The sequence below is a fragment of the Pteropus medius genome, unplaced genomic scaffold, assembly GCF_902729225.1.
Source record: "Pteropus medius unplaced genomic scaffold, Ma_sr-lr_union100, whole genome shotgun sequence".
Taxonomy (NCBI): domain Eukaryota; kingdom Metazoa; phylum Chordata; class Mammalia; order Chiroptera; family Pteropodidae; genus Pteropus; species Pteropus medius.
The window spans coordinates 1,817,539-1,889,627 of NW_024350921.1; the positions used below are offsets into that span (position 1 = coordinate 1,817,539).

A 72,089-nucleotide genomic window follows, 5' to 3' on the forward strand; every position below is an offset into this window, starting at 1 on the left:
GCTTGGCTACAAGCAAGTTTCTCTTTTGAAAATGAACAGAGGGAGAATGAGATAAAAGGTCTGTATTGTTTCCTTGCAAATTTTACAGTTTCATTTTTAATTTGTGTTTGGATGTGAGGATCTGGGTGCAGATGGTGTGATAGTCCACAGTATGTTCTGAGAACCTGAAATGATAACAAAGATATGCAAATTGAGAGGGTGCTTTGGATGAAAGCCAAGATATCCAACTTCACAATAGCTGAAAACAAATTGATGTACCCAGAAAACTACTCAGAGTAGCACTAGGAAATGTAACAGTGCCAAAACAAATTATATTAATGACCTTAGCAATTTGTTGAATTCTATTGGCCAGCTTAATGTTGGTTACATTTGTCTGCATTGGCACTTTATTTACTGTGCAAAACAACTTTTCTGGCGGGTGGGGAACAGAAGGAAAAAAATCAAACTTTGTAATTGCAAAAAAATATTATACAACAATTTTTTGTGCCTGAGAAATGTTTAGTGATATTTAAATATCAAAAAGTAAAGAAGGTAAACACTTAAAATTTAAGGGAAAAGGTCAGAAGTTTATCATTTTAGGAAAAGGGTATTTTTTTTTACTGCAAATTGAATATAGCAGTCCTTAGAACAGAGTACTATAAATAGTAAAGATCACATCACTTCATTGGGAAGTTTAGTCAAAATGACTAAACCAAAATGACTTCCAACAGTTTCATTTTGATAAAAGCATATTTTTAAGAAATAATTTGTTAAATTCCATGATTCAGATGATTCAGAGCATAAAACGGATTATTTCAGAAGAAAACAGCAAAGAAAGTAAATAAGGAAAGGAGAGAAGAAAAAATCCTATTATCAAAAGGAAAACTCATGATTATAAAATCTAATTCATAACATATTACATTCAATTATAAATGTATACATAATTATTCAGTATCATTCTATAGTTGAAGTAAAAAAATATTGGAGAGTGCTATTTAGGAGTTATTTTTCTATTATGTCTGATGTTGGCAACCTGTTTAATAATTATCGAAATCTAACATTCTGGAGTAAAATGTTGTAAAAGAAAATGATATTTAATCTTAAACCTTACTCAAAATATAATCCAAGACTGTTGAAAAATGCTGACTAAAATTAGATATTTATTAATGCAAATATATTTTAAGGTAAATGTTTTACAAATGGATGCCTAATTTCAAAGTGTTTTTTCTTCTTGGATAATTAATTAACTTTTCATCAAAAATGAAAAATAAACAAACCCCAAACAAATATAATTTATAGGGGATGCAGTTAAAATTTTGAAATCAATAAAATGTTTCTACATGCAAATCGCAATTGTATTGACTTTTCCATTTTTCATGCTTTTACAAAATAATTCGTATTTAAACAGTTTATAGTTCAAACCCCTAAACGCCCAGAGTTTCCTAGAATTTGATCGAATACTTGTTGCTCAGAAATTACTCAGCCAAATGCAAGATTCATGCAAATAGGTAAATAAAATTAATATTATAAAAACATTATGATTTGTGACTCATTTAATGAAAAACGCGAGGTAACATTATTGAAAGCAGAACTCTACATGTCTCATCACATCATAATATTTCTAGTTAAAATATATTTTTAAAAGAATATTATCCTCCTATAAGAAGGCACCATGTGTTCATAATAAGATAGATAATAATTAAAAGGGGTGGAGTCACAATCAAATGCACGTTACCTAATAAATTTGATCACTTGTTCACATAAAATATTATCAAAATATCAGAAATCCATTTTTAATTTTATGATATTATTATGTATCATAATAATATGAATTTTTATGTATATATTTTTGTTCTTTTTAATGTTTTTTTTTAGATTATTTCTGATTTAAAAATTTTAAAGAGAAATGACAGGAAACAGACGTCCCTTTTATTCAATAAACAGGTAAATGGTTAATAGCGCTCTCCTTCTCGTTACATAGTGTGTGCCTTTTGATACTAGTTCAAGGCTAAATGGGCCTTGGAAAGATAATGCAAGTTTGACAATTCCAAGTCTAGTTATGTAAAGAGCAACAGGTCAATGCATAACTGTTATCACGGAGTGTAGATATGAGTAGTGTCTATGCAGGATATCTTGCAGCTAGGAGCTGGAAGGTTGGATATGCAATTAGAAGTGGTGTATCAAAAAATACTCATCATGAGTAGTTTTGTAGGAAAGTGCTCTTGCTGTACGTTAGGCAAATATTTTTAAAAAGCCTCTATCTGCAACAAATAACAGCTCTTATTAGCTCTTTAATCTAAGAAACACTAAAATATAGGGTTTCTGATAAGCTCCCAAGTGATCCCTGGTTTAGGGGGGAAAAATGCACCGAAAGAAAGATCTTGGAGCTGTCCATCAATTTCCAAGACACACAGAAATTCTGAGCAGTGAGGCAATGTACTCTCTGTCTTCATGCATAATACATACCAAATAGGTGAAGTAGTATGTAAAGTGAATTTTAATTGGCTATAATTGTCATTTCATTTAGTAAAGTATTGTCTGGAGACCAGGATATCAATTAGCACTCTATGGACTCTGTTACTTATGAAAATATGCGTATAGAGAGACGAGGTGCTCAAGCAGTAGATATACTTTAATTAAGAAAATAGACAGTAAATTAAAGACTTTTAAAGTATCAATTAATTGCTATATAGGTAGGTTTCAAGTATCAACTTGGTAAAGTCAAAATCACTGTATGTAATTTAAATAAACTAAGAAAACATGTTTTGCCCATTTTTTTTTCTTGAGGCATTTACTTGTTATGCCATAGGAAAAATTTCAACATTAAAAAAAGATATCTGATAATGGTAAAAATTTCTTTTTTAATTTTAAGCTTCGATAGGTATGCATTGTATGAAAACATAAGAAAACAATATTAAGTCAAGAGTCTCCCATAAAGATCTCTTTCATATGTCCTTCATTTCCTCAGAATTAATGGACGTTCAGGCATCAATAAGGTAGAAAAAAAGATGATTGATGTATTTCGTTTTATTATTAAATTGTTGGTAACCAAGGCAGCTTTTCTGTTTTCCACGAGGATGAAGAGGGACCTGTCCCTTTTTAACCACTTGCTCTGAATGACTTTTATACCCAATATCAGTGAGAAGAGAGGATGAATGTCACCTCTCTTCTCTTCCTCCTCCTTCCGATGCCTACTCCCTCCTTTGATTGACAGCTACTAATAACCTTCCTGCCCTAAGTGCCATGGAGACACTTTATTAGGACAAACAGCCAAGGAAATCTAGGAATGGAGCCAAGTCTGCAGTGAGTTATTATCGGGCTTGTATTTATCTCAGCTTTGTAATTTTTTTCAGTGATATGCAAATCCTGAAATAGATCTTCTGCTGTTGAAGGACAGGTCCCTCTGTTAATTGATCCACTGAGATTCACTCTACCCTCTTTCAGCTCTCAGGCAGGGAAATGTGCTACATGAAAACGGCTCGGAGCTGTACACAGGACACAGAAATTCTCCACACGCTCCTTCCTCAAGGAGGGCTCTGCACCGAAAATGAATTTTTGTTTCATGAAACCATGCTCCTTTCTTAATATTATCTGCCTAGCAGATCAAAGTGATTTGTTTATTTATTTATTATTTTTGTAAGAAATACTCTTTCAAATTATAACCAAATGTGATTTCAGATGGGATTTATGTTTTCTGTGGAGATACACAGAGCTCACGTATATTATAAATATATTAAAACTAATTCAGGGAGAATCAACATTTACTTTTTCAGGAGGACGAAAGATATATAGAAAAGATCATGAAGTAGAGAAATCTGTTTCCCTCAGAGCAGCTTCTTCTTTGTAAAGAGAAAATACAGTTATATACTCCCATACCTTTTCATTCTAAGAATAGTTAGTATTTATTTATTTATTTTTCATAGCCACTCATTTTGTGTGTGTATGTGTGTGTCTACATGCAGGTCTCGAGAAGTTCACCAACAGGGCATTCATATAGTGATAATAACAATAACAGTAATATGTCTCATGACATTTACATTGCCTTGACAGCTTATTTGGCACTTAAAATGTTTACATGGCATGTGAAAGCAGTATTGGAACAAAAATAAATAAAATTATAAACTAAATTGCTAAGTATTGATTGGTATTCTGCACGGAGTCTATTGAGTTGAAGGGGCTGTGGACACAGAGTCAGAAAGGCTCCATTTTCAGCTCTACTCTGTTTTCCTTTTCAATATAAAATAAAAGCATGTGTGGAATTGTTCCATAAAGTATCATCCCAGGATAAGATACAAAACAATAAAAATTAGCCAACGTCACTGTACTTCATAATGTAGTAATTTTTTTCTAAAGCGTGGTCAGATAAGTTTGGGTAAGAGGTTACATATTTGGAGCTTTATAGAACACATTAGCCTATTAAATGCTTTGAGAAGTCTATCAACAACTGTATTGTTTAACCAAGGCTGTCCCAAACACATCTGTGCATGGAACACTTTTATCAAGTATTATCTCTTAACATTTCTTAGATCGACAGAGAGCACACTCTGTACCTTTAGCATTTTAACATTTAGCAATCTTCATTAACATAAGAAGCCATAACACCTTCCGATATGCAATTGCTTACTTAAGAGCTGTCTTCCTTTGCACATTAAGGCCACAGACACGCTAAAAAAAAAAAGAAGAAGAAAAGAAAAAAAACAGAAAAAATCCAGAGAGGTTTCACTGGCTTAGTTCAGAGTGTATTTCTAGCATCATCTCTCACTCTGTATGTACAGCATCTCTCAGCTGGTCTCTCAAGTCTCTCTTCCCTGGAGCTGACTATTGCAAGTGTGTAAGGGGGTGATTTTGTCCCCCAGGGGATATTTGACAATATCTAAATTCATTTTTGGTGTCACAACTTGAGAGGGGATGAGGTGTTACTGATATCTAGTGTGTAGACACCAGAGACACTGCTTAAAGTCCTACAGTGCCCGGGAGAGCTCCCCACAGCCAGCCCCAAGTGTCAAGAGTGCCGAGGCAGAGAAACCCAGCCCTAGAGATTCATCGACATCCTCTGTGGACAGTAAGTGCCTCGCACCACGTGTCTTTGGGAGGGTCTTTCCAAGCCCTGCCTCCTTGTGCTACACTCAGGCCAGGCCTGGATCCTGAGCCTCCTCTTGTCTGGGATGGTGCCGGAAACATGCTCTTTTCTGCAGAAAGCATGTGTGCTTCTCTGCAGAGTAAAAGAATTGAGATTTCTTACTTCGGATCATGATTTATACTTTAATATTAGCTAAAAGTATCTACTTTCTAATAATATTTCTCTTAGATTTATAGAAGCTCCTAGTGAATTTCAAGTGAATTCAGAAAAATGTTCTCTCTCTATACAGAATCATGAGACACGGCAAAGGAATACTGGTCACAGTTTACACTCCCATTTAGGAGTCACGGGGCTGCCCAGGAAAGTCATCAGGACTTAGACTTGCTATTCATTCACTCTTGGATTCAGTCTTCATAATTATTGTTTGTGATAAGATCTATTCTGCTCTAACATAGTTGTTATATTCCTGAGAAATTGCTAGTTATCCAATTAGAATTATTTTTTTGGAATTTCTCTAACAATACTTAAAAATAAATAAGTGTTTCCAAATCTACCAAAAAAGGCTGTTCTTTTAATAACCAAATATCATGGAGGATAGTCAACTTTTGATTTTATATATATACATATATATATATGTATTAGGAATATTAAGTCTTCCTTAAATTATTGTGCTTATCAGTGGCAAGGATTTTTTTTCACACTTTCTCATTTCTTTTATAATCCATTGTTATTAAAAGAGGAATCAAAACCACTGAAATTGAGCAGTAGTAAGAATTAAAAAGACTATTTCTAAATTTTGTCTAACTCTAAAGTAAAATTAACCATTAAGGCCCACACGATGAAAATTTATATTTGAATCAATTTACCAAATAACACGGACTTAGCTTAAAGAAATTATGAACCAAAGAAGTACCCCTGTTATGATGATATTAAAGTACAAAAAAATATAACATGGTCCAAGGCCTTTAGAATTTCAGTCTAGTCAATAAACACCAATTATCAACATTTTGCACGCAATATTACAAATTCCACATAAAGATATAATATTATATTACTTGTCTCAAAAAGGGAAAGTAAGGCTTCAGATAGTCCATTAGACAAAAAGAAAGAAACGAAATGTTCTAAACTTAATCGTTATTCAATAAAGTCAACAAATGCTTATTGAACTTCAAAATGTCCCAGGAACTACCATATACTTCAGGGAGTTTGTCAACAATAGCAGCATTCTACCCATTATTTTTAATAGTTTACCCTCTAGACCAGTGATCCCCAACCTTTCTGGCACCAGGAATCGGTACTCTTATGAGAACCTAATGCCTGATGATCTGAGGTAGAGCTGAGGCAGTGATGCTAGCGCTGGGGAGCGGCTGCAAATATACATGAAACTTTGCTTGTTGGCCCACCGCTCACCTCCTGCTGTGCAGCCCACAGACCAAGGACAGGTACTGGTCCACAGCCCCGGGGTTGGACACCCGTGCTCTAGACTGAGCGGATCAAGTCCTCGTTCTGTTAGTGGAATATTATTTAACCCGTCCTTGGGAAAAAAATAAAAAATAAAATCATGATCTAGCTCATAGGGTTTTGTGAACTCAGAAGATAAATGTAAATTTCTGAGAAGAGTGCCCGGAGTTGTATGTACACAATCAAATATACAAATGGTTACTAGATTTTAAATATGACACTAGAGGTAAGTGCGAACTTAACCGTCTTTAATCTGAAATCCTCCAAAATCAGCAGAAGATAAATTTAACTGAATTTCTGACCCACCATCACCTGCAATAAACTGAGCACATCTCTGAAGTGAGGGAAAAATTCCTATATCTCCTAACACTAGGTAGAAAACATTACTGGCCATGTTTGGAGTTATAATTTATTACTGAGTTCTAGTGTTTACAAATGAAGACACTGTTAATAAATGTTTTGTAATCACCATTTACCTACTCTCCAACACACCAGAAAGATTATGTATAAAGTTGAGCAACAAACTGGGAAATTTCACCTCATTTTCCTCCAGGAGTACATGCCTCTTTTACTAACCATGTATTTCTCTGTCCAGAAAGAATAGCCTCCAGGGCTTCTCAAGTTCTGTAAAATAAAAGCAAAAGCTAAAGTAAGAACAAAAGTTATAATCTGAGAGGTAGAAATGAGGCAGTTTGAGTTTTCCTTTTAATAAAAAGCAAAATGACTTATTTAAGATTGGCTTGAAAAAGGATAGATTGTTTAGTAGTACAACTGGAATAGAGTAAGAATGCCTTGCTAAATAGAATTTAAGGCATTATTAAATGGTCTAAATCTTTGTCTTTTGATGGATGGGTGGATAAAGAAACTGTGGCATATATAAAATGAAATCTTTTTCAGCCATAAAAAAAGAGAAGAAAATCCTGCCACTTGAGACAATATAGATGAACCTGGAAGATAGTATGTTTATTGAAATAAGCCAGACGCAGAAAAAAAAAGTACTGCATGATCTCACTATATGTGGAATCTAAAGAAGTCAAACTCAGAGAAGCAGAGAGCAGAACATCGGTTGCCAGGGGCTGAGGAGTGGGGGAAATGGGGGAGAGATGTCGGTTGAAAGGGTAAAAGAAGAATAAGTTCTGGAGATCTCATGTGCAACACGGTGACGGTGAATGTATTTGATGATAATACTTGAAATTTAAGAGAATAGATCTTAAGTGTTCTCATCACAAAAGAAAAAGGGTAAATGTGTGAGGTAGTACGTCTGGTCATTAGTTTAATTATGGTAATAAACTTTTCACAATGTATATGCATATCAAATGATCACATTTACATGTTAGAGGTACAATTCTTATTGGTCAATTTAACCTCAATAAAGGGGAAAAAACGGATAAAAATACATCATTTAAAAAAATGACGATTTAAAAAATTTGGAAACTATAAATAATGAAATCATCTTTAAGAACGAAAAATATGTTATTGAGATGTTTTAACTCAATGAAACATAGGAAATAAAAAGTTACCCAGCATATCACTCTAACTCAACATCACAACAAAGAACAAAATTATAAACAAATGTATATAATTATATGTGTACCCATAAAGCCACTAAGTCAGGTTTTTACTATTCTGTTCATTATAACAAGGAGACAGCTCCAATGAAGCCATTTCTGATAAAAATAGCATCCAGAACTGAAAATTATAAAATGAGTAGGAAAAAATCCTCAAATATGGCATTATTAGAATGTTAGTTTAATAAGATTTAGTACCCAAGTCAGTTCTACTAGAAGTTTCTAAGAGTACAAAATGAAAGGGCACCAGCCTTGAACTAGACTCTAAAAATCTACAACCTAACCTAACAAAAAGTAATCCTCTGTCCTAAGGCTGCAAAAAGCAGCCATAATCTTCATGTTTGGATTCCTGTTTCATTTGCATAAGAATGATTTCATAACATTTGTAATATATGTAAATATGTACATGTGTATATATATGCAGGTGTATACAATATATGTATATGTGCATATATATACTATATATGTACATACACATACATATGTACATGCATATATATGTACACATATAGACATATATTAATGCTTATACACATATATCACACATTTAGAAGCAGATATCTTTCTAGACATATTTTATTTGAAAATAAACATTTTCAGATATATATTCAGTACAAAGCTTCAAAACCTTATGCACTAGGTAAAATCTAAATTAATCACAATCTTATTTTATTGTTATCTTGGTACCATGATCTGGGCTTCTGCAAAGGGGCATTATTGAATGGTGATTCAGTGCATGGAACCACACTCACATTCAACTAACTCTATAATTATCAGAATATGATAATTACTGTTATGGTCCACATGGCACTTCCTAAGAAAATATATTACTTGCGCATGAAGACTAATAGCTGGTAAAGTTACATCAAATGCAGAAGTGGAAAATCTGGGAAGCAGGGAAAAATTCGGATGGCTTTCCTCAAAAGAGAAAATATGAATGACAATGGAAGAATGTGACTTGACTTGTGAATGGTCTCCCCGCAGTTGATACCCTGACTCTTCTTATCCTGTGAGTCAACATGCATTTTTGAGGACTTGAATGTCAATATTCTAATAGCATGGCTGTTTGAAACTCACAAACAAAACTGTCCTGCCCTACCTTTTCCTCTTTAGGCTTAATGTATATTTGTGAGCAGATTTTTCATACTTTAAGTTTGGGGATTTTGTCTTTTATTTTTTTGGAATGCCTAAGAATGTCCAGCACCGGTGGCTTCACAAAACAAATATAAATTAGCTGTATTCTGGCTACCGAGTTCAAAACATTCTTCAGCAGGGCTTCCTTAAAGCTGCACTCCCTTTGGGGCAAAATGGAAACTCCTTGGCTGGGCTCAAAAGCCCTCCCAAGTATTCACTCCTCTTCCTCCCTTTTCCTGACTTTCATTCTCTTTACTCCCCTGTCCCGATTCATTTGCAAACTACTTGAAATCCACTTTAAACTTAGTTGTGCTTTTCCCCCTTAGGCCCATATCTCTTCCAGTAGGTCATGCCCTATTCATCATTTGTGATCAAGTTTAAAGGTCATCTCTAGAACATCTTCATTATATACCTTCCTCTCCAGAATTCTTGCTCTTTCCAGTTGGCATAGGGGGCTGCTTGCCTGTGCTTACATGCCATGATATCTATGTACCCATCACAACACCCACTAATTTATGTTGTTTGTGCTTTAGAAAGATGAGCGTGGGTCTTTATTTCTGTACTCTTTGCCTAGTATGGTGTCTAACAATTAAAAGGGCCTAAATAAATCTTGAGTGGGTAAATGAATGGATGGTGCTTACTCTCTTTTTACCCTAAGCGTTAGAGCATGAGAGTGCCCTGGGAGTTTATACCTTAGTTCTGCGTAAATATGTGTTTTCTGAACTGTAGCATTCATCACGCTGAGAGAAATATACCAAACATTCCCTTGGAAAACATAAGTGACCCTTAAATTAAACTCAGAAATACATACACACACACACATATACATCTCATATATATGATATATATCTCATATATATAAATTTTTTTATATTTGTATGAAATAGGAGTATATAAAATGCATCATTGATCCAGATTGCTCACTGAACTTCACAAAAGATTGTTGATGCTAAATGTGATCAGCAATGTAATTCTATTTCAGAAAAGAAGCACACCCTCGGGGTTAGAGCCGCTTCTTTCTTGTATCCAAGGAATAGGCACAGAAAGGACTTTCTAGTGTGTATGCACTCCCAAAATAAACATATCTATTTCTTTTTAAATTATGTGAATGCACTACTGTTATATATTATATGTTTTTAAAACTAGCAAAGATAAAAATCTGAAAGGATAAGGAAAATTATTACAAAGAATCTTTCCACAGATGACTTATTTTTAAAAGGGAAAAAGAAGAGAGTATACTCTTATAATGAACATAACTCATGGATCCACTGTAACACACTGACAAAAAAAAAAATAAAAAAAAAACAGGTAACAACAAGTCTTGATAAGGAAGTGTGGAAAATGGCAAAACATTTGTACAACAGTTTGCCAGTTTCTCAAAAAGTTAAGCATAGAGTTATATGAACCAGCAATTCCACTCTTAAATATATACCTTAAATAGTTGAAAACATATGTCCACACAAAAATTCGTGCCTGAATGTTCATAGCAGTATATTTCATGAATATGGAAGTCGTATAAATTTTCAACGATGGAATCGTTAAATAATATATGGTACATCCATACAACAGGATGTTCTCTAACTATAAAAAGGAAAGAAATACTGATGCCTGCTACCACACAGATGAAACTTGAAAACACTTTGCTTAGTGAAAAAAAAAGCCATAAACAAAAGGCTACATATTGTATGATTTCATATTTATGAAATGTTTAGAATAGACACAGTTATGGAGACAGAAGGTAGATTAGTGATTGCCAAGGGGCTGAGGGTAGAAGAAGTGACTGAGTGACTGCTAATGTATATGAATTGGGTTTGTTTATGAGGTGATTAAAATATTCTGGAATTAAATAATGAAGATATTTGTGCAGTTTTGTGAATATACTAAAAGCTGCTGAATGATAAACTTTGAAAGGGAGAATTTTATGGTATATAGGTCTATTTTAACAAAATAAAATTGAGTGCCATTCTGCAAAAAAACTGGTCTAATCTCTTTAAAAATGTTATGTCATAAAAGACAAAAAATATTGGTGAAGTGCTTTAGTTTTAAAAAGTATATAATGCAACACATGACCTTCGATTAATCCTGCATAAAAAAAAGATAAAGTTTTATTATGACAATTGGCACTATATATTGGATACTGGTATTGTGTCAATATGAAATATCCTGAGTCTAACCCTTATATTGTGATTCTACAGGAAAGTGTCTTTGTGATTTGGAGATGCATGCTTAAGTATTCGGGTACTCTGATATCTGCAACTCTCAAATGGTTCAGCAACAATAATCTTAAAAATTACATATAGAGGGATAAAATAAAAGTAGTAAGAAGTTAACATCTGGTGAATCTGGGTAGAGGCATATGAGTGTTTATTTTACTATCATTATAACTTTTCTGCTGTTGGTTTTAAACTTTTCAAAATAAAGCAATTGGACAGTAATTGAAGAGATCAATTCGAACCAATGTCCATATACTTGAAACTAATAATAAAATGCTAAAAAAAAAGAAATCACAAATCTCTGAGTTCAAACAGTAAACAAAAAAAAAATAAAGTAGTTGGAAAAATAAATAAAATGATAAGTTAAAATAAATATAAGTAGACATTTTAATATTTTTAACTATACTTCAATGCACATCATCTGTGCAACCACAGATGAAATGGTGATGTCTAGAGACACTATATGGCGAAGAAACAAACCAAAGAAAGCAAACAAAAGATTTGTGGGTTTTGTACCTTTCTAGGTGGCCACTAGTTCTTGCAAACTCTTCTGCCTTTTCACAGAAAATAAAAGAAAGAGGGAATACAACAATAGTAAATTCACAGGAATTGGCAGACACAGACACTCAAAAATATGGAGGCATCACTGGATAACAAGTCCTATTTTCTCTCAGTGAGATCTGAGGACTGGACAAAATGTTACCAACAGGGACTAGGACTGCCATCAGGAATGACCGGTGCCTGCCTGTTGCCTCACACTCCTCGACCAGGCAAACTTCGAGAACGAGGACGTGCAGAAACAGATAGGTGTTTCTACCACCGAGTGACCCCCTTTTCATCCTAAGTATTGCGAGCACATCATTTCCCCCAGCTGAGAATTCAAGACCTAGCTGCTCAGCTGCCCTCTCAGGTTCGCTCAGGTAGATGAAGGGGCTAGAAATAAAAAGCAGGAAGTCACCGACACTGGCAGCTTTCCCTTGATTATGTGCAAATTTGGAGGCCCATAGTTTACCTCCCAAAAGTTCTGCTGTGCATTCCTGGTGTTTTCCCCCAATCCCTTACTTCCTGTGTGCAGGGAATGAAAACTCAAGACTCATCTTCCCTTGGGGAATTTTGTGCCCATGAAAAGCAGGCAGAATCAAAGAAAACTTGCGTCCAGGCCTAGAAGTTAACTCCATTGCTCAGCCTTCGCCTGGACTAATTGCAGCAGAAGGATTCTGACTGCATTTTTATTTGCATGTTGGCTGAGAAGAGCCACAAAAATGAGGTCTAGAAACTCAGTTGGTGTTTGACAACCTCACCTGTGAGATTGCACAGACTTGATCCTCTTCTTTTGGATGGGGGGGCAGGGAGGTGAAGAAAAGTAAAAGAAAATGGCTTTGTCTAGAACAAAGATTATTTTAGTTTCTAGGGTCTGGTGGCTTCATGTGTTAAACCTGCCTTTAAAAGTCTTAGAAGTTTAAAAAGTTTTATATGCATTTCAGTTACCTTCAAATAAAGTGCGTCAATATCACTGTTTACCTGCTCTCCCTCTCAAAATTTGCTAAGTAACACCACTTTGGTTAAAGAACAAATTAAGACTTTTGTCACTTGTAAAGTAGCTTGTAAACATCATTAAGTACTATTAACAACAACTCTGAGTGGACATAAAGTGCAGCGAAAAGTTACTGATGGTCTCAGCTGAGCAATGCAATCAATCGTGGATTTCTTTTTGACAAAAAGAATTGACTCTGTTCTGAATTCTCGAGCGTGATGCATGAGGCTCCTGTCACTTCATACAGCGATGAGAGCACTACATTTGCATAGCTTCTCCTACTGGTGCCATCTCCTCTGATGGGGACACTGAGTATAAAAAATGTGTGATAAGTGCCTTTCCCCTATCAATGAAGATCTAACTACCCCCACTGTAATAATAAAACACGGAATAGTGAGGAACGCTCTAAGAGGAGGAAAATAACCACCTTCCCTGTGTATGGATAATGATTCAAAGCCTCTTAAAAGATTTTTCTCATATTTTCTTTTAACCTCTAAGTGTTTCTGATATTCCACATAGAATGTTTTTTTTTTTTGTATTACTGTGTATTCGTTGCATTAAAATGAGAGGAAACACTATGTATGGCATTTTATGTTATTTTATTTAAGAAATCAGAATTTTTTTTTTTTCACTTGCTAAGGCAAAGAAACACAGAGAAAATGATTGCTAGGCATTAGATTTAGAAATAATGCTACAATCCAATTGTTCTGCCTACATGCCACTAGGGTACACTACACACAGAGAGTACAGCAGGTGAGATCAAAATGCTGGCAGGTGTGAGGAAGGTCCTGCATCCAGAGGCCAATATTTACCCCATGGTGTCTGATAATGTCCTATTTTGAAGACTTCTCTCCGAGCTCCAAGTTAATAGAGAAAAATACAGTCAGCATCTCTTCCTAAGCCATCACAAATAAAATATAATAACTTTAAGGCTATACTACCATAGAAGTTCTTCACTAACAAAGGGAAATCATTATTTTGAATAGCGACTTCTTTAATAGATGCCGACTAAGACACACGGTGCTCAGGTTTTGCTTCAGATGTTTTTTAAGCCCCAGGTTTAGACAATATCTATGTGAACTTTGTCCTTGTTGATCTTTCTCCTGGGGCTAACTCCGTTTTCCCACACACATTCCTTCAGCCTCTCTCCCTCATACTGCTGCCACTGTCCTTGCTCATATGTACAGCAGACTCCCTGGTAAATCCATTGGCCCTTTTGTACTTGCAAGTGCAGCCTCTGCAGGCCAGGGTGATCTTGGGTGACACATCTAACACAAAATGAAACTCCACGGACCGGCATGCAGTAGGAAATGATACGTCAGGCCACTCCTTCAGTGATTCAAAATTGCATATAAATTTAAAAAAGATAAACAAATTGTTAAATCTTGGGGGAACATGATTTGGTTTTAAAATTTAAGGAAGGTTCTCTGTTTTTTGCGTGATTTTTTTCAGCTAAAGTCAAGTGCTCAATCACACTATGTTATGCCACTTCCATTCTTAATAGAAGCTGCCAATATCATTGATTTAATTAAACTGTAGAAATTACCTATGCTTGATCTATTGCTTTAATGTTTACAATTAGATTATTTATTTACGTACTATTTTACCTAACTCTCACCCCTAGGCATTATAATTTCCGTGTTTGTAATCTGGGCATTGAGATATTTTAAAAAGGCTCATTGGGTAAATCTAATCTCTAGCAAAATTTGGGAACAACTCAATTAAAAAATAGGATTTTATTTTATGATTTTGCTTACTGTTGTTATGTGGAAATACACTACAAAGCATTTAAGGATAAAAAAATTTATGAGTACACCTGATTATATGAAATATGTAAAAACATGTACTAATGAGGTAGAAAGAAAATGATAAGGCAAATGGAACAAACTGTAATCAACTGTTAAACATGTCTAAAGGATATATGGGAGCCTCACGTGCTACTTCAACACATATTCTAAAAGTCTGAAATTATGTCAAAATAAAAGTTACCAAAAATAATCTGACCTCGCTTCCTCATTGGAGAAGCCTGGTTATTTTCCTATCACTATGCAGCAATATCTTTCTCTCTCTCTCTCTCTCTTTTTTTTTTTTTTTTTTTTTTTTTTTTTTGTGTTAGATTACCTGTACTTTTACAGATCAAAGAGTCATGGGGATGTAAAGCATAGCATAGAGAATATAGTCAGCAAAACTGCAATACTGTATTGGTGTGAGACGGGCATTGGACTTATCGAGGAGACCACTTGGTAAGGTAAATAAACGTCTTGTCACTATGTTGTACACCTGCAACTCATATAATATTGTATATCGACTGTAACTAAAAAATAATTTAAATACATATATGTTTTACTGAGATACCATGGACTTATAAGGGCTATGTGTAAAAAATCACACCCTTTTTAAATCCTACATTTAATAACTCTTAACAGTTTTCAAGGACATTTTAGACGATTATTTCATTTGGTTCTTTCAAAAATCCGGGGAAATAATTATGGTAAGAATTATCATGGTCATTTTACAAGTGAGAAAACTAAAAGTCACAGGTTGTAATTAATGTACCGTGTTTACAGAGTTGGTGGGTTCCGAAGAAACTGATATCACATCTACACGGTGCAGTGGTGGGGGCTGCTCTGTGAAAGGCAGTTCATTACATATCTTACAGATCATTGCGTCAGCTTCCTATGGCTGCTGTAACAAATCACGGCGCATGTAATGACTTAAAACAACACAAATTTGTTATTTTACAGTTCTAGAGGACAGAAGTTTAAAATGCATCTGCGGAGCCGCTTTCTTTCTGGACACTACAAAGGGAGTGTTTTCTTTGCCTTTCCGGCTTGTAAAGGCCACCTACGTTCCTTACCTCATGGCCATTTGCCCATTTCCCTAGCCGGTATTGTAACATCCTCTCTCTCACCTCCTGCATCCTCTAATAAGGACCCTCATCATTATATGAATCCCATTTTGATAATCCAGGATAATTTTTCCTCTCAAGATAATTAGTCACATCTGCAAAGTTTATTTTTCTTTAAAACGTACCATATTCAGAGGTTCTAGGAATTAAGATGCTGAGATCTTTAGGGGACCATTGGACAGCATAACTTCGTCTTCTAAAAGTCTCATGCTGTACCTAAAACTTTCAATTACTTTTTACTGTCTCTTATTTATTTTATAATGAAGTAAATTTGAGAAAACCCTCCTTATTAGAAAGAGAATATAAAAAAATTAAAAAAACAAAAGAGATGAAACAGATAATGCAGAAGCAGAAAAGTTTAAATACACTTTTATATAATTCGTGTCCATAAAAATCATATCTAAATGAAATTTTTGTTCATTAGGAATGGTTTGCTATGAAAAATAACATAACATGAAAAGCACATCTAAATCAAAACTATAAAAATCAAAATGAAAAATTCAAAAGAAAGGTTGGAATATGAACTCAAAGGTATTTCTTTAAAAATGAAAACAAAAATAAAAAAGAATTTGAAATAGGAGAAAAAAGATAATAAAATCAGAAAGTAATTGAAGTAGCACAACATATGACTAAAGGGATTTTTGAAAATGAAGAAAAGATAATTACCAAAAAAATTAGGAACAATTTTCACACTAAAAACCATGAATTTCAGAACAAAGAGTATGAGGCTCTAGATTTAAAATGACTAAGGCAAAAATGACCAACACTGAAAAATTTCAAAACACAAGGCATAAAATATAAAATAATATTTTAGAGTACAGACTAAATACCTCATACAGAAACAATTGCAATCAGAATAGCTTTAGCTTTTTCAAGCCTTAACGAATGCTTTGGAGAAAAGTCAAAAACTACTTTTAAATTTTCCAGGGAAGATGATTTTTGCTGTAGAATTTACCCAAACAAAGAGTAAAGCAAGGATAATGGTTGAAAAAACATTTTTCAGATAAGCAAGTGTATTTCAGATGTGCAAATACTAAAACAGGGTGACCTCCTCCCACGTACCCTCTCCCAGCAGCTACTGTAGCGCGCGTTCTTTGGCAAATAAGAAAGCAAGCCCTGAAAGCAGAAGTTCCAGAATTCAGGAAATTCTAAGTCTTCGCACTATAAAACATCACAAAGGCGCCCTCAAATGAGACTTGTGCAGCAGAGCTGGAGTGAGAAACAATCAGAAGAGGAAAACACGGATGGTGTGATGTAACTCTTAAACACGGGACGGGAGACATAATCTGAATTTTTAACAAGCTCTCAGGTGATGCTGATGCTGCTGGTTTTGAGAGTACACTTTGAGAGCCACTGTCCCGGGGAGTGACCTCTGTGGCTCAGGGCTTTCTGACTGTAGGAATCCATCAGCGCGGATGCAGAAGGAAAACCGGAAGTGGCGTGGGCTCAGCATCTCTCACAATGGAGGGATAGGCTGGAAAACAACCTGAGCTTCCTTGCCCTTAAGTAGGAAAAATAAATCTCCAGATAGGTAATTGGCTCGATGATGAATTCTTCATTGGTTTCTTTCTGTTCCTTGTATCACTTCACTAATTCTCTACCAGCCTTTCTTGAAATACCCTCTTGATAAAGCCACTCACAAGTGAATGGCTCAGATTAAACTTCCGGGAGAACCCACACCATAACAGTGAGGGCTTAAGAAACTTAGTTTAACTAAATGAGTCTAGAAATAGTTTTTAAAAATTAAATTTCACAGTTGTTCATTAAAACACTCTACTGTAGGCATCTGTTTACTTTTCCTACACACCATCATCCCAATGGTTTATCTGCTGCACAAGAATTAACAGTGATACTGTATTAAAACTGCTTTTCAAAATTATTTTCAAAATTCGTGTTAGTCATTTTAACTTTATTTTAGTCATTATTTTCTTTATTTTTGAAAACTAGTTACCAATTAGTTTCATTGAAAATTTAGTGGTCCTATGAAAAGTAAAATATGACTGTTACTATTTATTTACTAGCTAGGACAAGCTCACGACTGCCACGAAACCCTGAGAAAGAAATTTAAATGATTTTTATTGATGCAGACTTGCAAGGGGTAACATTTCTACCCAGTAATGGGGAACAAGTAAATTTGTCAAACAGGAGGCATTTTTAAACGCTGAGACATGAGAATAATGCTCGTCAGTTTTCCTTGGTGGACAAAGTGAAACCGAAAGGTTTTAGATCCTTAAAGAAAAGAGAAAGAAGTGCTTTTCAAAGCCTGGGTGATACCGCAGGTGACAGGGATCCCACTGCCTGAGGGCTCTTGCATGGGCCACAGGCAGTCTTCCTCACAAGTGCTGGTGAAAGGGTGGTTTTATCCTTAGGCAAAGCTACACAAATTCAGTGAAAATCCCTTTCTAACATCAGATGGCATGTCACAGTGTCGCACACTGTCTTCTTGTCTAGCTTATAATGAGTTCCCATCACTGCTATTACTTGAGCCCCAAAATGCACATGAAAGGGACTCTGTCAATTAACATTTGTATCAAAATGTGACCTACATTCTACTGACATAGTTTCATGGAGACTGTCCTGCAGAGTCCAAATGTCTACTCATACTTTTCTACGCTCTATTACTAGGAAGGTATGATATAACATTACTGTTAATGGGATACCACGTAATAAATTGGCCATTCCTTGTAGTTCTTCTCATATCCTTCATTATCAAGAGATTCAGAAAATTTGAGCTCAAGTCCCCTGATGTTATTACTGAGAAGCTAGACCACCTTGGCCGAATCTTGCTCCTTCTCTACCCATCCCCTTACATGAAAAAGCGTCTTTTCTTTTTCTTTTTTTTTTTTTTTTAAATAAAAATCAAGAGAAGTGGTTTAGTCTCTCACTTGACCTCAAAGGCCGGTGACTTCCAAGTCACAAACACTTTCTCTTATCTTACCAGTGTCTCACTTTCTGATAGGTCTTTATGAAAGAATGAAGCAAAACAAGGCAGTAGACAGGAAGGCATGTATTTGATGATGAAATAGAAAATAAAAATAGCAAAACAATAAAAACATAACTGAACCTAAATATAACTGCAAAAAAGTCCTGTGCGACTTCATTGTTTTTTTTTTTTTTTTCTTTTTTCATTTAGGTAGAGCTGTATGTCTACAAATTTTCCCTCTGTTTCTGCAAGATTGGAAGAGGCTCACCTCTAGAGAAAGTGTGGAGAAGTGATTGAGGCAGAATTTTCACTTTCTGCTCAGACACCTACAAAGCTTGCAAATTTTCTTCCTGTTCTTAGAATAGGTAAAAAAAAATTAAATGAAAATCAATGATTTTTCTTGGATCTGTCAGAGAACTGAGATAAATCACTACCCCAAAATATGGAGAGACAGATAAATCTAGAGATCCAGAGTAACAGCCAAACTCTGCTTATCTGGAAATAAAGCCACTGGAGACATAAGCTGGTATGAACAAACAAATGGCAATTCTGACAAAGAGTTAGAAGTTGCGTGCACAACTGTGAGAGTAGGAGCTTTGAGGGGCCGTAGTTTTTGGTGGGGGCATGTATGTTCATGTCTTTACCTCCAGGAACTCTGTTGGGTTCTCAGTGTAAAGCTGTGAGCAAGATGTCCTCATGCTTTGGCAGGGTAAGGGGAAGAATCATCATTATGAAATGAATAAACTTCTAGGGCCTTCTAGATAACAAAAGACTACTTGCCAGAGAAGAGACTATATCCAAGCCTTAACCAAGGTAGGGGTGGGCAGTTCCCTTACTCTAGCCCCTTCTAGCCTTCCCATCTCACCTAAGCGGGCAAAGAAACATAGGTGAAAGACACAGATGAGGGACAAAGGCCAGATGAAAGATTTAATTGTAAAATTATAGACATCTCCCCTTCCTGACCTTACCACTACAAGGGTCAAAGAACTACAAGACATGGGCTCTCTCTAGGGAGAAGATCTTGGGGAATTTGAAAGATAAGAGGGAAGACAAGACAACTAAAGAAAATGCAGCCTGTGGCACCTTTAGCTTTGGCAAGCATTGCACACATTATAGAAGGGAAACAGCTTATCTATATAGATGGACAAGGATAAGAATTACAGTGTATTTCTCCTCAGAAACCATGCTAAGTAAGGAAACGACTAAAAATTTTAAAATATAATTGATATGTTAAGAGAAGACATACAGTAGAATATACAATGCTCAATTAAAATCAGAGAAGGCAGAAATAAAAGAGGAACTAAAAAAACAAATATGATGAATAGAAAACAGTTGCAAACATGGCAAATATTAATACAACTATGTCAATAATCACTTTAAATATAAATGGCCTAAATACACCATAAAAAAAAAAAAAAAAAACCATGGAGTTTTTCAGAATGAATGTGTTGTCTACAAAAAAATCCATATTAAATATATAGTTTCAGGTAGGTGAAAGTAAAAGAATGGAAAAAGATATACAATGCTAACACTACTTAAAAATAGTGTTAGCTATACTAATTTCAAACAAAGTAGACTTCAGAACACCAAAAATTATCAGAAATAAAGAAAAACATTGCATATTGATTAACAGGTCAATTCTCCAAGAAGACAGCCATCTTTAGCGAATATTCACCTAACAATAGAGTGTCAAAATATGTGAGGCAAAAAACTGATACAATGAAAGAAAAAATAGATGAATCCACCATTATAGTTACAGACTTCCAACATCTCTTCCAGCAAATTATTGATCAAACAAACATAAGGTTATAGTAGACCTGAATAATCCTATCATTAATTTTAACTAATTAACATTTATAGAATACTCAATTCAACAACAGCAGAATACACAATATTTTCAAGCTCAGTCAGAACACTCATAAGATAAACCACATTCTAGGCCACATGGTACATATTAAGAAATTTAATAAAAAGTAGAAATAATACAAAATATATTCTCAGGCCACAATTCAATTAAACTAGGAATCAATAACGGAAAGATCACTAGAAAATCCCAAATATTTAAAGATTAAATAGCATACCTATAAAATAAACTAGTCAAAGAAATTCCCCCCAAAATTTAAAAATATTTTGAAATAAATGCAAATGTAAATACTTTTATCAGAATTTGTATGATGCAGCAACAATAATAAAAGAAATATATATTATAGAAGGCATATATTAGAAAAAAGAAAGCTCTAAAGTCAATAACCTAAACTTCCATCTTAACAATCTATAGAAAGAAGAGCAATATGGACTTAAATCAAGCATAAGAAAAAATAATAAAAGTTTTAGCATAAATCAATAACATTGAAAACAGAAAACTAATAACAAGAATTATCAAAACCAAAAGCTGATTCTTTGGAAAGATCAAGAAAATTGATAAACCTCTAGTGATACTACACAAGAAAAAATTAGATGGCTCAAATTTCCAAAGTCAAAAATGAAAGTGGGACTATTATCATTGGCACCATAAATATTAAAGTGATAATAAATTAATGCTATGAACTAATATTTGGCCAGAAATTTGATAACTAAATGAAATTGATCAATTTCTTAAAAGACATGCACTACCAAAATTAACCCCGGAGAAATAGGTCATCCGAATCACCCATAACTATTAAATACTTTGAATTAATAATTAACAGCATTCCATAAAATGAAGCACCAGATCAAAATGGTTTCACTGATCTAAAATCTACCAAACATTTAGAAACTACATACATCAATTGTTCACAGTTTACCCCCACACCACACAAAAAAATAAATAAATAAAAATAAGTAAAAACAGAGGGAAAAATACCTAACAGATTCTATAAAGCCAGTACTACGAAGACACCAAAACTAGATAAAGACATCACAAGAAAGGACAGCTACAGATCAATTTCTCTTGTAAACATTGAAGCAAGTGTCCTCAACAAAATACTACCATATCAAAACCAGCAATGTAAAAAATAGTTTTATACTGTGACCTAGTAAGATTTATTTTAATCATGTAAGATTAGTTCAGCTTTCAAAATCCCATCAATAATATCCACCATATTTCAGTTTAAAGAATATTGTATCAATTAATTCAGAAATAACATTTGACAAAATCTAATGCTCATTCCTAGAAAAAAAAATAATCTTCAGCAAACTGCAAATAGAGGGAAACATACTAAACTCGATAAGAGACATCTAAAATATTTTATGATTAATAAAATTCTTAATATTGATAGCTGAAGGCTTTTCTGATAATATTAGGAACAAGGCAAGGAAGCTCTATCTCACAGATATACATCATACTGAAATACTAACTACTGTAATAAGACAAGAAAAAGGCATAAAAAGCATACAGATTGGGAAAAAAGAAATAAAACTGTCTTTCTTCACAGATGACTTAACTGTCTGCATAGAATAGAATAAAATAACGAGTATACTAATGAAGCAGAATACAAATTAATATTAAAAATTCAATCTCTTTCTTATGTTTGAGCAATGAAAAATTAAAATTTGAAATTTTAAAAATGCCACTTAATAGTTTCAAAAGAATGACAGACGTAAGTATAAAGCCAACAAAATATGTCAAGGAACTAGATGCAGAAAACTACAAAGCTTTCACAGAAGAAATTAAAGATCTAAATAAATGGAGAAATAATTCGTGTTCATGCATTATGTGAAAATATTGTTATGATGACAATTCCTCCCAATTTGATCTATAGAGTTAAAAGGATCTCAATGACAATTCCAGCAAGCTATTTTGTATGTACTATTAATTGACTCAAAAATTCATATGGAAGGACCGGAGACCTACAGTATGCAACGATATATTGAATAAAAGAGTAAAGTCGAAGGAATCACATTATCCAATTTTGAGAATTTCTATAAAACTATGGTAATCAAGACATCCTGCTATTGGTGACAGAATAGGCATGCGGATCAATCAAAGAGAAAAAAAGGGCCCAGATATAGACACACACAAATGTAGTCAACAAAAGAATAAAGGTAATTCAAAGGAAAACGAATGATCTCTTCAACAAATGGTGCTGGAAAAATTGATTATCTATATGCAAAAAGTAAATCTAGACATAAACTTTACAACTTTCTCAAAAATTAAGTAGAAGTAGACCTCAGATTTAAATGGAAAATAGAAAATTATAAAACTTCTAGAAGAATACATAGAAGGATATATAAATGATCTTGAGATCAGTGATGTGTTTTTAGATAAAAAGTATGGTCCATGAAGAAAATAATTGATAAATTGGAGTTTATTAAAATTTAAAACTTCTGTTATGGGAATGAAAATACAAGCCACAAACTGAGAGAAAGTATTTGCAAAACACCCATTTCATAAAGGCTTTATATCCACCTTATACAAAGAACTCTTAAAGCTCAACAGTAAGAAAATGAACAGTTAAAAAAAAATTGATAAAGGATCTGAAGAGACTCCACAGCAAAAATGGTCTACAATAGCCAATAAGCAAATGAAAAGATATTCAATGCAATTTATTCTTAGGAAATGAAAACTAAAATATAAACAAGTTAATATTACATATCTGTCAAAATGGCTAAAATTAAAAAAAAAACTGAGTATCAATTACTGGTGAAACTATGTAACAACAACTCTCATTCATTGTCAGTTGAATGCAAAGTGGTACAGACACTTTTGAAAACAGCTCGGAAATCTCTTATAAAGTTAAACACAGTCTTACCACAGAACCCAGCATCTGCACCCTTAGGTGTTTGCCCAAGTGATTTAAAAACTTATGGCTACACAAAAACCTGCACGTGAATATTTTTAATTACCAAAAACTGGAAGTAACCAGTATATCTTTCAATAGATGAGTGGATACAAAAGTATGTTGTGTCCATACACTAAAAAGAATGAGCTCCCAAGTCAGGAAAAGACATGGAGGGACTTAAATGTACAATTTACCCTTAAATAACACAGGTTTGGACTGGGTGGGTCCGCTTATATGTAGATTTTTTCAATAAATACTGTAAATATATTTTATCATTATGATTTTCTTAACATTTTATTTTCTCTAGCTTTATTGTAAGACTCAGTGTATAATACTATAAAATATAACATACAAAATATGTGTTAATCAACTCTTCATGTTATCAGGAAGTTTTCTAGTTGACAGTAGGCTATTAGTTAAATTTTTGTAAAGTAAAAAACTATATATATTGCTTTTTGCCTTGGGAGTGTAGTGCCCTTAACCCTCAGAATGTTCAAGGGTCAAGTGTATATCGTTACGAGAAAGAAGCCAACTGAATGATTACATACAATCTGATTCCCTTTATATAACGTTCTTAAAAAGCAGAACTATAGAAGCAATAAAAAAGATAAGTGGTTGCCAGCGTTTTGGGAGAGAGGGGATTAAATAGATGAAACACAGGATTTTGCTTTGTTTGTTTTTGTTTTAATCCAGTTGCCTTATTAGTATAAGTGTTTTCTTATATTTTTTTTTATTCCCAATGGTTATCATAGACGAACTATTTTAGCAACACTATTAAATTTCCTTTTCCTTTTACTTACTAAGGTAGGTTTGTTAAACATTAATTGATTTATGATTTACATCTATACTTTCACCAGCACAGTTTTTTTTTTGTTTTTGTTTGTTTGCAGCAAAAGTATTCTATATGATGCTCTAATTGTGGATGCTATGTTTATATCAAACCCCAATAAACTGTACAGCACCAGGTGTGTACTTTAATGTATTTAAATGACATAATTATTTTGGGAGTCAAGGGAGTCTCACAATGGTGTGCAGAAAGTGTGAAAACAATTTAACTGTGTTTCAATTGTATGAAATCACCTCACTTAACAGGGTAGGGAAACCAGCTTACTTAACAGGGTAGGGAAAGGATGCTGACCTAAGTACCTTTAAAAATGCACTCCAGAAAAAGGAAAAGAAAATGAGTAGAGTCTGTAATACTAAATGCAAATGAAACTACATGAGCACATAAACACCTCCATACTAGTCAGGTCAGCAAAGCCAATGGCAGTCTCAGAAACTGGCTAAGGAGATTTGATGACTAAATGTAATGTGGAACAGAAAACGATGGAAATCTGAATAAAGTATGAACTTCTGCTAGTATTATATCAATGTGGATTAAATTTTAACAAATGTAAGATGTTAATGCTGGGGAAATTGAGCATGGGGTATATGGGAACTCTGTACTATCTTCATAATTTTTCAGAACATCTAAAATGTTTATTTAAAGAAATGCAGGGAGCCAAGTTAAATTTGAATTTGAATAATGAATGATTTTTAGTATAAATATGCCTCATGGAATATTTGAGACATACCTATCCTGGAAATTGTCATTTGTCTGAAGTTTGTATTTAAGTGTATGAAAATGTGCTACACATAATAGATTCTCAGTAAATGTCCACCGAATGAACAAAAAAACTTTAAGTAGCACAGTTCCCATTAACTCCCTAACAAAAACATCTCGGTTACTGATTATTCTAGAATGATATATTTCTAATTGTTCAGCATCCCATCTTTCTAATTTGACTATACATGAAGTGTTCAGTCTATCTTTGCTCCCCCGTGGCCACGGGAGCAGAGCAGGCTGGATGACTATAACCTGGAGCAATTCTCACTTTCCCTGGTAGGAGACTCTTAGAGGCAACAACGAGGGAGGAGCTAACTAAGGAGAAGTCCATTTAGAGGAAATTGAAGGAAGCAAGAATCACAATTGAAAGGGTAATTTGGGATTTTATTTTGAAAAGTAAAATGTCCTTTACATTATACCCAATGGACATGTGTACAAGGCTTTCAAGAAGAATGTGGTTTTATTAAATCAGGATTTTTCTGGCTTGAGCACGGAGAGCCAGGAGGCATGTGGGTGATGTTTCCCTAACAGGATTAATTTATTTTAAAAGAAGAATAGGAAGAAGTCAATGTATTTCCATCTGGATTTTTCTTTGTTTGGAAATCTTCTCAAGTCTTTAACAGATTTTTATCATGATCTTTATGTATTTTTGAAATAGCAAAACTTGATAGAAAATAAAAAATTTATATTCAATGTATTTCAAGTGGTGATAGAACATTTCCTTTGTCATAAGGACATTTATCAATCTGCATAGAAATATTCAAAGTCTTAGTTCTCTCCCTTTGTTTTGTTGAGGTTTCTCCTATCTGCATTTTGAATTTTGGTCAGTAAGGCTGAGCAGCTTTGTCGCCCACTAAGATTGCTAATATCCACCTCGTTTATTTGTGCTTTTCCTTTCTTTAATATCCAGAATGACTTGAGTTTTAATGGATGGTGCTTATTTTAACTTTCCCTTCTATTCAAAAATAAACTTTTTAAAATATGATTTTAAATCGTTTCCTCTCGTTTCAACCACTTACTGGCCAATAGGCATTTTGTAGAATGTAATTATTACAGAGGAACAATGCTATTCTTTACTTAGTGCAATTTACCTATTGCAGAGCACAGCGTACAGTTCTATAATGTATAATAATCATAATGGGCTCCATAGACCCTCTTGGCTAGCTCTATTTTTGCATATGATTCATTTTAATTTCAGAAGCACAAAAGGGATTATGTCTCTATTGGAAGGTACAGAGTAAGCCCTACAGCAGGAGAGCTATGTCATTTGTTCTATGAAAAGCATGCACTCCTCCATTATGGACAGAGTCTAAAATATAAATATAAGATACTGAAAGTTCTCTTGCTAAGAAACTGGTCATATGTATTTTTCTGCCAGTTTAATAATTATTACTCACTTTCCCATGTAAATCATTTATTTAGTAAGCAAGCTCCAGCAGTGACTTTCTAATTGGAAACTGATTTAAAATCATTATCCCTAACTTTCTTCTTCAGATATTTGGCAGCTATTTGTGACAACCTGGGCAAGACAATCTGTGGTCTTTATTATTTATTTGGATCACAAAAATTTTGTTACGATTAGGCTATAAATATAATTACTGTGTACATTTTCTCAAGAACTTTCTCAAATTTTTTGAAATTTTTGCCATTTGCTTTTTGAAATTTAGTTATTAAGATAGTGATTAATAAGATAAATTATTAAATCATGACAATGACATTGATAATGTTTATGACATAGAATTAACCTGTATAAGGTTTAAACTACTGGAGACATCAGAATTTGAGTTCTGAATTCATTAGGTTGTAGATTTACGTTCTGAATTTATCATCGTCTATCGGTGTAATTAGCATTGACCACCCAGTATTTAAGCCTTTTTATTACTTGACTTTTAAAAGATTTAGATCTATGATGACTAGTAGTGATTGATGGAATTAGAGATACTAATATGGAAAAGAAAAGATGCTTGTAAGAGACTAAACTAATCAAAAAAACACAAGCCACACAAATCTTTACCAAAAGAAAGCTGTTATAGCAATACCTTTAGCATAAAATTAAAACTTAAAGCTAAATAAATTAACCTCTCAATATAGAAAGTAGATAAACAACTTTACAAAACATTTCCAGTAGCTTTACAAAAATGCTTAAAAAATATTTAAACACTAGGTCCCAATGAACAACTAAAATTTTTCAGGAATTGCAATGTCAACCAAATTTTCTGCCTAAAATGCAATTAAATTAGAAATTAACAACAATAATAATCATTGTACCAATAAACTCATCATGATAGATAGCTTTTGGATTGCTCCAATAATCTTTGACTTCTGGGATTCAACTTTTGTTTATTACCCTTTCATGTTTTGTCACAGTTGGTCTGTGTCACCGATAGAGTATAGCAGAAGTTGTGATATGTCTTCTCTGAGAATAGGTGATAAAGAGCATCACAACTTCCTTCTTGCTATCTCTTGGATTGCTTGCTCTAGAGGATGAGGAAGCAGCTCCATGAAGAAATCCACAAGGGAAGGAACTCAAAAGCGAATGAATAATAAGGGTCTCCAGAAAACGTTATATGAGTGAACCACCTACTACAGCCTTCAGAAGACTGAAGCCTTGGCCAACATGTTGACTGAAACCTCATGGGACCCTGAGCCAGAAGCCTCCAGCCATACTTCTCCCAAATTCTTGATATCAGAAACACTGAGAGGTGATAAATGTTTGTTTTTTTAAGTCATTACAATTTAGGGTAATTTGTTAGGCATCAATAAATAATTAATGCATTTACATATTTGAAAATTAATATTTTATTTCTAAATAATTCCTGGGTCTGATTCTTTTTTTTAACTTATTTTGTGGATGTTTTCAAAATTACACTAAAGTAATGGAAAGAATATGATGAATCTTCATGTACCCATTAGCTATACTTTTTAAAATCAAATATTTTATTCAATCCATGTTTATCTTTCTTGCCTCAATATTTTTAAAAATATTACTCTCAGTAATATGTTTGATAAAAACTATTTTATAAGACAAAACTTTATTATAAGGTAATTTATAATTCATATTAACTAACCACCAAAACTGATGTATTTATGTTTAACAGAGAAAGAATTAAAAAAAATAAGACCACAAAATCATTGGATATTGAAATTAGATATTGGATATTGAAAAGTTTTTACTAATGAGTTCTATAATTCTGACAATGAAATGTTCCCTCCCAAGACTGGATTAACTAAAAAATAATATAAGGAAGGTTTGTGTGAATAGAGGTTAAAATAAAATCTATGCACTTTATCTTTCTAATATCTTTTTAAAAGTTATTTTTATGCTTATTATTATTACTTTATATTTTTTTTATTTCTCTCCTCTAGCATAACCTTGGTAACGGCGACATTCAACTGACTGCAGTTCTTTTGTTTTATTTTTACTCATCATTTTTTCAATTACAGTTGACATCCAATATTATTTTATGTTAGTTTTAGGCATATAGTACAGTGGTTAGACATTTGCATAATTTAGAAAGTGATCCCCTAGATTAGTTTAGGACCCACCTGACATCATACACAGTTATTACAATATTATTGACTATATTCTCTTTGCTATACTTTACATTCCCATGACTATTTTGTAACTACCAATTTGTACTTAGTATCCCTTCACTTTCTTCACATGTTCCTTCCAACCCCTCTCCCTTCTGGCAACCATCAGTTTGTTCTCTGTTTCTGAGTAGAGTCTGCTTCTGTTTCGTTTGTTCATATATTTTGTCTTTTAACTCTCCTTTACATCATAATAGTTTTCCTCTCTGAGTACCCTTTTTTTCTATTCTATTTACTTGTTGAAGAAACTGAATTCTTCATCAGTCAGAATGTCAAATATTTGTATTTGGCTGATTGCTTTCTTGTGATGTCACTTCTCCTATTTTTATACTCCATCAATTTACTCTCAGCTAGGACCTTTTGTATTGTGTGACTGTGTGTACAACCACTGGATGGGAATTTCACTTTCCATGGCATCATGTCAAAGAGAATATAGGAATTTGTGTCCCACATTTAGTGATGCTAAGATTGGTCCATGAATTCAGGTATCCATTCAGGTGTTGTATTCCTTACCAAGTATTCAAATAAATAGCTAATAGTTTTGGCCTCTGTGGATAATAACTAGTTTTGTTATGCATTAGAAATAGCAAAACAGCGAGTTTCCATCACTCATTTTTAATTTTTTAGCTATTATTTAATTTTAAAAAATCTGTACCACTTGTTTACCCTACAGTAAAGTTTTTCAGAAAAAGCAGGATAAATACTTAATCAAGCATTTCATTTATTTACCATTTTTTGAATAATGCTAAATGACCAATAGGTATCTTTTTTCTTTTTGGGTATCATTTTGAACTCATGAATTTTTCTGTATGTGTGTTTTTTTTTGTTGTTTTTTTTTTGTATCCTTTGCAGTCATTATTCTTTCTGATATTCAAATTGTTTCATTTTTGGCCAGTGGAAGTTCTTTCAGATAGGCTAAGATAATTTTTATTTACATGATGTCAATGTTTACTACCATTGTGTTTTGGGGCACAACTTCATGTTCTAGGCTTATTTATACATATATTGATCCAGGTCTGAAATTCTCTCTTCTTCAGAAAGCCCTGAACAAGTAGGGTTTTCAGTATTTTTATTTCTCTTAACAAGGAAGTATGTAAGTAAGCTCAATTATTAAAATGTATTTATTAACAAAATAAGTCAAAAGAGAGAAAAAATACACACGTGCCAAAACAGTACAAACCATCTCCCTCTTACTTTTATTTTACTACCTTGGAACTACTTGGCAGTGAAACCAATGGTGTTCTCCAGGTAACTTTCACAAACAAATCACAAGGACATAATAGTGGTTCATTTGTATGTAATTCTCACCTTCATGTCTATAATCTTCTTGATAAAAAGAAGATACTTAATACTTACAATTTTTAAATTATCTTGGTGCTATTTTTAATTTTTTTACTCAGAAAATTGTATTTTGTTATTTCCCATGCACATAGAAATCTTACTTATTTTACCAGTTCGTTTTTTGCTGGAAAATCAACTTTTAATAGAGATTTTAAAAAGAAGTGAATACATATTTTGCATAACTTATTAAAAAACCCTGACTTTCCACACATACTTTGGATAGTTCTTCCTTTTACTAAAATGAAAACTTAGTCAATGACAATTCAAATGCATATTGTTCTACTTTGTTCATAGAACCTTGTACAACCAATTGCCTATTTTCCTGTTTAGAATTAAGGATTATTAAAGCTTGCGTAACATGGACTTTGTTCTTTATAATTCATTTCCTATTACTTGCTTATGCAATGAAGCATTGTAATTAGTAGTTTATTACTTCACAGGACTTATAACTTCATTGCTTGGTCAAAGGAAAGAACAAAGATAGTCAAGAGTAAAAAAAAAAAAAAAAACATTTCCTAGGTAATGAGAAAAATAAATCAACTTACATTTCTTGCAAATTGATAAGTAGAAAGTTTTTACTAATGAGTTCTATAATTCTGACAATGCAGTGTTTATTCATGAAATCCCCTTCCAAGAAATATGATCATATAGAGTAATTATCATATACTGAGATTAGGTTCCAGGTAAAAATAATCTATATTGAACTATTTCCATAAGAATTAATACAAAATATCTCGCTATGCTTTCAAATTGCCATGTCTCAATAATTTTAAACCCACTAACACTTTTGACAAACTATTAAATGGTACTTGAAATGCATTATGTTGAATCATTTATAAATTAATTAATCATTCTTATCTTAAAAATATTCACACTGGCTTCACTTAAAGAATTACTGAGAAAGGAGAAGCTGCTCATCAAAGCCATAGACATTTAAAAGTGCTCCTAAGCAAAGTTAGTTGAGTGGGTAAAGATAATCAACTTTAACTTTCATTCTCCTCTTAGTATTTGAGAGGCTGAAGATCAAGAAGCTGCAGGGTGTTGAAGTTCTCTATATCATTTTTCCCTTTAGTACTTATTTGAGTCACTAATGTAGTATAGTAATAGGGCATCAGCTACATCACAGTATTACTTTGACTATCCAGAAAGTCACAAAACTGAGTTATGTATCACTTACCAGTGGGCTTACTATGAAATACAGGAAGTCTGCTCTATATACATAAATGGTGAGCATGATATAAAGTCAATATAACTAGGAGTAAAAAAAAAAAGACACAAGAAAAGATGATTGGGCAGAGGTTAAATAAATATTATCAATAACTTTATGCCAATGAATTTGAAAACTTAGATAACATGGAAATATTCGCAAAAATATAAATATGAAAGTAAAGAAAAAAGATTCAATTGAAAACAGACATCATGCATTGTCCCATGATTATTAATACATTTGCATCAGTAGATAAATATCTTCCCACAAAAAATCCCCAAGATCAAATGTGTTCAAAGTCAAATTGTAGCGATCATCCAAAAAAGATTATTTCTATCTTTCTGGTACTAAGAAAAGTCATTCTTAAAATCATTTTATGAGTCAAATACAATCCTGATGACAAAATTAGTTTTAAAAAGTACAGTCGAGATTAAGACAGGGTAAAAAAAAAAATTAGGATCATTAGAAATCTGTAAAAGGCATTACATTTGCTGATAAAAGTAGAAAAAAATAATTATCTCAAAGGTGTTGGAAAACAATTCAGTACAATCTGAAGACATGACTAAAAACCCTCAATAAAATAGAAATGGAAGGAAGCTTTCTTAATCTGAAAGAAAAAGGATCTAGAGAATTCTACCACTAAGCCACCCCAGCACCAGTCATGCAATATTACTCAGCCATAAGAAAAGATGAAATACTGCCATTTGCAACAACATGGATGTATCCTGAGATTTTTCATGCTAAGCAAAATAAATCAGACAGAAAAATTTGAGGACCATATGATTTCACTCATATATAGAATATAAAACTGAAAACAACAGATGAAGAAGATGAACAAACTCATAGACAAAGACAACAGTTTAGGGGTCACCAGAGGGAAAGAGAAGGGGTAGAAAAGGGTAAAGGGGGTCAAATATTTGGTGATGAAAGATTTGATTTTGGTGAACACACATTGCAATATACATATGCACATATGCCATATTATTGAATTGTACACTTAAAACCTATATAATTTTATTAACCATTATCATCCCAATAAATTTAATGAAAAAAGAAATCTAATAAATTTCTAGTTAAAATCATACTCAATGGAGAAACATTTAAAAATTTTCTTAAAAATTGGTTAAAACTCAAGGCTATTCCTCACAAAAATAGATGGAGCAACTAGTATTGGAAACAAAAAAAAATATGTATCATGGAAATAAGGAAGAATTATTGCTCTAAATTCTAGAATAGCAAGTCTTGGAGCCAGATCATAGCCTCAAGAGCTGCAAGGAAACAGTCAATGTGCAAAGAACGGGAGATAGATTTCAAGATGTCCTGAATTCCGAGGAGCACAAAATTTTCCTACAAGCTCTTACCCTAGTAGACTATTTCTCTGGGACAGGAAGACTCAGCTGAAAAATCTGAGAACCACTGTCAGAACTAGGAGCGGGCTTTGCAGTCAGGGACTGTGGCAACATGTATGGGCGCTGAATGGGCTAGAAGCTCAGAGATTCCTAAATGTCTCTGAAAGGACTGTGTCTTACATTGATGAGAAACTCATGAGAATAAAAAATGACATCTACTTTGAGAGAAAAGGACAGAGTACTGATGGGGACAAAACAGAAACTACTAGAGAGTAGGCTAGATGTAGAGGTCCTATTTTTGATAATTAATCAGAACTGCACAAAAGGAGGCCAAGAACCTTCCAGCTAGGAATGTTGTCCTGGTTTACACCTACCCTCAACTCCCTGAAAACCACAGAAAAACCCATTTTTTTAAAACACCAAAGAAATGATTCAAGTCGAATCTCAATATAAATACAAAAATTTTTCAAAAAGAATAAGGACAACTTGAAAAACATGCATACAGAAAATGAAACACACACACATATGACTGTGAAGCACGATAACAGTGGAATCTAAAAATACAGAAAAAAAAGGAAATTTAGAAGATGACAGAAACTATGGGGAAAAAAACATAGTATATTTCACTTGAAAAATCAGAAAAATAAAAGTTGAAGTATAACTTGGATTCTGTAGTGGTAGGGTTTAAAAAATAGAACTGGTTAAGACCTTCTCTAAAAGTATTTAGTCTTTCTCTATTGGGCTTTTAACTTATAAAATGACTATTTCCTTTTGCTCTGGATTCCTCTACCCCACTCTACCCCGTAAAAAAGATGCTGGAATTTGAAAGGTAGAGGTGGAAAAATACATCCTAAAAGTCTCTTTCATTTTTCAGCTTTCAAACTCTTCTTTAACTTTTAGAATTTTTTCTTCATTTCTCTCATTCTTGCTTCCCTTTTTCCTTGTTCTCAACAATATATATATTTTTTATATATACCCACCTCTTGGCTATCTAATAACATAATCAAGCATAACTAAGCAAATTATTTGAAACATGTAAAAATGTAAAATTGTGAAAGATTTATTTAAAGTATTAACTTTAGGTCTACGGCTACGCCACCCTGAACACGGGCCTGGTTAGTACTTGGATGGGAGACCACGTAGGAAGACCAGGTGCTATAGGTGTAAAAAAATAAAATAAAATAAAATAAAAATAAAGTATTAACTATGTCATTTTCCCCCAGCCTATGAAAATACCTGCACGTATGAATATCAGCCATCCTGTCAACTGCCTTTTAGGGAGTGCATTTCCCTGGCCCATTTTGGAAATGATTTAACTTCAAAGATAAGCTCAGAACAAAAATACATAGTATATTTTATGCAATTTAGGTAAAATTTTGTGCTATTGTGCCCTTATTGCTTTATAATTATTAATTTTTAGAGATTTCCTTTTTAATTTAGATATAAGCCTTTTGTCTGATATTTAAATTGAAAATATTTTCTCATTATGGTTTGCATTTTCAGTTTTTTTATAGATGTCTTTTGATGAGCATAAATTTTTACTTTTTCTTTAAGTGCAATATATACATCTTTTAAGATTGGTATGTTTTGTGTCCTAAGGGGAGGAAAAAAAAAACTATGTTTATACTAAGATCATGAAAAATATTCTTATTTTTCTTTTAGAGCAGAGGGCATCAACATTTCAGTAAAGAACTAGATTGTATGTTTTCTTCTAATAATTTATAATTGTAACTCTTACATTTAGGTATTTAAACCATTTTGACTTAATTTTGATTTTAATTTTAGAAAAATATGGTCATTTTTTCTCCCACTGAGTGTTATTGAGTCTTCTTGAACATCATTAGTCATAAATCTAAAAGTTATTTCGGGACTCTCAATTATATTCTATTGATCTATATGTTTACCCTATGCTAATAAATACAGTTTTGATCATGGTAGCTTTGCCGTAAGTTTTGAAATCAGAAAGTGTAAGTCCTCCAGAATGGATCCTCTCTTTCAAGATTATTTTTGCTATTCTAGAGTCTTTGAATTACCATATAAATTTTGGAATTAGCTTGTCAATTTCTGCAGAAAGTGTATCTGGGATTTTGATAAGGATTGCATTGAATTTGCAAATCAGTTTTGGTAGTATTTTCATCTTAATAATGTCAAGTCTTTCAGTAAATGAGCAAGATATGTTTTTCTATTTATTTATATCTTCTTTAACTTTTTCAACAATTTTATGGTTTTCAGTGTACAAATCTTGTACTTTTGTTAAGGTCATTCCTAAATATTTTAGTCCTTTTGACGCAATTGTATATAAAGTTTTCTTAATTTCATTTCCATACTTTTAATTTTAATATCTACATATACAGTTGACCCTTGAACAATATGAGGGTTAGAGACACCAACTCTCAATATAGTCAAAAATTCACATATAACTTTTGACTCCCCAAAACTTAACTACTAATAGCCTACTATTGACTAGAAATCTTACTAATAATATAAATAATGAATTAACAGTAGACAATGAAAAAAATCATGTAAAGAAGTTTCTCCAATAATGAGAGAGAGACATACTATGTAGTAATTTGAATGCAAAGTTATAAAACTAAGAAAACTAACACATCATTCATTTTGTATGAAATATTACTCACCTTATACCTATGTAAGCATAGGCTATGCACTTCAATACAAGTCTTGCACATGATGTTCTATGCACTGAACACTTAGGCGATGATGATGATGACACAAAACATCTTATAAAGTTTTTGCCATACAGTTATTAGATTTTTCACATGAGGACACACATATACACAACAGGTAAGTTTATTAACTGTACAGCATGGTGATTGTTTACTATTCATCGAGCAGAAGTGAACATCATAAAGATCTTTGTCCTTGTCTTCACGTTGCGTGGGCTGAGAAGGAGGAGGAAGAGGTGGGGTATATCTTGCTCTCTCAGGGGTGGCAGAGGCAAAAGAGATGGAGGAAGTGGTGGGGAGGCAAGCAATGGTTCAGAAACACTCATCTCCATCAACTCATCTACTGTTAATTAATTCTTCTGGTGTGGTGCATACTAGCTCTCGAATTTCTCCAAGATCATGGTCTTGAAAGCCTTTACCTCCCATATTTTTTGCCATATCTTCAAACTTTCATGATTTCTTTGATTGGCTCTGTCATAAATCCGACGGAGTCATGCACAACATCAGGACACAGTTTTCTCCAGGAAAAATTTATTGTTTTGGGCTTAATGGCTTTCATGGCTTATTCTAAACAATGACGGCATTTTTGATGGTATAATTTTTCCAGACTTTCATAATTTTCTATTAAGGTTCTCTTCCACAGAGAGGAAGCAAACCATGAGGTCCTTATGACCCTCTGATCTAGAAGCTGAATTAGACACCTTCTTGTGTAGAAGCAAGTAAACCACTTTGACACCTTTGGTGTTGAAATCGTGGGGCTCTGGGTGGCCAGGGACATCGTCCAATGTTAAAGGAACTTTAAAAGGCAGTCCCCTACAACGAAGTATTTCCTGGCTTCAGGGACAAAGCATCAGTAGAGCCAATCAAGGAAAAATGTTCATATTGTCCAAGCCTTCTCATCGTACTATCAAAAGCCTGGCAGCTGATCTTCATCTTATTCCTTTAAGGCTCTGAGGTCAGCAGCTCTATAGATCCTGAACAGAAACCCAACTGCATTTGCATAAAATAGGAGAATTAGCTTATCCCTTCCTGCCTTAAATGCTGGTGCTAGCTTCTCTTCCTTACTAATAAATGGCTTTTGTAGTGTTCCCTCCCTCCCTCCGAATAGGGCACTTTCATCATGGACAGTAGATTAGTGGTTATCAGAGGGAAGGGGGGATAAGGGTAAAAGGGATCAAGTATTTGGTGACAGAAAGAAATCTAACTATGGATGGTAAACACACAATGCAATATATATATGACATACTGCTGAATTGTGCACTTGAAACTTATTGGATTTTGTTGATCCATATCACCCCCAATAATTTTTAATAACAACAACAACAACAACAACAACAACAACAACAAAACCTATTCAGGCTGATACTCTTAATGGTGTTCGGAGTCTAAGAATTCATCTGCTTCCTTTTGGTCAGCAGAAGCTGCCTCTCCTGTTTTTTAAGGCAAACCTCTTTCTAAAGTTACCAAACCACTCTTTGCCAGCATTAAATCCTCCAGCTTTAGCTCCTTCACCTTACTTTTGGTTAAGTTGTTATCTAATGACTTTGCTTTTCTTGAATCCTACTTGAGTCTACAGGTGTGCCTTCCTTATACTCACCTGCATCCCCATAAAGGCTGTATTTTTAATATGAGATAAAAAGGTACTTCACAAAAAGTGCAGTTTTCACGCCTGCTAGCATAGCAGCAGTGATGGCTTCACAAATTAGTTTTTCTATTTTTACAATGGAACTTATCCTATATTCATTTATTTTGAAATAGTGGGCAACCATAGCTTCAGACCTCAATTTATGGTACATATCAAGGAATTCAACTTTTCCTTGCAATGTCATGACTTTTCTCTGCTTCTTGGGAACACTTCCAGTATCACTAGTGGCACTTTGTATGGTCTCATGGTGTTATTCAAGGTTTAAGGTATTACAGTAAACACAATGAAAAATGCACAAAAACCATGAGAGATCACTTTTTATTGTGAAGCACAATTCATTGGAGAGACAAACTGCTCACACGAAGATGATTAGTATAACATGGTCTTTTAAGCAGACACTTGCAACACTTGAGCTCACCACAATAACAACAGGAGGTGGCTATGAAATTATTACAGCAGCACAGTATGTACTACAGTTAATTTTATGCAATTATGATTTAATGCTGCATCTTTATGTTTGTTTACATTTCTCTCGACTGGGAATGGTGCCATGTACGATCTGTGTTTGTGTGCATCAGTTTTGATAAATTTTAACCTTTTATAATCTATTTGTATATATTTTATAGTAGGAAATGATATAATAGACTAGTATCCACATATATTTTATGTATTCATGACATAGCTAAATTTTCCTTAATTTTTTCTATATTTCTAAGTTATGCAGTTGGTTTTTCAACACATTTATTGAAAAAAATCCACGTGTAGGTAGACCCATGCAGTTCAAACCCATGTTGTTCAAGGGTCGCCTGTAAAATTGATTTTTATATGTTGATTTTAACTCATTTATTAATTCTGACATTTTTTTCATGAATAAACAAAATCATGTTATCTGAAAATGGATATAGTTTTAATTCTTCTTTATCAATCTAGATGTTTCCATTTCTTTTTCTTGCCTGATTGCCCTGATTGGAATCTCCAGTAAAATGTACAATAGAAATGGTGAGAACAGACATTGTTTTATTCCTGATCTTGAGAAAAAGCTAGCAGTTTCTCACCCTTAATTAGCTGTGGGTTTTAAACAGAGGTCCTTTTTCAAGCTAAGGATGTTCCCTTCAATTCCTAGTTTGCTGAGTGTATTTTTTTTTTCTCATGAAAAATATCTGTATTATTTCCTACTACCTATGAATTTACAACTACTTTAAAATAAAAACATTAAAAGAAAATAAAAGACAGGTGGCAGACCAGATTGGCCTTTGAACTGTAGTTTACTGACTCCTGTTCCAGAAGTCTATTATTTCAACTTCCACATGTATGTAGCAACTCAAAATTTTTCATGACTTTTAGTAAATTGTATGAGATAAATGGTCAAGATTTTTAAAATTACAGCACCAGACATGAAAAAACTTTCTTTCAATAAAAAATAAACAAATGACATGTAAAAATATTGTATGAAAATTTGCCAGAAATCATTAGACATGAAGAAAATGCAAATTAAAATCACCAGCATGAGTCATCGCCACATATTTCCCAGAATAGATAAAATTTAGAAAGATTAAGGTTCGGAACATTGTGAAGTGTGTACATACTTTGCATGAATGTAAAATGGTACGATGACACTGAAAAGAGACTTTGACAGTTTCAAAAAACATTACACTCTCTTCTCTATGTTCCACCAGTTCTGCTTCGGGATACTTATTTAAGAGAAATAAGTAAATTTATCCAGTAAAAGACTTTTACAAGAATGTCCATAATAACCCAAATTGGATGCAACCTAATGCCCTGCAAAGGAAAATGAAAAAGAAAAATTTAATGTGTTTATACAATAAAATGCTATGCAGTAATAAAAAAGAATAACTTACTTTTTTGTATGTGTATGATATATACATACTATATGCATGACAAACATTTTATGTATCTGTATGACAACATATACATATAGGTATATGTATGACATACATAACAACATGGGTGAATCTTTAAAACATATCGACTAGAAAAAGGCAGACATAAAAAGTACACAATATATACTTCTACATATAAAAAATTTCAAGAAAATGTAAGAATACAGTGGTTATCTTTAAAGGAATTTATATTGACAAAAAAAGGGTATAAGAGAATCTTCTAGTGTTATGAAAATGTGCTGTATGCTTATCTAGATGATAGTTTAATGGATATGTACTTATGTACATTGTCAAGATTTATACATTGTGCACTATACTGAATATAAATTGTACTTCAACAAAAGATGGCATAAATGCAGCAGAAGTAACGGGAACATTATTGAAAGGCTGACACTCTGACAAAATAAATGGAATATATTTGGTACTTTGTTTACTTTCTAGAAAAAGGAATTGTCTTATATTGAAATTTGTATTAGTTCATTCATTCATTTATCCATTTAACAAATATTTATTTCACACCTATCAGATGCCAGGTAATTTTTTTCAATGTAAGGAATTTGAAACAAATCATCCTTTCAAAAAAAATCCCAGTATTTAAAAAATTATTGTATTAACCATTCTAAAATCATTATTGTATGATTTAGCACTTTTCCTATGCTTTAATGTTTAAGTAAATAATTTTATTAAATTTTCTAAACACATATTCCAGATTTAAGAAATATAGCGCCCTATAGGTTTCTGGTTCCAACCCGTTATTATGTAGTTTTATTTATAACTTCGAACATGTTTCCATTTCTTGTTTTTTTTCCCCCTTTGCATCATTTCCCTACTTTTAGCCTTTAGTTGATATTCCTCCATCTTTGAGGCCCAGTTTCATTTATTTTTCCATTTTTATCTCACCATCTTCATGACTTTGTATAATCTTGGAGCTCTCATATTTGCTGTTTCATAGAAACTACAGTCACACACACACATGCACACACACACAGAGAAATGTAAATGACAGTAGGCATAGAAAAATATGGGATAACAATCTAAGCCATTTTTTCTTAAATCGTTTATGAAACTTCTTTATTATTGGTACAATTTAAAATATAACTCTGCTTAAAATAATTAGATCTATTTAGCAGTAAAGAATAGATGGGACCACCTTTTCTTTTCATTCTTAAGTACTTTTTACTTGGTTGTTTTACTTGATTAATCTGTGTATAGTTCAGACCTGAAGACAAAATATATGATTCATTTCCAATCTGAAGCCTCATTTAAATGACACTTTATTTACATTAGCATTTCTAATTACTTAATGACCAATCAGATATGGTTCATTGCTAGTAAGTGTAGAGACATGTTGTCTGAAGGATGTAGTTTAATTAGTATACTTCTAAAAACATGTCCCTCGTGACCATTGGATGTAATCATTATTTTATGTATTTAACTGTGAAATCCATATTTACTCATCAGCTAGAGAACAGCTTTTTAGTTCTCAAAGCAGTTTAATAGAGCATAGTTATATTTTTAAAGGGGCCTGTAAAATCGTATCGAAAGCAGATTGCTTTAAAAAATAGCCATTATTCTAATAAAGTGGTTATTACACCTAAATTCTAGAAAAATGTAGGATAACAATCTAAGCCATTTTATGTGCATAAAACAGGAAAGGGGAAATAAGTACATGAAGAAAGAAGCTGTTATAATTCTGCCCTTAATAACTCAGGTTTAGGAGGTTCACATTATTCTAAACCCCTGAGATTATTTAGCTATTTCTACTCTCGATTGATAATTTTGAAAATGACTTCGTTTCAAGGGTAACTAATAATTTCTATTTTTCCTCCAACTGTGTATTCATTAGACAACCAAATTTGATATATTTGATTTCCAGAAAACACAATGTACAAAAACCTGAACATATAGCTTTGGCGAGATAGAGCAATGATTCTCCTTCTAAAGAGAGTCTTTTCCTATCGATTATATCTTCCATAGATTGTCATTTGTACTTGAGTTCTGAGGAGCACCATATTTCTTATGAGGGCTTGTCACTTGTTATAATATATATATGTGTGTGTGTATATATTTAATATAATTAGTTTGCAAGGATTTCAAACAACCAATACTAGGTTGTGCTGTGGGCAATAATCATCCTGTAGAACTTTCTAGTATGCCTTCATGAGCTCATTAATCCTTCATTGTCCATGGTTCTGATTAGAGTGTGAATCACACAGATGCCTTGGGGTTGTTTTATAGTTAGAGATTAGTCAATAATTTAGAAATTGATTCTAGCACTCTGACTCTTATTGTCTGGAAGATGTTTTCTCACTCAGTCTCTTCATGTACCATTTCAGAGGTAAGTAGGTGACATTTTTATGGTCAACTCTCTTTTGTGGAACTAAGAGTAATAATAATAATAGTGATAAATAATAATAATAATAACTTCATATTGTCAATGTTACTGAGTAAAGCATAATATTAGAAATATTATTTTATGCCTTATTATGTATCAGACATCTCTATAATCATTTTAATTTCTTCAACTTATGTACTCCTCAAAGCCATCTACTGAACTAGGTGTTATCATTATTTCCATTTTACAGATGAAGAAATAGATATGCTGAAACATTTAATACCTGTGTGAAGGTCATATACAAATAGTAACTGGTGGCGCCTAGATTCAATAAACCCCTTTAGAAGTTATAAATAAGAATTTTTGCAACTTTAAAAAATTAAGACTGCTCCTGATTTGTAAGGCTATGGGTTGTCTTCAATCTTTATAGTGTCAAAAGCATATGAGGTAATAATTTTCTAGAAAAAATATTTAAATACCTATAAATATTACTTGCAGTACTTGTTCCACAAGTAAACAACGAGTTCATTTTTTGCTTTTTCTTTAAATTGCTGATTTAAGGTCTATCATTTGTTGGGTGGCACCTGTCTTTCCAACAGCCTTTTTTTCTGAGTAAATATCAAGAAAGAGCCCTTGGCCTGGGCTTAGATGTCACAAGCCAGGCATCTAAGAGCTTTCACCATTTGCTGAACTCCTGCTTTGATCGTCGTTTTTAACAGTTGTATTTATTGTCTTGCCAGAGAGTCCCTAATCCATCTTTCTCTTTAATATCAAGTCACGTGCAGATCGGAGGACTTGTATTTATAGAGGTTGGGGAAAGTATTTTCTGCATTAAAGTCTGACAATGAGCAAAGCTTACTTAGGGTAGGCTCCATTTTTTAAACTGTTCTTTGACACACAGACAGTTCTCTAATATATGAGCCACCTGGAGGTGTCATGTCATAGTGAAAGAAACTCTGATATTTAGATTCAAATAGACATGAACTTAATTTTCATTTATACCTATTATTATATGCAAGATTTGGGGAGACATGTTAAACTGTACTCATTCTACTTTGCCTTTTCTTTTCTCTTTTCTTTTCTTTTATCTTCTCTTACAAAAGGTGACTAATAACTCTTTCGTAAGGATTAAATAAGATTATGTATGTAAAGTGAATAATAGTTTCTAGGACTAAGTAGGTGCTCAAAATTTGACAGCTATAGTACATAACACCTGGCATAGTGACCTGAGTGAAAAAAGAGGAGAAATCTTGACCTCATTTAGATTGAATTAATCCAACCAATAGCTACAAGAGAAATCCAAATCAAACAGATATTTAAACATCATATTGATTAAACACCTGCTCTGATTTGCAGCAAAGAGTAACTCATACAGAGAACATACAGAATTCAAGCTTCTTCCATCAAGCCATCCCCAGAATTATACATTTAACATTCTCTTAGTGTGATTAGGCTTCAGGCCAGTTTGACATCTATTCCTGACAACAAATATGTATGTCATTTAAATTAGGTCATTCTCAATCACTGACCATTATTTAGACTCAATTCAAACATGTAATGAACTCCCTCTCCTCTCTTCTCTCTCATACACACGCACACACACACATATGTGTATATATATATATGAAATTAGCCTCACAATATTCTTGCTTAATACTGAGAAATCATTTATGTACAAAATTTTTCAATGATAGAGCCTAGAGTCTGGATCACCTAGAGAATTTATTTTAAAATGGAGATTCCTGAGTCACACCATTAAAATTCCAATTTGGTCAATCTAAGGTGAGCCTTGGACCTACATTTTAACAAATTCTTCTGGTGTTACTGATGTAGGTGTTTGGACACAGTTTGACTAATAGGTCCCTAGAGCAGCCATCCCCAACCTTTTTGGCACCAGGGACCAGTGCTCCTATGATAATCTGAGGCCTGATGATCTGAGGTGGAGCTGAGGCGGTGATGCTAGCGCTGTGGAGCAGCTGCAAATACAGATGAAGCTTCGCTCATTTGCTCACAGCTCACCTCCTTCTGTGCGGCCCATTCCTAAAGGCCAGAGACTGGTACCTGTCTGCAGCTGGGAGACTAGAGACCCCTGCCCTAGAGCGTCTAGAATTTGTGTTTGAATTTATCACAAGGGACACTTAGGAGAACACATAGAATTATTTAAAACCTGCATTAAGCAGACAATACAATTTATTTTCGATCTCCACATTATGTAGAAGAGGACTGGGAGGCCCAAGAAGATGGAATAATATAATAATTAAAATAATAGCTAATATTTATAGTGTTATCAGGCACTATCCCAAGCACTCTGCTTTCATTATCTTGTTAATTTTTCATAATTCTATTGTTACCTCTAATGGACTGATGAAAGACCCCCAAATTAAAAAGTATATATCATTGCTCCAGGATACAAAATTTGTGTTCTGGAACTGGGAATCAAATGTAGGATATCAGACTACATAGAAAACAACAACAATCATCACTTACAGAGTGCTCATTATGTACCAGGCACTCTTCTAAATGTTCTACATGGATTAATTATTTAATCCTCACTTAACCGTACAAAGGTGAAATTGTTATTTTTCAATTTTGTTTATGCAGAAGTCGAGGCTGATTGGTAACTTGTTCCAAGTCATACAGAATGAGGGAGCTGGAATATAGACTCAGGGGTGTGACATCCAACATCCAATCTTATGCTCTTAGCTGTTACAATGAGGAGTTCGAGGCATCTGACGCTCAGGGCAATCTTTTCTCCACTGCCACAGATAACTGAAAATATAGAGAAGCTATCTACCAGGACCCAACAAGAAATGTGTTATTTGCACTGATACATGAACACGTATATGTACATGTACGTATATATGTCATTCAAGATTCTTAACTGCATGCAGCAAAGACTCATAGGAACTAACTGAAGCTGAACTGTAGTTTATGGGAAGGATATAGAGGAAAAGACATGATAAATATCTACTAACACAGAAGACGGGAGGGGCAGGTGGACTCTTAGTCAAGGTCATGCACCGGTAATAATTTGCATCGGATGCGGCCTCTGGTAACACCTCCTTTGCCATGGCAGAATAACCAAGCTCCTGAATGCATCCACAAAAAGTGAATGCTAAAGTCTGATTAAAAGCTCTTAGAGGAAATATGTAAGTGGCCAAAGATGAGTCAATTAACTGCATTTTACCTTCCAAGGTATGGGGAGACGTTCCTATCCCTGCATCCCACCATGGAGTATTCTTCCAATCAAAAATGTGGTTACACACAGAAGTGAAGCCATGTTGTGTTTCTCTTTCTCTTTCTGACTTAGTACACTTAGCATACTACCCTCTCGGGCAACTCATGTCATCACAAATGGCAAGCTTTCATTTCTTTTTATAGTTGCATAATATTTCATTTTATATATGGATTTTATAGATATATAAAAATATATGTGTGTATTTATATATACCACGTCTTCTTTATCCATACATCTATTGATGGACACCCAGGTTTCACTTATATATGGAATCTAAAAAAAGAAAACAAATGAATAAACAAAACAAAATAAAAACAGAAGCATAGAAACAGAGATCAAATGGATGGTTGCCAGAGGGGAGGGTAGTGGGGGATGGGAGAAAAAGTGAAGGAGAATAAAGTCAATAATATTGTGATAAGTTTGCAGAGTGACAGATGATTACTAGAATTAGTGTGGTGATCACACTGTAGGATGTATAAATATCAAATATTGTACCCCTAAAACTAATATAATGTTGTATACCAACTACACTTAAATTCATTTTTAAAAAATGTGGTTGGATTTTGGGAAGCCGAAGAGAACGTTTCTTACAGAAATTATACATTAAGAAATATCCATTTATGAACATCCAATAAGGTGCTTTCCGACATAAGCCGATACACTGAGAGAGTTGCTTCCAGGTTAGCAATAAAGCATTAAAATATTTTGAGGAAAATACAATGAAATTCAATAGCAACATAATGTTTATAAAATTTTAAAATTTGAGACAATAATGAATAACAAATTAAAGTGTTGAAGTATATAGTCAAAATCTATATGCCTTGACATTATATTTATGAATTTGGAATATACGTGTAAGTAGGTCACTCTAGTTAAAGTAATAATTTAAACTTTTTTGAAGCTTTGGATGGAAGAAGAGAGATAGAAAGGTATTGTGCTGAACTCAGACTATTCTGGTCTTTTGATGCCTCACATGGGGTCTTAAAAATGAATAACCAAGATATTAGAGAATATTCTGATGTTGAATTATTGTTTGATTTTCTTTTGAGGGACAAAGGAACAGAGCACAGCTCTGTGGGTGAAGGCAGGGTTCTCCTTGAAGTAAATCAAATTTCCCCTGTCAGTCATTCTGGGAGGCCGTGGGGAAGAGGCTCTTGACTTCAAGGAGGGAAAATCTTTTGTCTCTTAGGCTTGGGGAAATTGGCCCAGAAATCACAATATAGAGTCACCTGTAGCTATTTTTTAACAGCTCTATTGAGGTATAATTGGCATATAATTAATTGAGCCTACTTAAAGTGCATAGTTGGATGGGTGGCATCCATGAAAGTGTCACCACGATTAGGATAATAAATATACCTGTCATCCCCACAAGTTTTCTTATGGCCTTTGTCATCTATCCTCAGTCTCTCAACACTCACCCCTGACCCCAGGCAACCTCTGGCATGTTTTCTGTCCAGTCACATTATATTTGTTAGTTTTCTACAAATGCAATTATACAAAATGTATTCTGTTTTGTCTGGCTTCTTTCACTCAGCATATATTTTAAATTTATTCATCTTTCTGAATGTATCAATGAAATATATTTTATTTATTTTTATTGCTGAAGAATATTCCATTTTATGGATATACCATTTTATGGTATATCCATAATCTGTTTATAAACATTTTCATTGTTTCCATTTCGGGGTTTCATAAATGAAGTGGCTATGAACATTTGTATACAATATTTTGTGGGCACATACTTTAACCTAGGAGCTGTGTAGCTGTTTCATCTAGAAGGTTTTCATTTGACTTTTAAAGAAACAATCAAACTATTTTCCAAAGTGGTTGTACCATGTTACATATTTTTACCAACTGTGTATGAAACTTCTATATGCTCTTCAACATGTAGTATTGCCAGGCTATAGTACATTCATTATCACCAAGGAACACATAGCAGCATATTACTACTATTAACTAACCACTACTTGTTAAGATTTCAGCAGTTTTTTCCTTAATATTTGTTTCTCTTTTTTTAGGACCTCGTTTAGGACACCACATTGCATTTAGGCATTTTCTCTCCTTAGTTTCCTCTGGTCTGTGACAGTTTTTCAGAATAATAGTCCTATGTTTTGCAGAATATCCCTCAATTTGGGTTTGTCTGTCTTTTTTTTTTTTGTGGTCCAATAGGTTATGGATTTGAGAAAAGAAGTTAAGAGAGGTGAATGCCATTCTCAACACATTATATAAAAAGCACATGCTATCAGCATGATGTGTCACTGATGATATTAAACGTGATCACCTGGCTGAAGAAGTGGTTCCAGGTCTCTCCACTGTAAAGTCACTGTCCCTGCCTTCCCTACTCTACTCTTTGGAAGCAAGACACTCGGTGCAATATTCACGTAAGGGGTGAGAATTACTCTCCATCTCCTAGAGAGGGGAGTATCTACCTAAATTATTTGCACAGAGATTAGACTCTTCTTTATTATTTATTTGATCATTTATTTATATTAATATGTACTCATGGGTATTTGTTTTCTATTCGGGGTTGTAATCCAATACTGTGTTATTTATTTTGCTATTCAGATTGTTCTAGATTTAGCCACTGGAAGCTATTTTAACTGTTGTTTTTGATGTGACCCCATCCTTTTTGTTTGTTTGTTTTTTAAGCACTTTATTACATTTGGAACCGAAGGCACATGTTTTATATTTCCTGTCCTAACCCTCACATTGCCAATTTCTCCTTGGAGTCTGGTTTTACCTATTGGGGGGACAGTGGTACAAATCAAGATCTGGGTGCTTGGTTGCTACTGGAATGTAATTGCTTCTAGTCAATTTCAGCAGCAAGAACAAGAGAACATATCTATACTAACATCTGTATACTCACACAATTATTTTTAATCCATTTATCCACATCTATATTGAGCTAAACATAAGTTCATACAATGTCTCTGAATCTAAACCAATACCATATGATTCATTCTAGTCTCCTCCTTGCTTATAGGTAACCCTCCACTATTAAAACTGAGAATTCTGGTTCCCATCACTTGACGTCCATTAACTTATTCATTCTATTTCATCATGCATGCACAACAGTTTCAGAATTGTTAACCTGCATCCTCATAAGAAAAAGCTTTACCAACTAGAGTACAAGGCTATATACTGTTACACAACTCCCCTCCCATCCCTTTCTGTGACATTATGTAATGCAGATAATATATTTAAATTATTCTGTCACAGCCTACATTACATCCTGAGTTCCCCTTAACTTCTGCTAGCTTTTTAAAAATGTGCAGTAACATTCTGTGGGTTTTGACAAATGCATAGCATCAGTCCCTTGCTGTACCATACTGTACTGTGCAGATTATTTTCACTACTCTCAAAAAATTTTCTGTGCTTTCCCAAGTCAAACACTCCCCTCTCCTTAAATATCTAAACAATGAACTTTTTTTGTCTAGAGTCTTGCTTTTTCTTGGATGTCATATGAATGAAATCATATGCTATGTTGCCTTTTCAATGTTGCTTCTTTTACTTAGATACTTTTAAAATCCATCTATGTTGGTACATAGGTCAATAACTCATTCTCTTTATTGTTGAATGGTGTTCCATTGTATGGAATAGTATTCATTTTTCCTATTAATTTGGCAAACTGTTTATTCATTTTCTTATTGAAGGACATCTTGGTTCCTTCTAGATTTTGGCAATTGTGAATAAATCTGCTTTAAATATTCATGTGCAGTTTTTTAAATGGACATAAGTTTTCAACTCAGTTAAGTAAATACCTAGGAGTGTGACTGCTTGGTTGTATGGGAAGACTCTGTTTAGCTTTGTAAGAAATTGCCGAACTTTCTTCCACAGTGTCTGTACCGTTTTACATTTGCTCCGGCAATAATACTGTACCTCCTCACCAGCAACTGGTAGTGCCGTGTTTATTAATGTTTGACATTTCAGTATGTGTATAGCAGTAGCTCATCGTTTTAATTTGTGGCTACTCTTTTAAGTTTGGCATTCCCTCGGAGATGTAGTGCTATAATAATATGGTTTTTATTTGCATTTCCCTAATGACGAATAATTTGGGGCATGCTTTTCTGTGCTTATATGTCACCGATATGTCTTTGAAGCTGTGCCAAATTTATGTTTACTTTTCTAAATTAAAATTTTTATTTTTAGATAATTGCAGATTCACATGTAATTATAAGAGATAATACAAAAAAAATATTTACCCCGTTTCTCCCAATAGTAACATCTTATAATCAATAATCAATTGAAATGAAAAAGTCAAGATACAGAACCATCACCACAAGAATATCTCTTATTACCTGTTTAAAAACACATCCACTTCCCACTTTCACTACTCTCTGGTAACCAAGGAGATGTTTTCTCTTGTCTTTTCAAAAACATAAAGGGGATTGCACTGTATGTAGCTTCTGTTCTCGGAAATTTTTTTTTTTTTTTTTTACTCAGTATAATTTTCTGGAGATTTATATAGGTTATTGAATATATCAATACTTTATTCCTTTTTATAGTTGATTGGTATTTGAAGGTAAGGATATACTAGTTCTTTTCAGCTATTCACCCATTGAAAGACATCTGAGTTGTTAGCAGGTTAAGGCTATTATAAGGAAATCATATAAACATTTATATATAAGTTTTTGTATAAATATAAGTTTTCATTTCTCTAGAATAAATGACCAGGAGAGAAATATTGAGTCTTATATTTTTGGCAAGTTTCAGCTATTATTTAAGTACTTTTCAGCCCCACCTTCTTTTACTATTCTTTCTGGGACTCTGATGACACAAATATTGAACAGTCTGCTATAATTCCAAAGGTCCCTCTATTTTCTATTGTTCAGAAATTTCTATTGTTATATATTCTTGTTCACTTACTCTTACTTCTGTCTTTTTTGCTACACTGTTGAGATCATCCACTGAGATTTTAACTTTAGTTATTGTATTTTTCATTTTTAAAAACATTTGGTTCTCTTATGTAGCTTCCATTGCCTTGCTTAGCATTTCTATTTCTTAGCTTTTTTTTTTTTTCACTTGTTGATAGCATGTTCGAACTTGCTTTTTGAAGCATTTTTATTGTGGTTGTTTAAACATCTTTGGCAGAAAGTTCTAATATATCTGTCACCTTTATGTTAACATTTAGTTATTGCCTTTTCAAATCCCGTTTGAAAGAAATATGTCCCCTTCATCTTGGTTCTTTTGTAAGAAATACGTGTCAATGGAAACATGGATATTTTCACATTATGTTTAGAGACTATATTTTATTTAAATTTGTTTAACTACCTCATTACTACCAGGTACAGGTAGGAAATCAGGCTTCAGTTTTTCACGCAACCTCGATTGGCACCTACAGTAGGGATCCTTCTCAGTGCTCTGCATGTCATCTCCACTGACTCAAGGGTTCCATCACTGGGTGGCAGCAGTAAAAGGTGCAGCTCTCTACTTGGTCCTCTTTGACACCATACAGGTACAGGTTTTGGGAAGTCTTGTTAGAATCTCACAAAGGGGGAAGTCTAGGCTATCTTAGCCTTTACAGGTATGTGTATATCGGGACCACAGTTTTTGTTTGTGGAGTTTGGCTGGAATAGAAAGAAAGTTGTCTTAAACCTTTTTGTCTTGCTAGGATGTCCTTTTTGGTGAGAAAGAGCAGGATTTTCTTCTCTTCTTCTTCTTCTTTTTTTTTTTTGGTCAACACCTACTGGTGCTTCCAAGTTGCTAGCTTCATCAGTTTCATGTTTGGTATACAAGATGCAAAAAGAAAACCCAGGAAACTCATCTCTGCCTTGTTCCTCTTGTCCCAACGTTCCTAGGCAGTAAGCCTTCTTCTTTCCATCTTTCAAAGTTTTCTTATAATTGTTTTATATATATACAGGGTTTTCAGCTACATTTAGCAAAATAAATAGAGGAAAGTATGTCTACTCCTTGTTCTTGAAAGTGGATTTTCTTTATGCCCACTTTTTATTGTATTGTTATCATGTTATTATGCCCATTTTTTATTGTGTTGTTATTATTGACTTTTTTCTGGCTTCTAAGATATTTCTTTGTTACTGGTTTTAAATAATTTGAGTACAACATGTCATACTGTAGTTCTTTTCATTTTTCTTGTTCCTGGAGTTTGCTGAGATTCTTTGATCTATGATTTCATATTTTTTATTAATTTGTGAATACTTTGGGGCTTTGCTACTTAAAATATCTCACTGCCCTTCTCTCTCGACACGAGAGGATTTCAATAACATTTATTTTAGGCCTTTTTATGTTGTCCTGTAGCTTACTGAAAAAGTATCAGTGCTTTTCTCTCTGTGATTTATTTAAGATAGTTTTTATTAATATGTCTTTAATTTTATTAACATCTTCTTTTACAGTGTCTAATCTACTTTTAAGCACATTCAGGGTTATTTTAATCTCAGTCATTTTATATTTCATCTCTAAAAGTTAGATTTGGCTTATTTATAGCTTTCATATTTCTCTTTAACATGTTCATGCTAGCCTCTAATTTGCTTATGCCAATATAATATGGTTATTTAACTGTCTTTGTCTACTAATCCTATCATCTATAATCATTTTTATTTCTATTGATTGATTTTCCTTTCCACTATGGCTTGTATTTTCCTGGGTTTTTTTTGTTTGTTTGTTTGTTTGTTTGCATGACATATATAATATTTTATTGGGTTAACAGACCATGTGAACTTTAAATGTTGAGGCTGTTTTTATATTTCTTTAAATTTTTTTCTGAGACATTTTCACATTATTTGGAAATGGTTTGATTATTTCGTAGCTTGCTTGTAACATCTATTAGAGGGAACCAGAGAAGTCTTTAATTAAGACCATTTTGCTCCATTTCCAAGGCGATACCCTACTGAGTATTCAACGCCTTGTGTATTATAAAGATTTTCTACTCTAACTTTTGGGAACATAAGCTATTCTGATTCTTGTGCAATCTAGGCTTGTTCTTCTGCTCCATTTTGTGTTTCTTTCCCTGAATTGAATCATTTCCTTACACTTATGCACTGATTACCAGACAAGTGGAGACTTCAGAGGAATTGTCTTTACTTCTCCAGAACTCTTTGCGCAAATCTTGCTTCTCCAGTACTCTGCTCTGTGCCTTGAACTTTCCAACATCTATGTGCTCTACTCAGGGAGACCTTAGGCTACCCTTGGTTTTTCCCTTTCTATGCTGTCACCTGTAAACTCTCACTAGGGAGTCAAGGGAGATTGTAGGGCTTATCTTATTATTGTCCTGACCTGTCTGGTATCTAGTGTGTGCAAATATTTGTTTCAGATAATTTTCCAACTAATTGTTTAAAGAAAGAGGGGAAGGTGAGTCCCTGTTACTATACCATATATAGGTGGAAGGAGAACTCTCCTAGAACCTTCAGTGTGGGAATGAGCTTTCATTTTCTATGTTCAGAAGACTGTGGAAAAAGGCAGTAAGTATTCTGATGTGAGAGTCTGTAGAAAATCTGAGACTGGGCTGTAAGTTAGTCTTGATGCAGATTCACTTCCATTATTCATGGACCTTTATGAAGATCTTTAGACATGAAAGCCAAGGGTTTACTTCTCTGTGGAGAGGTTAAGGACTATCACACTCTTGTATAGCCTAATTAGAAGAAAATAGTGTTTCTAATTCTGCAGTGGTGATAATTGAGAATAAACAGTTTAGCTCAAAGGAGGAAGCGGGCACAAAGTTTTTGTAATAACATGAGTAGAGGATGTGTCAGTGTAATTTTCACATTTCGTATTCCATGGAACTAAAACAATTATTCAGTGAAAAGAACAGGAGTGCAATTTTCATAGAAGAAAAGGTTATCACCATGAAGAGATACTTTTTATACTGTCCCATTCTATATTTCTTAAAGAACTTTGTTATGGTTAAACAATTGCATTGCAAAGGCAATTTTCAAGAGAAGGAAAAAGAAGTATGAATGAGCTAATCACATTACCATGAATATTACAGTACAGTGTCAAATTAGTCATTGATAAAAATTCTTGATAAATATTTTCTTTCAATTAGAAAGGTAACCAATAGGAGACATAATTATGTTGAAAGAGTATCAAAAAATATTAATGTAAATAAATTATTTATATTCCCTTTAAAGAGTCAGTAGATATCATCCAAAATGAATAATTGAATAATAATAATATATGTCATTAGGAATAACAAATATAACCACAAAAAGACATAAAACCAGAAGCCAATTGGGGTTTGTAATTGAGGTAGAGACCCTAGAAGACCATGTCAAACAATTTTATAATAATCTCACCATGTGATTTTGTTGCTTTAAAAACACTGGGGCATAAAATGAAGAAAGCAAATGAAAGATCAAATGAGGGATATTACTAAAGTGTAATATTAAAATTTAGGTTAGTTTTGGTTGCTATGCCCAAGTTCAGTGAAGTAGTTCTATATCACATTCTGTGGATTATTTTAGAAGAGAGTTTTTTAAAAAAATTATTTAGATATATTATCACAAGCTTTAGATTACTGGTTCACATATTTCAAAATTTTTTTTTAAAAACCCACATTTCAGTGGATTAAGTAAAAACAGTGAATATAACAGTCTACATAATGAGAAAGAATAATTAAAAAAATAAGGAAGAGAGAAAGTAAAGCTGACATAATAATAATACTCTTGCATTTATGTTGGATATTCTCTAAATATCAAGGTGCACATCTTAGAAGAGTCTTATTTGAATAATGCAAAATAAAAAAGGAAGAAAAGAGATTCTGTAATGCTATGTATGATTAACTGAGAAAGAAAATCTTGAACAAGTAAAATTTAAATATATATAGAAAATGAAAATTTTATATAATATCATGCATGGAAAGGAAACAATATATGTTGAGAGCAAAACTGTTGAAAAAAAAAACAAAAAAACAAAACAACAGTCTAGTCACCAAAGGACAAAAAAGTAAAAAGACACAAATAAATAAGTGAAAAAATTAAATGAAACCAATAAATTATTGGAGTGGACTCACAGATTCAGCACAATTATTCTCTTTATTTAAAAGTTAAATAATTTACATTTTATCATTTGGTCAATTGATTGATCTATCACCTATGTCAGTGAAAACATGGCATCTACTTGAGATATTGATATTGATATTGCTTTTTATATTTATTGAACTATATCCTATGTTAAAAATCTAAGAAATCATATTTAGTCAATGTTATATAAAACAACACGTATCCACATCTTTCAAATTAAAGAAACCAAATATCAATTGATGAAATGAAAAAAGAAATTTGTTCAGTCTATAAATTATGATGCAATAAATATCAAGTACACTAAAGAAGTATTGATGTAAAATATCATTATCTGAGTGTTGACATAAGTTACCTGGATTTGTTGTCTAATTTCTTCCGGTGTGCTAGAAATATTTAGGAACAGAGATGATAAAGCAATCAAAATTGAATTTTACATTGAAAAATAAATAAATAAAATAAATCAATATTAGAAAGACCTCCAACTCTGTGGTCATATTGCATAAACTGTCCCTGTAAGTGTCATCTGATTTTTCAAAATAAATAAAATAATGAATGAAGATTACTTTTATTACAGGCATCATTCTTAGCTTTATTTAACCCTGGGCAGATCATAGAATGTATGAAAAAATTTAGACTACTGGCTTTAATTAAATAAAAATATTTTTGGACATAATTTTGAAAATCGTTAACATGATAAAATAGAGTAATATTAATTTAACATTGGAAGATCACAGAGTAAAATTTCATTTCTCGCTATGCAGTTTTAAATGCAGACTGGACCTTTTAGACTCATGATTTTAAAAGATTAAGTGATTCCTGAAAGGGTTCTGGAGGGGTCATGAAGAATGAACACCTGGAGAATATAAAAAGTAGCAAGAGAAACTCTGGCCAAAGGAAAAAAATCGCAGGTGACCCATCTGAAGAGGTGCTGGGCTGCTTTCCCAAGTGTCACTTTAGGCAGAGTTGAGGTGTGGGTTATTTGCATATCAGAGCCATCAGGAAGCCACTGGCCATGCCACTGGTTTTTATATGTGTAAAAGCAGCATTAAATAAAATGAGTGAGTATACAGAATAAAATAACTGTTTTTAATGAGCTCTTGTTATAAGGCAGATATTGTGAAAAGTGTAATGCACTTTACTTCATTTAACTTTTGCAATGAGGCTTTGACGTTAGGCAATATTCTCATGTCTGCAGATGAGGGCCTGTGTTCTAGAGAACTGAAATAATTTGTAAGTCACGACACTGAGTCCGGATCCAAACTAGAATTGAAGTTTTTAAAAGCAACACTAAGCCATGAAAAAATTATTTTATGCATCAAGTTGGATAATCGCCCCTAAAAAGTTTTTGTTTTTATGGTTCCCTTTGCAAAAAATGTCCATTCCATGTGGATTCACATGAAGAATTCTTGTGAGTCATTTTAAAACATTCCCAACTGTTGCATCTTTTGTAGTTTTTCCTGATTTACTATGGGATTTCTTCCCACCTTCCCTTGCTGGTATTGAATTTGTACTTTAAACATAACACTTATCGTTTTTAAAATAATCTTTCCCTTTCAATCTCTTTTTGTCAAATTATGAGCTTTTACAAGAAATTATTTCTTATGCATTTCTCATCAGACCCATTCTTAACTTAATGATTAGCAAGAGCAAGCTCCAAATACTTATTTTTCATTGATTGAATAAATAATTATTTGGGAAACTGAGTTGTTTTTTGTTTTGTTTTGGTTTGTTTGTTGTTGTTTTTTCCTTCTCACAATGCTTTTAAATTGGTTATGTTTGTGCTCATAATCACTGAGTAAAGGGAATTTATGGCTCTAAAAATGTAGAATTTATGGGAATGATAGAATCAAGGCAATCTTATGTGCTAGTGTGTATATTTCATTTTTTTTTTCCTCCTGAGATTAGAGCAGGATAATTACACAAAGCTCAGTGCTAAGAATATTTAAAAAGTTTTAAAGTTTCGCAGAATGGAAGAATATTTTAAAATTCTTTCCAACTTCCAGTTGCACTCCTGTTTTAGTCTAAGTAGCTTTCACCCATACAGTCAAAATTATATGAAACAGAGCTGTTGAAGATGCACTCTAACAATTTTTTGCAATTTCTGAGCTATCTAAATGTTTCTTTACAAAATACTTGTATTATTTTCCTGTGGATTCAGCACTGGATTGAAGTGTTTCTTTTTTCTACCCTTCAACTTGAAAATCTACTTTTTAATTGAGATTTATTTCCCATGCAATTGCAAAGGTTTTTCATAGCGTGAAGGTGTGAAGTTGACTTTCAATTTATTCACTTTGAAGCCTTGAGATGTCTTCCATTTACATAGCTATCTTCCCTAAGTGGCGAACTCTATAGATGACATTCACAAAGTGTCAATTCCCTTTATCTTTGTTCTGTAGTGGAATAGCTATTGTAAGGAAAGAGTAGGTACAAATTACTGCTGAAGGGTTTATCAATTGAGGGTCATTGTATACAACTGGTTAAATTGTATTAGTGATGTATCATTATGCAACTACTTCTGAAAATCTGCAAAGCAATTGAGTTGCTGGTGGTGATGGAGGGGAGGGTTACATTTGCAGCTTTGTTCTCTCGAATCCTTTGGTATTCATTTTGGGGACCCTGCTGATTGTTGTCCATCATTATTATCCCCTCCTGCTGTATGTTTTGCCTTCCTCTGACTTTTGAAGGAAGATATAATTTAGCTTGGTAGAACACTAACCAGTATAGGGACACTGTTTCCTAACTTTTGTAAATCGGTATGGAGAAGTTTATAACCTCTCAGAAATACTATGAAGCAGCTCCTAGGAATACTGTTTTGAAAACAATTTCTCTGTGTGCCTTTGCTCTTTTCTAGAACTTTTCTTCTCTGTCAACATTTGGAATGTGGGTGACACCAACATGAAATGAAGACCAAAAAAGATGGAACAACAAGGAAGAACTTGGGATCTTGGACACTGGTCTATAACCAACCACCTCCAAGCATTTACATGAGAAAGACAGGAATGATTTGGTTCTGCTGTATTGGCCTTTCTACTCTAACAAACACATTTGTAATTTGTAGCTAATATAATATTGCTGTCTATTTCTTTATTTCAATGCTCATTCAATAAAAGACGTCATACTTTTCACAGCCTTAAATGAATGTAAATGAATACAATTGTCCTCTTGCTTAGTACAGCTCCCTTTAGCATTGCTTTAGGGCACTTTAACTGAACTACAGCAATTTAAAACCAACACAACTGGTTCTTTGTTTTATTTTTTCTTTCTTTTATGCTTCTTTTTCAAAATTTTCCATTTTGCTAATGTTAGTAGTAGAGTAGTGATGAACTGAAATCTTTTTAATGGGGATAGAGGATAGATCTGTGGGCAGGAGCCTGAGATGTGTGCTTATGCAGCCCCAGTCTGAAGCAGCCAGCATGCCTCCAGTTCCTTGTCTCATGGAGTACTTTTACTTTGTTGTAGCATGGCAAGAGGTTACATTCAACATTTCTGTTCTATGTCTGGTCTGTGGAGATAGCTAGCTATTTCATATTTGAGGTAAGTAATTTTTTTTTTTTAATATATCGTTGCTGTATGTTTAAGAAGAACTTTTCAAACTATGCATTCTTTGTGCTTTCTTGCATGGGAAGTAGCTCTGTCACTTTCTAACTGTGTTATTCTTAGCAACTTACTTTATATGTCTGAGCCCATTACTTGATTTGCACAATTAATAGACCTCAAAGATTTTTTGGAAGATCAACACATGTTTTACAAATAATACCTAATCTCTTTCAGATATCTACTAAAATCTTGACTCTAAAACTTCCCCAAACACCTCATGTACAATGTATCCCTCTTTCCCTCTCTTATATTCCTATTCTACTGTGCTTCGTTTGACTCCACAGCTCTCATTAGCATCAACCATATTGTACATTCCAGTTGTATATTTATTTTTTTATTGTCTTGTTTATTGATCTATCCCCAATGTCTAGTTTCTGGCACATAGTGGACACTAAATAAATATCGATTGATTGAACAAAGAATTAAATGAATGAAATAAAGACATATTCCATATTTTTCTATTTTGGCAATTATAATTAATGCTAATACTAACATTTTATACATGTATATTCGACCATATGTACGATGTTACCTTAGATACATTCTTATGAGGACTTAACCAATTCTTTCCTGTGGTTACATGTTTTCATCTAATATCACTTCTATTTAGCGTAAAAAAAAAAAAATAATAATCTTTAGTACTTTTTTTATTGAAGTTCTGCTGTAGAGAAATTGTATCAACTTCCATTTATTTGAAAACTATTTTTATTTTATCTTCATTTTTAAGAAAGCTTTTTGCTAGGTACAGAATTCTGGGATGACTTTATCTTACTCTACTCCCTTACCCCAGCCTCTGTAAGCATATTTCTGGCCTCCATTATTTGTTTTCTGGCCTCCATTATTTCTCTTGAAAATTCAAGCACTATTTTTATTGTTCTTATGTAAGCAATGTGCCTTTTTTCTTAGACTCTTTTAAGAATTATATTAAATATTTACCAGTGTCTTTGTGTTTATATTTCTTAGAGAGTCTTAAATTGTATAAGTTGAACTCTTTCAATAAATTTGGAAAACACTCAACCAGTACTTTTTCTACTTTCTTTCTGTCCGCCTCTTACTGCTCTCCTTTTGGGATTTTGATTCCACTTCGGGTAACTGAAAATTTCTTCACTTTTTTCAATTACTGTTCTCTCTGTAGTTTATGTTAGGTAATCTGCTATTCTGTCTTCCAGTTCACTGACTTGTAATTTTACTTTTGTCAAAACATTCTACAATCATCCATGAAGTAAAATTTTATTCCTGATTTTTTACATTTCAGATTTAAAAATTTCTTTTGATGCTTTTTGATATTTTCCATATCTATGCTGATCTTCTGCCTGGTCCATTATTAAAATCATATATATTTTAAAATTTTTAAACAGATTTATATATATAATATATATTTAATTTCTTGTCAGCTAATTTCAGTGTATAATCTTGTATCAGTTTTTGTTGGCTGCATATTTTTTGATAATGGCTAATATTTTTTCTCTTTTTGTTTTTATATCTTTTTATATCTTTCTATTTTATATCTTTATATCTAATATCTATATCTATATCTATACATTTTAATATTAGACATTTGGATTATATTTTGCCGAATAATTGTGGAGATATAGAGAATCTAGATGGTATAGTTTTGAAGAGTCTCGATTTTTGTTCTATTAGCTTATTAATATATCACTTTGAACTTTTCTTTCTCCTCATTATTATAGAAGGTGTAACAAAAACCTGATGTAATTATCAAGCCATTTAAAGTTGGGGACTTCAACTCACATAGGTGAACATCATCTGAAATCAGTGCTCTGTTCTTTTGATCTTCCAGTTGTTTTTCTTTTCTAGCCTCTTTGGAATTCCCTCCTGTCACATGCACAGATCACAGATCAACCAAGAAATTGTGGAGAGGGGATTTTGAGAAGATCCAGTTTCTCCCATAAACGCTATGCTGTGGATTCCTCCTTTCCTGAATTTTCTTATTAATTTTCAACAGTTCATACTCTTACACCTTAAGCCAAAAGACCTCTAAGTTTTATTTGAGTTTCAACCAACATTTATTATATACACTGGAGAGAGGCCTTGATGGAAAGAACGTACAAATGTTACTTTCCTTCTTTTTTCAGTGGTTAAGTCTCTCCAAATTTTTCATTTCCCTCTCTTTTCCATTTCTTCATATAGTAATTTTTTTTTGTCATTTGTCCAAAGTTTATAATTGGTACCTGCTACCACAAGATGAAAACTTTGTTTATTATAACATCTGGTATATAGTAATAACTGACTACATGGTAGTGCATCTTTTCCAAGTATATTTTTTCTGTTTATTTAATTAGCATTTGAGATGATAATTTCAATGATAATAATAATTATGAAAAAAAGAACTCTAGTCCAACATAGGTTACTCTTTTATTGCTAAAACTAAAACTCATGGTTTGCCTTTTGACAAATTAATAGGAATAAAAATCATCGGTAAAAATGTGTTTTTTACTCTAATCAAAATAAATAAAATATTTCATAGGCATTAAATATTTATTTATATGAGGTATATTACTTTTAGGGTAGAATAAATATTTTAAATCATACATAAATACATGCAATTATTCCTGAGTTTTTAACTAATAATTCTATTTATTTCAAATATGGTTAACTCTATGAACAGATTATCTGTTTTTAGGAAAGCATTTTTCTATGATAAAAATAACAGCAAGAAATTAATAATGATATGACCATGAAATTCAGTAACAGTGAATTTCTTGGAATCGACTTTTCTTCTCTTATTTGTCTTCTGCAGATATCTTAGCAGTAATGGTTTCTATAGCAAATTGATTGATTGGCACGTTAGCCAGGTCTGGCAATGGGATAAATGCCAATATGTAGTGTTTACTTTGTTCTTTTTTTCTCTCCTTTTACCTTGCCAATTGAAATGTGGATGTGATTACAGGAGCAGTCTTGGACCATGAGGACATACTTTTAGGAATAATGACACAGAAAGTTAGTAGGATCTCATGGACCTGAAGACTTTGTCAGTAAAGCCACCATCTTAACTCTGGATTATCTACTTCTGAATTTTACCATAAGAAAGACATACATTTCTATGCTGTGTATGCCCCATTATTTTGTGTCTTTTGTTATGAAGGATATCTGATTTAAATGAAGCATGTATAACACCCCACCCCAATGCCTTTGGGACAACCTTATATCTTCCATAGCATTTTCTGCCCTTACCTGCAGGGTATTTTGGAATTAGAGTGTCCTCCAACACTGTTCCACTGTATAACTATATTGTGACATGAACCTATATAAATAAAATTTAAAAGAAAGATACTGGCAATGTTAGCTTTTCGAAACAACTGAATGAGGTACTTAGTTTGTTCAATAAATGTATAAAAGTTTTGCTAAACCTGAAAGCACTTAAAGACGTTTCCTTAATATATATACATATATACATATAAATGTGTGTGTGTGTATATATTTATAAATATATATAAAAATTTATAAATATATATATACACACACACACATTTATAAATATATATATATTTATAAATATATATATAATCAGAGAAATACATATATTTCCCTGATTAGTTTACCTGACAAAGCTAGATGATTTTCATAGCATCTAGCACATAGTAATATCTCACTAAATGGTAGTGCATCTATTACAATTAGTATAAGCATACTTCGGTTTATTGTGCTTTGCTTTAATGAGCTTGACAAATGTTGTGCTTTTTACAGATTAAAGGCAAGACCCTCCACCAGCAAAATGATTATGACTTGCTTTACTGTGATACTTGCTTTGCTGCAGTGGTCTGGAACCAAGGCAAACTATCTCTGAGGTACGCTTGTATTTGAGATGATAATTTCTGTGGTGATAACCATAATGGAAAAGAGGTAGGTCAGCTTTTGAGGCAGAAATCATACCACTGAATATCCTCAAATTAGATCAGAGGAAGAAAGAGTTATCTTTTCTTTTCTTATCCACTTTCCCCTCTGCAGAAGAAGTTTCCATGTCTCTGATTTCACAGTCTTTCACAAGAAAGAGTACTTATATTACTGTCATACAATAAAGGTGGAAAACATTTCAATGCATAAATTAACTTTAATTCTGGAGTGATTAGACTGAAATAATGATTCATTACCTAACATGTGAAGTGTAGCACAGTTTTTACAAAATGGCCGTTAATCATATGGAAGATCTTAGTCTCGATTATTAGTTTAAAAATTGTAAATTAATTAAAATCATAGGCCACTCATATCAATATGTTTAATGAGTCCTACTGTTTTTATTTATTGTATAATTAATCACACAAGATTTTTATTATTTTTATTTGAATAGTTACAATAATTATGCTTTAATAATTCTTTAGGAATTAATTATGTTATAGTTTAGAAATGTTTCAGAAATTGTTCCCAATTTCAGTTAATTCATATGTTGGTTGGTTCACTATGAAACAATGGCAAGTCACAAAACATACATATGCACATGCACACACACGCAGCGAACAGAAAACTCAACTCTATCTTAGTAATAAGGGCAACAAAAATAATTAACAAATATTCATATGACATATGCTAAAGCTGGGTGTGAATATTAGGTCCACCACACATCATATTATTAAATTTATCAGAGCCTGAGTTTTCTAAATTATATAGTATGATTAATAGCAATACTCACAGTAAAGAGTTTTTATACCTGGAATGCAGTAAACATTTAATAAATACAGTGTTGTGTTGAACCCAAGAATGAGCGTACCTGTTAAGAAGGTCTCCTGGTGGCTAACTGGGCTCAAATTTAAAAACAGAGCCTAGCAGCCATTGCTGAACAGGGACCTCTCATCAAGTCATGCTTCAGGAAGAAGCCTGCACTAAACTGTCAACCTGCCTGTACTGTGCTCCTGCTGTCTGAGACAACTTTATCAAAGAGTTTCTGGAACAATATTTCAACCAATAGGACTGAGACTTCCCCCTTCTAGTCAGAGCTGTGCATCTATATCCTCAACATCTTCACCAACTAATCAGAGCAACTCCATTCTGACCAATCAGAATAGTACTTTTTGGACCAATCAAACTGTGAGGATTTGGAGTCTTCATTTGCATGAGAATGGACCAATTAGGGACCAGGAGTAGGAACTTGTCACTATATAAGTCAGCTCCCCTCTAGCACCACTTGAGAGCACACTTTCTCTTTCCAATGAAGACTGAATTTCCCTAGCTGGAGATGAAACACTGAAAACATCCCAATGGACCAGAGTAGAATGAAGCAGAGCAGAGCACAGCTGTATGAGCATGAGAGGAGCAGAGCTGTAACACCAGGTTGAGCTGCCTTGCCCGAGGGCCACCTCATGCCCAGGGCCACTGCTGTTCCACAGCAGTGCTATTTTCTAATTGATCCATAATACTGCTGAGCTGTTCCATAGCCATGCTGTATCACAATTGAGCTATTTGCACTAAATAAAGTCTCCTTCACCACACCCAAAACTAGGCATTGAATTGGCATCAGTGACTATCTGTCAACAGTTATTATGTATAAAATTATCATGTAATATAGGTCTGCTTACTAATTTATTTCAGAATATCAGCTTAAGCATTGAAATTATATATTTAATTTCTCATGAAGAAGCCCATGGACTAAAAAATTACTAGCTATTATTTAAAAACTAGGATAGTTTGCCACATTATTGAAGGTTTTCTTCGACTTGTAAAACCACATTTTTTGTCTAGTCTTTGAATTGTTTGTCATTTTTAGAGTATGTCACATAATTTACCACCTGGCTACATTAATCTCTATAACATTTGCATATTTTGTATTGTTTGTATCCTTAAATAGATTTTAATATCTTCACAGATTAGCAACAGGTTTTTACATTATCAAAAGCCATTAGTCCTAGTAACAGGGCTAAGTAGATGAAAGGTTCTGAGACATTGATTAATCAGAAAGCATATTTCTCAGAATTGAATAAAAAATAAAATTTTGTCATCAGCAAATATAATTGAGATATAAGTGTTTTATTTGAGAAGGAAGTATCTATTGTCTATATTTAAAAATCTCCACAGAAAATTCCATATTAACCTTCTCTGTGAGAAAGAACTCAACTAGAAATTTATTCATTGTCAGGCAGAGTAATCATTGAACAGAAAATACTGAATTAAAGGTACTGGTGAAATAAATTTGAGGCGTTTTCATTGCCTTCTGAGTCTAGTTGAACCTGTAGATTAACAAATAAAACTAACAACAACTAAAAAACAAACTTATATTCAACATCCATAATAGTCCTGATCCCTTGAAGCAGAATGAGAAATCTGATTGCTATATAGTACAAATTACAATTATTTCATTACTTTCAGAAACTAGAAGAAAATTAAATTGATGTGTTTTTTAATTCACACTGTGATACACCATCATTGCATAAATGAAAGCAGCTTGTTGAGTTTAGAATTATCTTCACTATTTTAATACTTGCATATGCATATGTATTGAATATTAAACTGTTGAAAATCAATAATAGATATTTTTAAAGGCCACAAAGAAAAAGACAGATTTTTAAAAGATTTTTTATGCAACTTAGTTGATTCTCAGTGCTAATGTATAATTGCAAAGTTCCATGAAGTAAAAATATTTATCAAAAAGAACATGTTAAGAGGCATGCTCTAACAAATACCAAGATAATCATGATGTCTTATGAACTAAAGCACTGTGATATTAGCACAGAAATAAACCTGTAGACCAATATAACCAAAATAACCCAGAAGCAGACTCATGCTTGTATAGAAACTGATATATGACTGATGAATGAAGAAAGGACTATTAAATAAAATGTGTTAGAATGACTACATATGTTTTGAAAAAATTGAGTCTGCTAACATTCTGTACCAAAATTAATTATGGATTAATTAGGTAATTAAACAAGTAGCAAAACTTTTAAAGAGGATTATTATTTTGACATCAGAATAAAAATTTTAAAAAAATCATCATACTATATTAATCCATTAAGAAAAAAGATTATTTTAACTATATTAAAATTAGTAATCAACAACCATTTTAAAGAATTATGTTTATGCCAAATGTAAGCCAAGTGAAAGAAAGTATGTTATCTACATAATTAATGTTAAATAATATCATATATAAAATCAACAATAACAAAAACCTGCAAATAAATTTTAAAAAGACAAATAGTGAAAATAATGAACAGTGGACAAAAGAAATTTCAAATAAGAGAAAATCCAGATTAAAAAATAAGTGGGATAAGGAAGTCATCAATATGGCAAAATAAGTCACTATTTTTTTAGAGTCAAAAGGAAAGTTTATTTTATTTTATTTTTTAAAAATGTATATATGTATGTATGTATGTATATGTGTATGTATGTATGTATGTATGTATGTATTTTTATGGTAAAATCCAATAAGTTTCAGCTGTACGTTCTAACGGTAAGGCATATATATATATATATATATATATATATATTTAAACTGTGTGTTCACCTCCCATAGTTAGATTTCTTTCTGTCACCACATATTTGACTCCCTTTACCCTGCCTACGTCTCCCCTCCTCCCTCTCCTCTCCCTTCTGGTAACCATTAGTCTATTATCCATGTCCATGAGTCTGTTTGTTTGTCTTGTTCATTTGTTGCTTTTAGGTTTATATCCCACATATAAGTGATATCATGTGATTTTCAACATTTTGTCTGGCTTATTTCATTTAGCATGATTATCTTGAGGTCCATCCATGTTGTCTCAAATGGCAGTATTTCACCTCTTCTTATGGCTGAGTAATATTCCATTGTATATATGTACTACAGCTTCTTTAGCCAATCATCTATTGTAGGACACTTCGGTTGCTTCCATATCCTGGCCACTGTAAATAATGCTGCTATGAACATCGATGTGCAAATATCTTTTCAGATATGAGTTTTCAAGTCTTTAAGGTCATTCTTGACTTTGCTCCCCCTCACAAGAAAAACAACAACTATTCAAGAACAAGACACCACTAAGAGAATCCTAGAACTTGGAGGTGAGGCTGAGACACCTCCTAGCCTTCAGAGACCAACATAGACTCTATTAGAAAGGTAAGAGAAGTCACTACATAATTAACTCATTGTCCCTCCCCCTCAAGTCAGAGCAGCACATGTGGACAGGTCTTCCCTGAGACTCTGGTTCCTTCATTAGGAAAAGAGAACTAGGGGAAACAACCCCCTCTGCCAGCGTTGGGGTTGCTTTATGGAAATTCCTACTCTAATCTTTCTACATTGGGAATACAGGGAACTCCATGAGGTTTGAACAGTGGGAATCTGACTATGATGAAAAAGGGATGAAGGAAAGGGAGGACTTACAATAACCAGGACACAGATCTTAGCCAAATTAGTTCATACCTTCAGCACCCAAGTAGTGATCCTAATCAGCAGCTTTACTCATCTGCAGAACCAAGTCGAGGCAAACCCTGACCAGGGACCTCAGCAGGGCGTGGATCTGCCTGATTCAAATGCTCAAATGAGGAGTTTTACTGGTCATAGATCCCAGTTGGCTCATGTTCAGGTAAGAAGCTGAACCGCAGCCCCACCTGCTGTGAAGAGTGTCTTCCATGCCCGTCTGAACTGGAGGGCTGGTGATAACTATTGGAAACTGTGTAGCCCAGAAGAGCTTGAGTTGAGAGGTGGGCAAGCAGAGATAATGACCTCCCAGAGCAAAACCAGTACAGGAAAGGTCCCTTGCTAAGCAGGAGTAGGGGGATTAATTTATAGCCAAGGCTAATGGTAGCTCCTGGTCCCTTCCAACCAAAGAGACTTTTTGGGAAACAGAGTAGGCTGGAGAGGCCCCTTTTCCTCCCTCCATTGCAAGGGGACTGAGACAAAACCCTATCCCATGTGAAGTACGTCTTCTGGGCCTTTTTTAAACAAGGGGCTGGTGGCAACTCATGGAAGCTGTGTAGCTCAGCAGTATTCAAGCTGAGAAAAGGGCAGACACAGTTGAAAGTTTGCAAAGCAAAGCCAGTGGCCCTGATTGGATCAGGAACTTGGTGTACAGGTCGGTCTGAGTTAAAACAACAAAAAGCTTCTCCAGCTTTAAAGCTGCTTCTTCTCCTAAATCTGAAAAAGGAATCTAATTTAAAGCCCTGCTCATTGTTAAACACAACCTTCAGTCTGTCTAACAAGGAAAACCAATGAGAGCTGTGTAGTTCATTTAACAGTCTTAAATATATTAACACTTGAACAGAGAGTCCAGCCCAGGACTTCCCACATCTGCAGAGCAAAACCAGTGGACTCACCAGACCAAGGAATTAAATGCACACTCTGGCCTACTTTGCGTCCCCAAACAATGAGATGTATAGGCCCTGGGTCCCGTTTTGCTTCCCTGCCAGGGCAAAGAAGGCAATTCATAGCCTCATATACTACTGATTATAGTATCCAGTCCTGGGTATCCAGTAAGCCTGACCAGAGAATTCAGTCGGCATGGAACTCACACACAGCCTCACCTGGGTAGAGAACCAAGTCAAAAGTCCTACCCTTTGTTCTCCAGAGGCACACTGTTCCATCTCCATTCTCAGAGTTCAGTTGCCTTACCCTAAAATAGACCATTATAGCAGGTAACACCTACCCAATCAAGGACATACCAGCTGACATATCTAGAAACCAAAACTGAGCTGACTAGTGAAGAACTGTCTCTGCCAGAGAAAACTTGTTAAGTCTGGAAGAGGAGTCCCATTTCTCAATGTGCAGATGCAATGTAAGAATTCCAGGATCCTTAAAAAATCAGATAAATATGACACTACCAATAAAAACTAATGAAGTTCAAATAAATGACCCTAAAAACTGGAGAGCTATTAACTGTCACAAAAAGAAATCAGAATAATCCTCTAAAGGTTTAGTGAAGTACAAGAAAACACAGACAACCAAACAAAATTAGCAAAATGATGCATGAACAAAATAAGTTCAACAAGAAAAAAACAACCATAAAAAAAAGAACAGAAATCTCAAACTGGAAAAATACAATAACTTAACTGAAGAGCTCACTAGAGAGTTTAAAAAGAATTAACCATAAAAAAGAAAAGAAAAGAAAAGAAAATTAGCCTGGAAAATGTAACATTAGAAATTTCCCAGTTAGAGGAGCAAAAAATTTAAAAAGGATGAAAAGGAGTAAAGAAATCCTATAGGAATTATGGGACACAATGAAAAGAATATTTGCTTTGTGGGAATTCCAGAAGGAGAAAGGAAAAAGGAAGGCACAGAAACTATAATTAAAGCAATAATGGCTGAAAACTTCCTGAACCTGGGAAGAAAAATGGATATTCAGATCTGTGATGCCCAAGGCACCCCACATAAGTTAAATGAATAGGGCTATAAGAGATATATTATAATTGTTCAAAAGTCAACGACAAAAAATATATATATTTTTTAAGAGCTGCAAGAGACAAGAGAGACATGACTTGATGTGCCAGTTTTTGATATATGCACTAGAAATATAGAGGAAATTTTTAAATAACACGATTTTGAGGAATCCAAAGTACAGCTAAAATGTCAGATAACTCAATGTAAATCATGAAGAAGTTACCAATTACAATGCTATATTCAATCAGACTTAGAGTGTCTCAAAATTACTCTATCATTTATGCAATTGTTTACGACTTTTTAAAGAGTTATATTGCAGATATTTTGAAAAATATAATGATTTGGGATTGTCAACTAAGGAAAATATACAACATAGATTTTTCTTCTAACAACTTTATAAATTTTCCCATTTCGAATTCATTTTTTTTCATTTTTTGATTTATATCTTTGATATAGCTATAATTATCACTAGTGGTGATTACATATCTATTACATATAAAAAGAGACTACAATTTCAACCACTACCAAAGCAAAACCTTTTATATATATAAGAGTATATTTAATTAGTTTTCAAAAAATGTATCAGATAATAGGAAGGAGAGGCAAACATCTAGGTGTATAACTTTTGGCAAAAAAATTTTCTGAACTATTGTTCATCTTATTGTTTTACGTATGCGCAGCTCCTCTTGGCCCACCAGCCCTCTTCTGGTAATCACTTTTGTTGATCAGACCTCAGAGTCCCTGACTTTCTGAGTCTGTGTAGGTGATAGAAGTCACAGGAGTGGTTTGACTGCTTTTGTCTTCCCAAGTGGTCATACCATTTCGTATCATCATCAGTCATATATGAGAATTTCTTCCACATCCTTATCCACACTTCGTATGACCAGATATTTTAACTTTAGCTGTTCAAATATGTGTTCCATGGTATTTTCTATTGGTGTCAATGTGGACTTAATGTTGAGCACCTTTTTATGTGTTTGTTTGGCATCTGCAAAACATTTTTGTAAAATACCTGTTCAAATACGTTACCTTTTTTATTAAATGGTATGTTCCCTTTTTTATGTGTTTAGAAAGTTCTTAAGATATTTAGGATATGAGTCTTCATCAGATATATGATGTGCAAATATTTTCTTTCAGTTTGTGGCTTCATATATATTGAATGAAAAGTCTTTCGAAGAGATAATATTTTAAATTTTGATGAAGACTAATTTATAAATTTCTGTTGAATAGCCCTGATTTAGAAGATAATTTATCAAAAAAATGAGAATCTCATGTGTATGCATGTGTGTGTTTAAATTAAAAAACAAAACAAAACAAAAAAAACAAAAAAACAGCTTTCTTTGTTTTAATTTCCTTGTCTAAAAACAAAATCATATTTTGCATAGGTCTATATCAATGAGCACAGAGGAACGCTTCCTAATAGCTCATACCTATGGAAAAATAAAGGAAGAGAAAGAAATAGAAGAGAATAAAAAGGAAGGAAAGAGAAAGAAAGAAAAAGAAGATACTGTTTTTGAAGACTTATTGTGCATTAGGTGCTGGATTATTTTCTTGAAATCTCATAAGAACCTTGTGATGTAGGTGCAGTTATTCCCACTGTGTAACTGATAAGCTCCAGGTTATTAAAGGGCTCATCTCAGGTCAACATGACAATACATTAAACCTAAGAGGTGAAAAGTAAAACCTAAATCTTTGACACTAAGACTATTTCTTTTAGACATCTATATGCTGCCATATGGACTACTATTAAGTAAATAACACAATTCTTAAAAATAAATTAATGCTCTGGATCTGAGTCTTTTATCTTTTCAACTACATCACAAGTTAAGGAGATAAAAGATTCTTAAAATAAATTTTTAATATCTCTTGTTAAAGCATCTTGATTGATTATCATTTACAAAGCATTTGTATCGTCATTCTTATCAAATATAAAATTTTTGTCCACTATACTTTTATAAATAATTTATTTGAAAGCATTATACTTTTGAAATAATACATAGAAAATGTAATTCTCTGTTCACTTATATAAAGCCAAAATTTTAAACTAAATGGAAGACTGTTTATCTGCATAATTTAAGCAAAAGAAACATCTAAATCAATACATTTTCTAGGTGACTTGCTAGGTGCAACAATATAACTTAGGATGCTGATGTTAAACATATTCCTTTAAAAAGAATATAATAAAATAAATAAATAAATAAATAAATAAAATTAAAAAATATAATGAGAAAATTAAAAACAACAAAAACCTATCTTCACAATCATCAGTGACACTGTGGGCTAAATTTTGCATTTTTTTTTTAATCTGTGCATTTTCATGTAGCTGGCTCTCCTTTATTTTTTCTTATTTGAAAGTAGTGTCTGAGGAATTATACTGTTTCTAAGAATTTATATTATTCTTTCCTATTTTTTGAGGAGAAGAAAATTATTTCTTAATAATTCTCTTCCGTCCATTACTAGGAAACCAATTAATAATGTATAAAACATTTTGTATTATATGCAAATCTCTATAGCCACATGCTTTATATTTACTGTTTACAATTGCGTAAGATTATTTATTAGCAAAATATTTGTGTTATACAGACAATAAAGAAGTTAACTTTGTCTTTTCTCACCCATTTAGAATTCCATTATGATTTCTAGTTATTATTTCTTGACTTCTGCTTTTTCATACCTTTAACTCAAGGATATGTTGTACTATATCTTTCTTAGAGTAATATTGACAAAAATATCACAAAACCTTCTGGGTAATAAAATAAAATCAAACAAATTTTAAAAGAGTATGTATACTTTCATTTTATAATATGAATTTTAGTTCAATTTTTTTCTTTGTCTTAGAAAGGTATAGTGCTATAAGTCCTCCAGTTTTTTAATAATACCATATGATTTACTTAAAATTTTTTAAAAAACTTTTTCAGTTGCATACAATATTAGTTTCACATGTGTAACATAATGATTAGACATTTATATAACTTACAAAGTGATCACCCCAATAAATCTAGTAGCCATCTCACACCATAGTTATTACAATATTATCCACCATATTTCCTATACTGTATTTCACATCCCCATGACTATGATTTACTTTTGAATAAATAATCAATTAGTTCCACAACTTCACTGGAAAGTATAGTATTATATTCTACCTCACACATACATGAAGATATGCCTACATGAATACTATATTATCCTCAATTTAAAAGTAAGGAGATTTAACTATGGGTGGTGAACACACAATGCAATATATCGGTGGTGTATTATAGACTTGGACACTTGAAATCTATATAATTCTATTAACTAATACCCACAAATGAATTTAATAAAAATTAAAAATAAAAGATAAATTGAACAACAACATGAAAGTAAAGAATGTAGCATAATTATGAGACATGTTTAATACAGAGTTATCAAATTCTAAATTTGAAATAAAGCACAACTTTTCTTGTAACCTGAAAATTAGACTAATATATATTTTAAATATTTTTTTCAACAATTTTTAGATTTTTGAAGCCAATATTGAGACAAGTCCTGGGAAAACAATCTGAGTTATCTCAAAGAGACGAGTATAAAATTTTTATTAAATCTAACCCACTTTTTGTCTAGCATATGGCTCCTTCCATAAATGACAACAAAATTAAATAAGTAAAATGAAAACAATCACAAAGTCGTTTTTAAAAGACATTGGGAAACAGTCTATAATCACTTATTTGGCATCAATATGTTTATCATCATTACCAGGTTGTGGGGAGAAACAAGAAGGGATGGACATTGTTCCAGTCTTGAGGGGCTTGTGACTTATTGCAATATCAATTTTTCTAGTAATTTGTAAAAAGTAGAAGAACCACATGTTAATTATTTGGTTTCAGAAGATCTCAGAAAAGAATGAGAATGGTCAAATCATGTCTGTGTTCAAGTAATCTGAAAAAAAAAAATCCTACAGCTTGATTACTAATTCTCAAATGGTTAACATTCTATTTAAGGAAAATTATCAAGTAAAAGGAGAAAACAATCAACTATATCATATTAAAAGATTATTATAACTTGTTTTTAGTTATTGCTTTTAATTGTATGTTAAAATCTAGTAGAAACTTCATATATCTTTTAATATGTTGGTGAAATTAGGATATTCTGGCATTTTTCTTTACAGGCTGACTAATCTCACATTTTATTTATTAGAAAAATCTGGGAATACTAGAAATATAACTTACATGGTGTAGTCAGGTAATAGTCTATGATATGATATATCTCAGATGCATATTAAAGAAAATAGTAATAAGTTTCAAAAAATTAATGAAATAAAAGTATCATTTTAAGTAACTAAAGCAATATCTTATTTTATGAACTGCCTCCTCTGAAAACTATTTTGCTAATATAATGTTCAGAGCACCATACACTAAAAAAAGTGAATTTTTCTTTACCCAAAAGTGAACTCATGTGAAGATGTACCGAATATCACAGAGGAAGCTTATCTTTGCTGCTGTTTTCCCACTCTTTATGCCAAAATTGCTGATTAAAAGTAGTAACAAAACAATTTACTCAAAGTTCTAAAAAATTCAACAATGATTGTGTTTTCTTGTCAAGTTCATCTTTAAAATTAATATACTTTGGACAAGAGACAGTAATTGTTTCAATTTCAAGAAAAATCTCAGGAATACACAAACACATTTTTAGTATTAAGTAAAATAATATAGGCTTTGACATGAATTATTAAGTTTATATTATTTTAAAATGTTATCAAGGCCATAAAGTATTGTTTTGTAAAGAAC

The 72,089-nt window shown here is 33.0% G+C and overlaps 1 long non-coding RNA gene across 1 annotated transcript; it reads left to right on the forward strand.

The window, feature by feature from the left end:
- The first annotated feature begins 27,544 nt into the window (after nucleotides 1-27,544).
- Nucleotides 27,545-58,081, forward strand: LOC120584457 (uncharacterized). Its single transcript, XR_005648037.1, has 3 exons — nucleotides 27,545-27,868; nucleotides 46,627-46,845; nucleotides 56,284-58,081. It is a non-coding gene; the product is annotated as an uncharacterized LOC120584457 (long non-coding RNA).
- The last annotated feature ends 14,008 nt before the right edge of the window (nucleotides 58,082-72,089 follow it).